The sequence below is a fragment of the Cryptomeria japonica genome, chromosome 9, assembly GCF_030272615.1.
Source record: "Cryptomeria japonica chromosome 9, Sugi_1.0, whole genome shotgun sequence".
Taxonomy (NCBI): domain Eukaryota; kingdom Viridiplantae; phylum Streptophyta; class Pinopsida; order Cupressales; family Cupressaceae; genus Cryptomeria; species Cryptomeria japonica.
This window is the reverse complement of record NC_081413.1, coordinates 674,291,439-674,363,527: the sequence shown is the minus strand read 5'-3', so window position 1 is coordinate 674,363,527 and position 72,089 is coordinate 674,291,439. Positions and strand designations below refer to the sequence as shown.

At 35.4% G+C, this 72,089-nt stretch overlaps 2 protein-coding genes across 2 annotated transcripts; one reads left to right on the top strand and one right to left on the bottom strand.

Annotated features, from left to right (window-relative positions):
* The first annotated feature begins 30,842 nt into the window (after positions 1–30,842).
* Positions 30,843–31,488, top strand: LOC131054161 (histone H2A). The gene has a single exon (XM_057988625.2). The coding sequence runs from the start codon at positions 30,930–30,932 to the stop codon at positions 31,359–31,361; it is 432 nt and encodes a 143-aa protein (XP_057844608.1). The 5' UTR covers positions 30,843–30,929; the 3' UTR covers positions 31,362–31,488.
* A 22,918-nt stretch (positions 31,489–54,406) lies between these two features.
* LOC131054157 (histone H2A) lies at positions 54,407–55,486 on the bottom strand. The gene has a single exon (XM_057988621.2). It carries the CDS (start codon positions 55,397–55,399, stop codon positions 54,968–54,970), a length of 432 nt encoding a protein of 143 aa, XP_057844604.1. The 5' UTR covers positions 55,400–55,486; the 3' UTR covers positions 54,407–54,967.
* Between the last annotated feature and the right edge of the window lie 16,603 nt (positions 55,487–72,089).

Here is a 72,089-nt window from a genome sequence, read left to right as displayed (position 1 = left end):
CCATTCCAATCAATCCGCTGGTGCTCATACTGATTTTCACAAAACAAAAACTTTAGAAAATCCCTATCATCATCGAACACCTGCCAACTATTTACATTGTCAGGGACTGATGGTCTAATCTTGATTTCTACTTGGGTAATATCATAAAAAAGGATATCATTATGCTTGATCGCCAGGTTAGCCATGAAGTCTGCCAAAATACTATTGGACCTTTCAATCCAATTTATGGAGAAAGCATCAAAGGGTTAAATATAATCCTAAACCTCGTTCCTGTAACTTCTTAGTTTTGTGTTTTTTGTAGCAAATTTGCCTCTAACTTGTGAAACAACTAATTTTGAATCACCATAAACTATTAGTAACTTAATGCCATGTTTATTTGCTATTTTAAATCCTAATAAGAGAGCCTCGTATTCAACAATATTATTAGTACACTCTAAAGTTAACAAAAAGGAATATTTAAAAGATTTTCCATTGGGTGAAATAAGTACAACTCCTGCTCCATTTTCATCCTTACTACAGGGACCATCAAAATACAATTTGCAAATTAAATTTTCATTTTATTTAACTGTTTCCGTAATTTCATCAAATTTTAAAGGTTTAGAACTACTTACCTATAAGTTATCCATATCTGAGTGGCATAAACAAGTCACTTCATCAGGATCAACTTCTTCTATGAGGTATGGAGATCTTGGTTCTCTATTTATCCTCACCTCTGTCCCTTTCACTGGAATAGTGGCATATGACAAGTCAAGCTGGACATGTCCATCCACCAAATTGGACCATTGTTTGGAAAACAACATCCCATAGTTCGCAGGCACTTGTACGACTATGATATCTATCTTGTATGCAATGTTTGGGCAGGCTGGGAATTTGAATTCAATGTCCTTCATAATTCCAACTACAGGGATAGACCTATTATCCATAGCATAACATTTACCGTAAGGTGTATCAACATGCATTCCCAATTCTTTCATGACGTCTTCTAGCATAATGTTTACTATTGCTCCTGAGTCTATCATGCAATTCTTTAGCATTTTGGTGTTTGTTAGCAGTGTTAGATAGAAAGGATCCACCTATGTAAGATTTTTGGTAATAGGCGTGCCAAGATACACCACAAGAGGATCTTCTTTTGATTTAGGATCTTCCTTACTTACTTCTCCAACATTTGATATGATCTTCAGTTTTTCATTCCTATAATATGGGAATTTCATTACTTCTAGCAAAGACATAGATATCTTTACTTGAGACAACGCCTGGGACATGAATAAATTACTATTTGAAGTGGGCTTACTTATTTGCTTCTTCTCCAAAGGCTTAATTAATTTTGACATTTCTTCTTTCTTGGCTTGTTCTGGTATTGCTTCTTTTCCCCTTTTGGCATTTGCATCCTTGCTTTTGAAAGTGTTGTCTTTATTTCCATCTGGTTTTTTTATATTGGCAAACATACTTGCTGGCTTGCCCTACTCATTATTTACATTCCTATTTCTCAATTGATAATTGCTTTTAACTTGCTTTACTGCTGCAACAGTGAAGGCTTTCTTTTCTTCCTCAGTTAAGTTCCTCAGTGCAGGTATTGTATCATCTTGAAACAATCTTCTCAAAGCTGGAATGTCTTCATCCTCATCATCTAAAAAAACTTGTTGTATATTGTAATGTTGGTTTTCTCTCATTTGTTGCACATCAGAAAAATGTTCCCCCTCAGATGAGTCTTCATCCCTTCTCCAATATGGATCAGATGAAAGTACATTTACAGTTGGTTCACAATCTTCATTATGATTTTCCTCCTCTATCAAACCTTGGGCAATCATGCACTGTTCTACAACATGAGGTAAGTTACAAACATCACACCATGGATATTCATCTACAAAATTTGTGGCCTTCTTCAATGGATCAGGAGTTTCTTTGCTTACATTTGGTCTTATTGGCTTCCCATCCTTCCAATTTGTGTTATATGGCATATCATGTAGCCTGGGCCTATTGTAATTCATTTGCTTATTGTTCTTATATGGTGGCTTTTCATTAGGGTTTTGCTTACCTTTTAAGTCCATAAGCATGTCCATGAGTTGAGTAAGTTCATCTTTCTTGGGAACCCTGGAATTGTACAATTTTGGATCATCTCTCTTTGCAACCTTCCCAACGACTTTCCTGTTATTCTCAATGATAGCAACTGTCTTAAATGCTTGTTGTAAAGTATTGGGTCTATGAGACAAAATCTCATAATGGGTTTTGTTGTCAAAGACACTCAAATAAAAGTTAATCAGAAATGAATCAACAGATCTGACATCTTTGGGTATTCTATTTAATACTTTATTAAATCTTTTATTAAACTCGGCTACTAATTCATTTTGATTATTCTTTGTACTTGTTAATTCATGGGATGGAAATGAAGGATCATTGTGATCTCCAAATTCTTCCAAGAACAATGTTACAAATTCTTGCTAGCTGCTAATACATACATCAAGAAGGCTTCTATGCCAGTCTCCTGCATCTTCTGTCAAAGATTAAACAAACAACTTCATGAATACATCTTCGTGAGGAACCTAAAACTCTTCAATGATATTTTTTACATTAACTACATGTTGTTCTGCTGAATCAATTCCATTTCCTGAGAATTTGGGGATGGCTGATCTTAAATCATTAGTGATTTGGTTTGGATAACCAATAATGCCAATGAAATCCAATTGTATGTATCTTTCAATGATCATAGGCCGCCTTCCACTCTGATTGTTGTTTTGATTGTTCATATCTCCTCTATTGGGGCCATATCAAATTTCAGAAGTTTTCCCCAATGGAGCTGTGCATCTCACAACTATTGACCCTGTACAATTCAAATTACTAATCAATGGTCATCGCCTGTGGCTTTATCATAAGACCTCTTCTAAATAGGAGTTCTTGTAGAAATTTGATACAAATTCAAGCTCCAAAATTCCTGCAGCCAAAACTGGTGGACATAATGGTCCACCTTCAGCCTAGCAATGCAATTCCATGCATAATAAACTCTTCCACTTTTTGAGGAAGTACATTCTCCATTAATAAAAAATCCACCTCTCCATTTCATCATTCTTATCTTCTGTATTCACTCCACTCCATTTCACTCCACCTTTTCAATCAGTTCGACATTTTTGCATAGCTGGATCGTGTGCCATCATTTCAAATCCAGGTATGTACAAAATAATTTGTATATTATTTCTTTCAAATGCATTTATCGTACTACAATTTAATTAATGTGAATAATTCCCATAACACTTTCTTTCCCACTATCATGTGTGACATGTGTGGACACCTGTCAAACATTAGGTTGGCGGGAGGGAGCATACGTGTTATTCCATGTGTCATTTTTGTCATCATTTTTTGTCATTATTTTTGAAATATGCCATTATGTCACTTTTTTCTCCAAATCTAAAATCTAAATTAAAGTGACAGTCTACACGAGTGATGTGACTTCTTGAAGAGATTTCTCTTTACTTTGTACGTTAAGTCTAATTGTGTCGTCATCGCCACCATTTCTGAGTCATAATAGCCCTCTTTAAGGAATTTAATTGTCATTATAATATGACAAGCTAAGAAATGCAAATTTAAAGGGTTTTGTCTTACCGAAGAAACAAAAATTACATAAACCATTTGAATTTTCAGGGCAATATTTTAGAAATCTAGTAGATACAGTTGAAAGAGAAAATGGGTGGGTCTCTCATCAAGAATGAGACCATAGCTCATTCCATACTCTTATAGGATCACCTCTGTGAAGTAGAATTTAGACAGAGTGGCTGGTTAGACTATTTTTCTGAAGCTCAATAGATTTGACAACATTGCCTTAGAATTTTCTCAAACCTTCTAAAATGGAGAGGCAACGGTAAAAAGGACTAAAAATAGTTGCCACAAAAGAACGAATAGCAGAAGTATCAGGACTGCCTATGGAAGGAGAGAAGTATTATGAATCAAAAGATGTCAGGACTGTTAGGGAAGAATTTACCAAACCTAGTGATCCCCTTCTTGAAGTGGATAAGCAGGGGACTCAAAGATTGTCTTTGCCACAAAAATGGAAGCAAGTAGTAGTATATGTGATCAAATACCTCACATGCGAAGGTAGACAATCCTACCTCCATTCCCTTCATTTCAAGTTGCTAAGCCACCTAAGACATGGTCGAAGAACGAACATGCCAGAGGTCTTGTACAATTTACTCTCAATCATGGTGGCTAAAACATAGAAAGGTAGGTCAAATTATGTTTCTTATCATTGTTTGATTGAGTTACTCGTAGAAAAATCTTTACGAGATGTTTTCCATATGACATGGGAAGAATTTATGGCAATAAAGGAATTTAAAGTTGATAATGTTGAAAATAGAGATCAATCTTTAGAAAGCGAGATAGAAACTAAAAAGGAAACTATTGAAACAACCCTTGGAGCTTCATCATCTAGGGTTGCTCCTACCATAGTTTCTCCTGTAGCTGAATTATCATCTAGTAATGCAAATAGGGTTTCGACAGACCCAATTGTGAATGTCCAACCTAAAACTTCAATAGGGACCAGGGTTTTTGTTAAAAAATAGAAAGGCAAAGAGAAGGAAAGTGAGGCAGTGATGGAAAAAATGCTAAAACAGAGGGTGGAGAAAGAAACATTAAACCCTAAGAAAAGAAAAACTAAAGAAGGGAATTTATCTACCACTACTACCTCTCAGTTTGGTACACTTTCCAAGAAACCTAAACATAACAAACTCTCTAGATTAGTTGAGAGGGCACCACATAGAAGAAGCCATAGGCTCAAAATGAGACCTAGGAAATATAGCGAGCATAGTGAAAATATTCAAATTGAAACATCTGAATATGGGTATAAAGAAATAAAGGAATCTTCTCAAGAACAACAGGCCCTCGTAATAAAGGAAGATTAGCTTCAGGAAAATATAGGTTACTATTTATAGTAAGTTTTCATTTGAGCATGAAATGGTGCGAAATTCTCCCTGAAGCTTCTGGTTGGTTAGATAAGCATTCCGGTAAAGTTTAGTCGCAAGATCACAGCCGGTTTTGAAGATATTAAAATTTCCATTTTGGAGGGGCACGATAAAATGTTTAAACTTAATTTTGAGGGCTTTAGAGGCTCCTAAATGTCCTAAAAAGTGGGCGTAACTGGCGTAGCCAGTTACAAGGTGATAGAGCGCTTTGCGAGCTTTCTGACACTTCAAACGGTTCGTCAATCGGACACCCGGTTCTCAAGTTATGGCCTCCAGAAGTTTGTTCTCCTGAAATAGGAAAAATAATTTTGTATCAGACACATAAATGAGCTGTAAAAGGGAGGAGCACGTGTCATAGGGCATCTAGAAGGGAGATAAGGTCGGCTACACCTCATTGGGTGGTTTTAGCCCATGGTTTTGTAATACCGTTTGACGGTTTCTTGTATTGTATCTCCTATATACGAGGTGTGTGAGATAGAGGTTGTATGTAAGAGTCTTATGGCTATTGAGTTGCCTCTGAATCTCTGATTAGTGGTACTCCTGCAAAGAGCTTGCTCTGCAAGTATATTGTAATCTGTTTTGATTGCTGAATAAAATATTGAGTTGCTTTTAAAGTGTGGGGTTTTTCTCCCGAGAAGGTTTTCCCACGTAAATCACTGTGTTGTGGTATGAATGTTATTATGTCTATTTCTATTTTTTGTAACTGTTGTAATGATCTGAAAAAGTTTTGCATTATCCTCCTCTCGAGGTTAGTGTAGGAAGTTGTTTCTATTACTTAACATCCTTACAAGTGGTATCAAAGCCTGATCACCTTTGGTTTCAGTTGTGGGTTGTTGGGTTTTTTGAACTAATCCAGATTTGAGTGGGAGCTTGTGCAGAAGACACTTTTTGATCTCGTTGCACGAATTTTTAGATGGTGAGTTCATCGGGGAGAATAGAGGTGGAGAAATTTAATGGAAGTAATTTTGAGATGTGGAAGCTGAAGATGGAAGATCTGCTAATAGATCGAGACCTATGGGATGTTGTTGATGCGAATGTCCAAAGGCCCTCAGATCCTACTGCGACGGCTCGGTATGATGTTATGGACCGAAAAGCCAAGGGTCTAATCAGATTGTGCCTGGCGGACTCTGTTCTAATCAACGTCCATGAAGAAAACTCTGCAAAGAAGCTATGGACTAAGATTGGTGAAATGTATCAAGCGAAATCTTTATCAAACCAAATTTTCTCAAGGAAGAAGATGTATTCCTTGAAGATGGAAGAAGGCGGACGGATTGCAGATCACCTGGAAGCATTCAATATGCTAGTGGCTCAATTGGTATATGTTAGTGTTAAGATGGAGGAGGAGGAGAAATGTCAAATCTTGCTTTGTTCTTTGCCTGATTCGTGGGATTCTCTTGTTATGGCTATCGGTAGTACTTCTGTTGTTTTGAAATCTGAAGACGTGGTGGGTGCCCTACTTGGTGAAGAGATGCAGAGGAAGGTATCCATCAGTTCAAAGGAAGCCCTAACTGTTCATGGAAGACCTAAGGAGAAAGGCAAGAAGGATGAGAAGAGCAACAAGTCCAAATCCAAAGGGAGATCGAAATCTCCTGGAAAGTCCAAAGTTATTTGTTGGAATTGCGGTAAACCGGGTCACATCCGTAAGGACTGCAAAGAAGAAAAGGAGAAGAAGAAAATAAAATGTTTGAGAACTGATAATGGTGGTGAATTTTGCTCTAATGATTTTGATAGATTATGTAAAGACTGTGGAATTAACAAGCAGAAGACAACTCCATATTCTCCACAGCAGAATGGAGTTGCAGAAAGAATGAACAAGACACTGATGGAGAAGGCTAGGAGTATGTTGAGTGGTGCTTGTCTCGAAAAAAATTTTTAGGCTGAAGTCGTTGCCACTACTTGCTACCTGATTAACAGGTCTCCTACATTAGCTCTTGTTGATAAAACACCTATGGAAGCATGGTTAGGTCACAAGCCTTCATTGAGACATCTTAGAGTTTTTGGTTGTGAGGCATATGCACACGTGCCAAAGGAGAAGTGGACAAAATTGGAGAACAAGGTTGTGAAATGTATCTTCATCGGGTACAACTATGGTGTGAAAGGATACAAGCTTTGGGACCTTGTTGCACAGAAGGTAATTTGTAGTAGAAGTGTTATTTTCAGAGAAATTAAGTCTCCTTCTGTTACATTACAGCCAAAATAGACTAAAAAAGAAGATGTGATTCAACTTCCTTCTACACCTGAAAGAGTTGAATCGAGACCCCTAGATAGGCAAGAAGTTGAGGAGAGCTCATCTAGCTCTGAATCTTCAGTAGAGGAGGAAGAACCTCCAACTCAGCTTGTTCGAAGGTCTACAAGACATAGACAACCACCTGAAAGGTATTCACCTGATGATTGGAGATGTATTTTTGCTTTGAATACTAATGTGGATGAACTGAAATCTGTAGAAGAGGCATTAGGTATGAATGATGCAGAATCCTGGAAGATTGCTATGGAAGAAGAAATGGCAGCTTTGAAAAAGAATGATACATGGGATCTTGTACCATTGCTTGAAGGACGAAAACCTGTTGGTTGTAAATGGGTGTTCAAGAAAAAGATTGGTTCAGATGGAAGCATTGAGAAGTATAAAGCAAGGTTGGTTGCAAAAGGCTACTCTCAGGTTGAGGGTGTTGATTACGGTGAGATATTTTCTCCTGTTGCAAAAATGATGTCCATTAGATTTTTGCTTTCTATTGCTACTGCTTATGATTTAAAGGTTGAGCAAATGGATGTGAAAACTGCTTTCCTTCATGGTGATTTGGAGGAGGATATTTATATGACATAACCAGAGCACTATGTGGTGAAAGGCAAAAGTAATTTGGTCTGTAAATTGAAGAAACCTTTGTATGGCTTCAAACAGAGTTCTAGGATGTGGTACCAAAAATTTGATACATATGTGTTGAGTTTGGGATTTGAGCATTCTAAATCATATCACTGTGTTTATTATAAATCTGATGGTGATCATTTCCTATGCATTGCATTGTATGTTGATGATATTTTATTCATTGGTAAAGGGAAAGGTATGATTTCAGAACTGAAGTCTCAGCTCGCTGCTAAATTTGAAATGAAATATCTTGGTGCAGCAAAGCACATTCTTGGGATGGAAATTAGAAGAGATAGAGTGAACAGAAAGCTATGGCTAGGCCAGAGCAAGTATGTGAATTTAGTGTTACAGAGGTTCAACATGCAGGATTGTAGACCATTGAGTGTTCCTTTTACAGTTGGAACGAAACTATCTGTTTTAGATTGTCCTACATCCCCATCGGAGATGGAAGACATGAGCAGAGTGCCTTACCAGAGTGCAGTTGGAAGCTTGATGTATGCTATGGTTTGTACTAGACCAGACATTGCCCAAGCAGTGGGAGTACTTTCTAGATATATGTCTGATCCTGGTAGAGTTCATTGGGATGTAGTCAAAAGAGTCTTCAGATATTTGAAGGGTACTTCAGAGTATTCTTTGTGTTATCATGGTAATTCAGTTGGAGACATAAATTCTCTTAATATCCATGGTTATGTGGATTCAGATTGGGCAGGTGATATTGATAGCAGAAGATCCACTAGTGCTTATGTGTTTACTTTGTTTGGTGGTGCAATTAGTTGGATGAGTAAGCGACAGGCTGTGGTTGCTTTATCCACTACTGAAGCAGAGTATATGGCAGCTACTCATGCTTGTAAAGAAGCCATTTGGATTAAGAGACTATGTTCAGATATTGGAATAAAACAAAGTACAGTGACAGTTTATTGTGATAGTCAGAGTGCAATTTGCCTAGCTAAGAACCTGACATTTCATGCCCGGACCAAACATATTGATGTTCAGTATCATTTTGTCAGAGATATGGTCGAAGATGGCAGGGTGAAGCTGGTTAAGGTAGAAACTTTGATGAATGTTGCAGATGCTTTAACTAAGGTTGTGAGCACAGAGAAGTTCAGATGGTGTTCGGAGTCTATGGGCCTCATGGCCCCTAGGAATTGATTTATTGTGTTGATACTCCCTTTGCTCTTGCAAGGTGTTCGTCGAGTGGGAGATTTGTTGGAAAAAATGGTGTCTCAACCTTGCATTTATGTGAGGTTACTATTTATAGTAAGTTTTCATTTGAGCACGAAATGATGTGAAATTCTCCCTGAAGCTTCTGGTTGGTTAGATAAGCATTCTGGTAAAGTTTCGTCGCAAGATCACAGCCGGTTTTGAAGATATTAAAATTTCCATTTTGGAGGGGTGCGATAAAATGTTTAAACTTAATTTTGAGGGCTTTAGAGGCTCTGAAACATCCTAAAAAGTGGGTGTAACCGGCATAGCCGGTTACGAGGTGATAGAGCACTTCGCGAGCTTTCCAACGCTTCAAACGGTTCGTCAATCGAACACCCGGTTCTCAAGTTATGGCCTCCAGAAGTTTGTTCTCCTGAAATAGGAAAAATAATTTTGTATCGAACACATAAATGAGTTGTAAAAGGGAGGAGCACGTGTCATAGGGCATCTAGAAGGGAGATAAGGTCGGCTACACCTCATTGGGTGGTTTTAGCCCATGGTTTTGTAATACCGTTTGACGGTTTCTTGTATTGTATCTCCTATATATGAGGTGCGTGAGATAGAGGTTGTATGTAAGAGTCTTATGGCTATTGAGTTGCCTCTAAATCTCTGATTAGTGGTACTCCTACGAAGAGCTTGCTCTGCAAGTATATTGTAATCTGTTTTGATTGCTGAATAAAATATTGAGTTGCTTTTGGAGTGTGGGGTTTTTCTCCTGAAAGGGTTTTCCCCACGTAAATCACTGTGTTGTGGTATGAATGTTATTATGTCTATTTCTATTTTCTGTAACTGTTGTAACGATCTGAAAAAGTTTTGCATTATCCTCCTCTCAAGGTTAGTGTAGGAAGTTGTTTCCGTTACTTAACTTCCTTACAGTTAGGTTAGGGAAATGATGAGTCTAAATAATGGCTCGGTTTTGTCTATATTTTTCATGTTTTTACTAAGTTTGGCAAGGTTCTAGATATTGTTTGAGTCATAATACTCTGTTAAAATTTGATTCTAAAAGACTCGATAAAATGACATGAGCCTACCAACATATGTTCATTTTTTACTAGAAATATGATTAACGATGAAGTAATCATGCTATGTGATTTATCCACATTAATCTTACATGTAATTTGATGAATGCTATTCTAATATGAAGTAGATATACCTTTGTTTTGTACACATTAACAACTTTATGCAATAGTTAATGAAGAGTAGGAAAAGTTCAAGGATTCAAGCGTGATTGTTCATGCTAGTTAGTTGTTTGGAAACAAAGTCTCTCGAGATAATCATTGGAGTCAACAGGCGGATATTTGCAAATCATAAAATGTAATAATGAGACTTCAGTATTCATGTTTGTAGGAGAGTGAATATAGGAAGGATTGTTACACTAGATTTCCTTTGTTGTTAGAACAACTAGGTTGTCTCTCATTCAGAACATAACTCCTTCTTTTTCTTACGCTTTAATAAATGGTGTCCTCTTAATGTCTTGGGAGTGGACTTATCGGTAGTTATAATTAGTTAGGAGTCTCTTTTCTATAAATAAAGTTCCAACACTCCTTCTTAGGGAGAGGAACAATCAGTTAATATAATTTGCAGTTGCAGTTTTATTACAGAGCATTTTTAGCAAGTACCATGATGTAAACGGTGTTTTCAAGTAAATAAAGATAATATCTTAGTTTGTAGCATTCGGTTGAGTTTTGTGGAGACTTGTTAAGGGGGCGCACTTAGTGAGAATTCCACCCCTTTGTTTATTCGGTAGTTATTTGCTAAAGTATTTAGTTTGTTGTTCTAGTGATTGACTGTTCCCACAGACAAATTAGTTTCTTGCTTGCTTGTCACAGATTGAGTTGTTTTCCTCAATTCAAGGTAGTTTTTGTTAAAGCATTCTAGATGTTCCTTTTTCCTGCACTTTGATTTTAGTAATATTTACTTTTGATATAATGGTTGTAACATGATCTTTAGTGCATATACCTTGCTGACCCATTTCAAGTATACCCCCTAGGTTGATAAGAAATGAGATTTCATAATGATCACATGACTACTTAGTATGGATGTCCAATCCCTGAGTTAAGACCTCAAAGTCTAGTTATCATAACCATCAAGGAAGTTGAACAATTTCCATGGATTTTATATCGGGGCTGCCATGAACTCAAAGAGGATTTGATTTAGTGCTTGTAGTGGTTGATCATTTTTCTTATGTGGCCCACTTCATACCTTGTAAAAATACCAATGATGCAAGTCAAGTAACTCATTTGTTCTTTAAGGAAATAGTGCACTTGCATGGTATTCTCGAAACCATAAATAATGATAGAGACACTAATTTATTAGGCCACCTTTGGAGAACCTTGTGGAAGAAGTTGGACAATAAATTGAAATATAGTTCAACATTCCACCCTCAAACTAATGGTCAAACAAAGGTAGCCAATAGAAGTTTGGGCAATCTATTGAGGTGCTTGGTTGGGGACAATCCTAGGCAATGGGATTTGGTTGTGATTTGGTTTTATCTCAAGCTTAATTCGCTTATAACTCTAGCATTAATAGACCTACAAGTATGTCTACATTTCAAGTTGTGTATAATGAAAACTCTAAAGGAATTGTGGATTTGATAGATCTGCCTACAAACACAAATCAACCAAGATGCTGCAAAATTTGTAGAAAACATTTTTAAGATGCATCAATAAATTAGGCACAAATTGTAGAACATGAATGGGATTTATAAAATTGTTGATATGTATAGGAGACAATAAGTCTAATGAGAAGGGGAAATGGTCATAGTGGATTTTGCAAAAAGAGGCACCTTTAAGGTGGCTATAATAAGCTGAGACCTAAAAAAAATTGTTCCATGTAGAATTGATAAGGTGATGAATGAAAATGCTTATGTGTTTGATCTTCGTGAAGACTTAGATACCAGTCATTTTTTTAATGTAGCCAACCTTCATCCATACTCTGCAAGGACAAATGAAGATCAGGGAAATGAAGAATGGTGGAACAAGGAAAACAATGAGTGGACCAAGCACATACCAGAGGAGAAAAGAGAGAAAATTGAACGAGTATTGGATATTAAAATGGTGACTACATGGTCTAGGGCATACAAACTGCATTTTGTTGAGTGGAAAGGTCTCCTTGATTCATATAACACTTGGATCACAAAGACTGATTTGCTTAAGTGTAGCAAGACAATTGCATTATATGATTTTGAACTAGGAGGTTCAGAATTTTCAAAATATGGGGAGGACAATACAACAATATCTTAATTGTTGTTGCATAACTCTCCTAACTACTCTCGCATAATAGACTATGTAGGAGTTAGGTATTTCACAATAGTCAATTTAGGAGTTAAATTAGGTGATTATTTTAAGTGTAACAACTGATTGAATTGTAATCCATGTAGGAGGTAATTTATGAGTTAATTATTCAATTTATCAATTTTAATTGGTTGCTTGGTAGTCTACATAGGAAGGATTTTAGGCTTTGGTTACTAAACAAAAGGGATTGTTGTTAATTTAGCAGCCAATTTTTGGAAGATGCAATTTTTGATTTTATAGATGAATACAAAACAGAGTTCGTAGGGTATTATATCACAATATTGTTGTTAATTTATATCCCTATTATGATATTTTCCTCAGTCATACATAGAGCAGAGTTTGTTTATTTGCATGATCTGCATCATATTGATAACATGGTGCTTTGTTTGTCCCTTTGTCATGATAGAATCACACCTTATGGTGATATTTACACATCACAATGATCCTATTCGTAGCCACATGGATTTTCCTCCTCTTGTATGTGACATATGTTATGATGATTAATCTCTTGTATCCCGTATAGGCCTTATAGATGATTGTTTCATGATTTTGCCTAGTGATTCTCCTCAATACAATGGCATATTTTATGACACTTCTTATATTTCATGTGGATACATGTGATGCTTCCTCGCTTCCTCATTCATTACGTGATGATATCAATACTCTTAGCTCAGGTATGGGGATTTATTACAAGATGATTATAATTGTCATATTAATTATTTTTTACAAGTTAAATATTTAATGTTTCCTATTGTTGAGCCTATAGGTTGTGAATATCTTGTCAACGAGTGAGTTTCGACTTCATTTGAGTAGTAGAGCAAGTTCATGTCATCTTATTCGTGTCATAATCTTCTTTTTTTAGTTGGCAAAAGAAATCATTAAGCATCATATACTTTCATAGAACATAATAAGACAAGAGTGCTTCTAAATATAATTGTTTATAAGTTTTTAGTGTCTATATCTCATATCACACTTTATCATCCATAATCAAGATGATGAAAAATCTATGATTCATCATTGTGACAAAGATATCTATGTTGGTGCAAAAAAAGGTACTTCACCTAACTAGTTTAATTTTAGGAATCATCCATGCCTTAAATTACTTAAGCTTACTAGGGCCATTTTCTCTTTGTGTCTCAAGTCATATGATTAAGACACTTGTCATGATCTTAGTTTGTCTTAAGGTTTGACTTTTGCCTTTATAGAAATGTCATCTAGTATTTTAAGCAAATATCACATCAATCTTGTATTCATTATTTTATGACAATATAACAATTCATTAATTGTATCTCTCTTGTGTGGGAGTATTTGGTCTTGTTGGTTATACTATTGCTCATGTGAATTTTTTTATTTCTACAATACAATACGAAAGCTTGAATCAACAAACCCCTTCTCAATAATGAAGGGTTTTAGCTAAGAAATTTCACAAGGTTCCCCCTAGAGTGAAAAAAACCTTACAATTATGGTCAAAGGCGAAAAAAATCCTTATTTTTCATAAAAGACATGATAGAATATGGTGACAAAAAATCAACTTTTTAAGAGGTTGTCTAGGTTGCCACTATATTGGTCCATAGAACTGTATGACCACCATTAATGCATCTTTGATCTTCATGTCAATTCTCCTCAAATGTAATTTTTTCAATGTTATGTATCTCTAAAAATATATGATTTTTTTTAATTTAGAATATTGTTTGAAAAATGTTGGCCTTAGGTTCTACGAGGGTCCCTACAATCCTATCACAACATTGTTGATAGGCCCTTTAACCTTACCCCATAAAGGGGTGCATCACCCAAGGTAACAATCCTAAGTTTTGGATAGGGTGACCACCCTTAGGCCACATTTCCATCAATAGGGATGATGAAAGGTTTAAATTACTCTAGTATAGGTTTTTTATTTTTCAAGCGAGATATTTATTTTTCCTTTAGTCCTAGTTTTTTCCTAAACTTTTATTAAGATTTATTTGGTTCATAAAGTTATTTTGATAGGGTTATGATGTTGAAGTGTCTCCTTCCTTAAAAGGTAGTGTTCTCATCTGTAAAAGGTGGAAATTTTGCTTTTTTTAGACTACTTGGTGATCACACCTATTAAGAAACGAGGTGAAGAAATCTTATAATATTATCTTTCTTATGTGATTAGAAGTATGAAAAATATTACCAAATATGAAACTAAATTTAAATTTAACATGTGATTTCACCATTCAACATAAATATAAAAAATAATCATACCAAAAGAGACACTAGATTTACATGGAGAAACCCTTTCGAGATAAAACTCCACCAGAGAATGAGGGCAAGTATATTATTATTCTCCAAAAAGAGAGAATGCCATAATAATACACTTATCCAAATAATTATTGAACTACTTGGAAACAATGACCAGCTGATGATTAAACAACTATGCCTTGGCTCTGTTTTATAGCCAAATGGGAGAGGAAAAACCATTGTTGTTTTCCCAAAACAAGGGGCCAAAACCACTTGCAAAAATCCCATGCCTTGGAGAATGAATGGCCAATTTGAATAATAAAATAATAAATAAGTCTTCAAGTGACTCCTCATGAGTGCCAAACCCAAAGCCACTCAGTCTTTACACATTTTGAGTGCTCTAAAGCTTGTGGTGATTGTTTGGAACCCCAAATGGACACCTTTTCTCCTCCCAAAATTGATCTCCTCATCCATGGCCCTTCGTGTCTCATTATGGATGTGGGAAGGAGTGTATTTGATCCATTTTGATTTATATTTATTGCCTCTTGAAAATGCAATTACGAATAGCCATAAAGTACAAATATTTAATATTTCACTCACATGTCCTAGGGAACACTTTCCAAAGAGCATGAAGACATGTGAATGGCTCAGGATTGCAAGGTTAATGTCACCTTATCCTAAAATTCTCCCACTTGACATTATACATTGTAATTACATCCAAGAGATACATAAAATAAAATCAAGCACAATGACTACGGCCCATGGCTTCTTGCACTAAGAGAAATTTTATGTGGTCATTGGCTTCGTAAGAGAATCTACAACATTATCTAAAGTGTCAAATTTTTCTATCGAGACCTTACCATTATCAACCAATTCTCATAGAAAGTGATAATAAACATAAACATGCTTAGTATGAGCATGATACATGAGATTCTTGGCCAAACATGTAACATTCGAACTGTCACATCCGATCCTCGTAGTCGTGCAATAAAAAACAATGCAAATACCAAGTCTTTGTAACCATACTGCCTCATTAGAGGCATGACTAACAACTATATACTCCGCTTCAGTGGTGTAAAAATTAATTGTGGGTTGCCTCTTACTCAACCAACTCCCTACTCCTCCAAACAAAGTAAATACATAGCCACTAGTGGACCTTTGACTATCCAAGTCACCTACCCAAACTGCATCAACAAATCCCTTGGTGTCCGATGACGTAGGCACATCATCAGTACCATGATAAATCAAACAATAATTAGAAGTACCTCGAAAACATCTAAACACCCTCTTAATAAAAGTCCAATGCTCTTTAATATGATTAAATATTAACCCGCTCAAAACTCCTACTACTTGGGCTATATTTGGTCTAGTGCAAACCATTGCATACATCAAAATCCCAATGACACCAACATAAGGAACCTTAGACATATCCACATAGTCATCATCAGAATTCAAACACATGTCTAAAATAAACTTAGCATCAACTAGAAAAGGAATAATAACTAGCTTACAATCATGCATATTAAACCTCTGCAAAATAATATCAACATACTTACTCTGGCTTAACCAAAGCATTTTATGAGCCCAATCTCTACTAATTTTCATCCTAAGAATATATTTTGTAGCCCCCAAGTCTTTCATATCAAATGTACTAGAAAGGTGAGACTTGAGTTCTCAAATCATCACCTTATTGTTACTCATAAACATCATGTCATCAACTTACAAGATAATGATTAGTATTTAATCATCAATAACCTTAATGTAGCATCCTAAAATTGCACCCCTTGTAATTTTTTTATCACATTTGGGTCTTGGCCTTAGTGTTTACACCCCTTGGCCTAATTGGATACCTGATTATGCTCATACATGTCATAAACACCATCTAGATCAAAGATGCACCTCATTGCCACCTTGATCTTGCCCCGAAATAGGGTTGGACTAGGGCATGGTGCTCTAGTCCTCCCTAATGGGGACCTATTTTGGACCCCCTGACCTATCTCAAATTTGAGCCAAAAAAAAATCCTCCATGTCGGCTCATGTCAAAAAGTTAATTCATTTTCCCTACGAGCAAGTATATAAGAGGGATTTACCCTCTCATTTAATGAGCACAAGAACACACAAGAGGTCTTCAAGCATCCAAGAGATCAAGAATTCAAGAATTCAAGAGCAATTGAGCATTTTTAGTCTTCCTTCAAGCTTTGGAGCAACAATAGAGTCAAGATTTTAAGTGTTGAAGAGGAGATCATCATCCTAATTCATGAAGTCCTAATTCCATGTGGAGGCAAGCAAAAATTCACAGGGAGGTATAAGCATTTCATTTTCCTTCAATTCAACATCCCCTGAAAGAGGAGGATTTATACTTTTAGTCATTTCAATTACATTATTTCAACCACTTGGTTAATTCCAAAATCGGGGTTTGACCTAAGGCAAACCCCTATCCCCAACACATTTCCCTTTCCTTCTTTGTGCAGAAAAAAGCTGCATAACTGTAACTCTCAGGATTAACTTCAGATATAGAGACAAAAAAAACCTTTTTGGCGATCGAAAATTTTGGAGGACCAAGAGGGCATCCTAGTCCCTGCTACTTTTGGCAATTTTTGTAGAGTAGTTACGAATCATCTCATACCTCTCAAATCCAAGTGCACGATGAAATCCCGAATTTACAACTCACTACTTTCTCATATTTGTCTTTGTTTCTAGCACTTAGTCTTAATTCAACTAGTCAACTTATAAAAGAGGGTCAAACACATTCCATTTCAAACAATCTACTTAGTATTCAGTCATAATATGATTAGTAACTAAATCTAGTGGATTTACCCCCTCCCCCCCCCTCTTTTGAATGTAAAGGCATCTCCCCATTCAAACGAAAATAGGTGATTTGGTGATTTCTCCTTCTATGTTGCAAATTGCCAAGTCACCTAATTCTCCCCTTTACATTTTGGTGACATGTCTTATCCTTACTTCTGATTTTTATTTTCAAATTTGATTCATATGCAATTAATTAATTCACATTTGCAATCATTTTTGGAGAATTTAGCTTATGCACTTAATTGTTACATCCATTTGATAGCTAGTGTTCACCTTTACATTTTGGTGAAACTGACATGTTCTATGCTTGCTTCTAATTTTTTATTTCAGTGTTATGCAATTTACAATTCAAATTTTCAATTACAAGTTTAATTTTCTTGCTATTTTCAAAAATTTAGAGGTTAAATTCACAAAAACCCTAATTTTCATATTCAAAATTGAGCTTGTCATTTGTCTAAATTGGATTAATTGTTTCAGATCTGAGAACTCTTCAATTTCACAATTCAAGTTTTCATTTACATGTTCAATTTTCAACATTTTTTTTTAAATGGAGTGGTTAAATAAAAAAACTCTAGTTTTTAATTTTAAAATTGAACTCGTGGATTATGTAGATCTTGAATTAATTCTTAGATTTGAGTTCTTGCTTCAATTTCAAAATTCACATTCCCACCTTACAACATTCAAATTTTCAAATTTAAATTTTTAAAATTAAACGGTTTATGCAACAAACCCTAATTTTTTTATTTAAATTAATCTTGTGCAATTTCCAAATTTCCTTTAAGCATTTAATCAATTTAATTGAATCTAAAGCTCATAAAAGTTGGCCATTAACCTTAAGTGTGCTCTTTTTTGTTTCATTATTTCAATTAATTATCTTATTGAACATCCTAATTGTGTCTTCCTTCAAGGCCTTATTTTGCATATCTAGACACCTCCAATTTCCATATCCTTCTGGAATTCACATTAAAATCACAATATCTTGCTTTCTTGAAAATTTGGTAAAAAGTTGGTCGGACCAAGAGGGGGCCTCCTGGTCCCGACTTTTTCTCCCCAAATTTCGAGAGCCCGTTTTGACTATATTTTACTGTTCAATTCCATAGGTTTGTGAAATTTTATTGATTTTAGGTCGCCCTAAGGTCGAAAGAAAATATGAATTTCGACATTTTAATTTAAAATTTAAAATTAAGTGGTTAATTACATACACCCTAATTTTTAAAATTAAATTGATTTCTTCAATATTTCAACATCTCAAAATTTAAAATTTAAAAATTAAGAGGTTAGTTTTGGACAACCGTAATTTTAAATTATAATCTTCCCTCATTTCAATTTTCAATTTTAAAATTAAGAGGTTATTTTCACTAGGCCCTAATTTGAAATTTTAGTCACCTTTGGATAATTCTCAATTTCCTAGGAGATTGCATTATTGCTCTTTATTATTTCAATCAAATTTTTCATCTAATTGGGTAATCATTTTTCCTAGAATTTTGCATTATTCAATTATTTTGCAACTTAGATTCCAAAATTCAAATTTCCAATTTCCCTCCCTTAGTGCATGAGTTTTACTACTATTAGTCCTACCTATAATATCCCTGTAAAAAGAAGTTGTAGACTTAAGGTTGCTTAAGGTTTAATTACTGAGGAGATGGAGCCTAATTTGGCTAGCTTTTCAATGAGGATATTGGTGATTCTTCCAATGCTACAGATATCTTCGTTTATCCTCTAGATAATTCTCATGATGTGGAGGAATCACTAACTAGGGTATCCGTTGACCAATTGGCGAAGATGGACAATCAATTTGACAATCTTCAACAATGGATGAGTCAACAATACTTAGAAAGTGAGGCTCTCCCATTGATTTAAGGACTAAAATGAATGATTCAAAGTGATAAACATGGTGTTGATATCTTGCATGGTATTTCTCATATTGTTGATTCTAATATTATTCCCATGAAGAGTTGTGTCTAAGCCCTACGTTATGCACAACCTCCTAGTCAAGTTAATCATTCTATTCCTTTGACAAATCCTATGACTAGTGTTCCCACCTTCACATCAAACATCATGCCTACCTCTACAGAAAATGTTATACCTACAAGTGTTAGTCATGGGGGCAATACCTCTTCTTTCATTCCTCCTACCATGAGTGTCCCACTTGTTACCCAATCACCTTCACCGCCTATAAATGTTAGTCAAGGGGGCAACTCCTCCAATCACAATTCCTTCATTCCTCGTATGAGTCTTCCATTTGTTACCCAATCTTCTCCAATACCTACCTACCATGGTGTCCCACTTCCTTGTTTTCAATCTCTTCCTTCATTCAACAATGTTACTCCTCCCTCTCAATCCAACATGTCTAATTTCAATCCTTCTACTGAATCCACCATCAATAATCTAGCTCAAACAATGTCCTTACAACAACGAATAGCTTATATGAATTAATCTAAGCATAATGTGCCCACATTTGATGCAGTGAGCCCATTATCCAATGACATTGTTAGATTTGTCCCTCCCAAACATGTATAAGTACCTTAATTGGAACTTTATAACGGAAAAGGTGATCCCTTAACTCATGTTAAAATATTCCAAACTTTGTGTAGTGACTTCGCTCATGATCAAAGATTGTTAGCAAAATTGTTTACTAGAACATTAAGGGATAAAGCTCTGCAACGGTATTGTTCTTTGCCTCCTTATTCTATTACCTTTTTTCAACAACTGCTAATGCTTTTATTCAACAATTTCATAATAACATTGGTCCTAAAACTACTTTGATTTATTTGATGCATTGTAAACAAGGTGTTAAATAAAAAGTGATTGATTTTATTGGTAGATATAAGCATTTATACTCAAATTTCATTTCCTGCGCCTGATCAAGATATCCAAAGAATTTTTATTACTAATTTGCAAAAATAAATTAGGGATAAACTTCTCTTATCTGAGTTTGATTCCTTTCCGCAGCTGTGTGCAATACTTCACAATTATCAACTGATTGTGAGTCAATTGGAGAAATCTCCTTCCATGGCCTTGAGTGATAAGGGTGAGTGCTCAACAACCATATGTGAAGTTCAAACCAGACAAGGGCTTCATCAAATTCAATGACAACAACAACAACATTCAAGTAGCAACCACTACAGGTGTGCCTCCTTTGTCTAAATACTTTAAAAGAGAAAGATAATTTACTCATTTGAATGAATCTTTGCATAGAATTATGTCATAGTTATTACAAAGGAATGTGTTAAAACTTCCCCCAACCAAACAAATTGATCCATCTAAGACAACTTCACCTCACTTTGATGCTAAATACTTTTATCGATACCATCGTCAACCTGGTCATGACACTGAAAAGTGTTTTTCATTGAGAAGTAAGGTCCAAGATTTGATTGATAACAATACCATATCTATGGCAAGTGTGAATGATAAAGGAAACAAATCTGTAGCTCCTCCTAATCAAAATCTTCAGTTTTTCACTGATCCTTTACCATCCCATTCCACTAATGTGATTGAGACGGATCATCTTGCTTTCTCTCCTAATGATGTTGGCCTTGAATCTAATAATGTGGTGAACCTTGTTGATAAAAAAGAAACTCCTAAGGACTTGTGCATCGCATTTGATCCTAGTGATACCATTAAAGCCCCTGATGGCCCATTATACATAAGTGCAAAAATCAAAGGTATACCTTCTAGAGGAGTGCTTATCGATCCCGCTTGCATGGTTGATGTGATAACTGAAGAATTTATTTATACTTTGTAATTGCATCAAGTGATATATGATGATACTAATGTGGTAGTTAGAGTTTTCGATGGCTTCTCTTGTCCTGTTATTGGTTCTATCACACTTCCTATTGATGTCAACACTAAATGCCTAGATGTTCAATTTTCTATCATTCCTACATCCGATCAATTTCATGTGAAGTTGGGACATCTTTGACTATGCTCCATGAAAGCGGTCGCTTCTATTGTTCACAAGTGTTTGAAATTTCCTCATAATGGTAAAATCATAATTGTTAATCATAGCATGTATGAACCTATAGCGAGGCATGGAAATGTTTGTCTTGATTACTTTTGGTCTGAATAATTCCAGCCTCTTCAACCTAGAAGTGATGCTCTCTTTAAACCATATCAAAAGTGGAAAAATGAGATGATTTTATCCTTGAGTAAACCAAGAAATCCAACACTTAGCCTTCCTCATGATGATCATATGCTTCTTCTTGAGGATAAGGTTATTTTTCCTCCTAAGGAAAGAAATAATCTTCTTCCCAAAGAGACATCAATTCCTTCTCTCGTGGATGAGTTTGTTCTACCTCCCAAGGATATAAATGCTCCTCCTCTTAAATGTCAAGCTAAGGGTAGACCTATCCCTCCTCCTCGTGATGGATCTGGTCTCCTTCCTACACCTCCCATTCCTCCTTTACATGGTGTGGATCATCCTCCTTCATCTTACAAAGAGAAGCGACTGGCCTTTCCTGTTGTCCAACCCAAAAGACCTCAACCCATTCATCCTTACCTAAAAGAAGAGACGAAGCCTATACCTGATGAACCTAAACCTTCAACCAAAACCAGATGAAACCGCTATGCGAGAGAACGTTGATGGAGATGTCGTGCTAGAGCTCATGAAGTTTCTTCCCAAACCATTTCTTCTCCTAAAACACCAACTGTTGACATGATTCCATTTTATCCTAAACAAGATGTTCAACCTAATTCTCCAAGATGCAAAATGCTTAAGACAAATGATGGTTTGAGTTCTATTCATGTTAGAGCTCCTATTTTTATTAATCTTGATGAAGAAATGGGTGAAAGTATTGTTAATGATGAAAATGTTGATCTTGATATTACTGATGATGAATATGAATATATTGATATTGACAATGATTTATCTGCAAAATTTTCAAAAGCATTAATCCTGGCTCCTAGCAATGAACAAAGTGACTCATCATTAGAACATGGTCCTTGTTTGGAACTTGTGATAGCTCCATCTACTGTGCTCGATGTGGATCCTCTTGCGTGTTGGCCACCTTCCCGAAACAATGATCAACAAGATTAGGGGGAGGATTACATGCTTGATTAGCTTCATTAGCACCGTGGATTGTCTTTCTCTCACCTCTCTTGCTCGTTTGTGATCCTTCTTCTACTTGTTTCCCTATTCTTCCATTTGTTGTCCCTAGTGTTGTCTACTCGAGGATGATGCAAAGCATTGAGATCTCTTTTGGCCTCTTACATGTTGACTCAAAAGACAAGTGTGGTCCCTTATTCCATGGTGGTTTCCTTTCTTTGGGGGATGAGGACAATTCTATGCACATATATACATGATATACACGAGTTATCATAAAAAGCATACTGACCCTAGAGTTAAGTGAATACACCTAGTGCTTTGTGTTTTGTGTTCATTATCCTTTGATTTTTCCTCTCTTGGGGGCTAAATTATTGCAATAATGTGCTTTTCTTTTTGGGTGTATCCTACCTTAAAGTAATTGCTCCTAGCAAGGCGTGTGCAAACGCTTTAATGTGGGGGCATACACTCCACTCATGATTCTCTCTTGATACTTAAACTTACGTAGCGAACTTTGTCTTTGCTTTATAATTTTTGGTATTTTTTAATTTTCATGACTCATAGTAAGCGAACCTTATTAGTTTTAGTCATGGTTATCTCTTTCTCTCTCATGATCTTCCCTTTTACCTTATCATTGAAGTCATAAGATCCTAAAGTCCATTGGGGGCTTAATGTATCTTGCCTCTTTGACATGGTGAAAGTCTCTCGATATGAACTCCTTATACTTTACCACGAGTATTTTCATAATCTAATACTCTCGCTAAAGTGGGGGCTAAATGCAGCGTCCTAAAATTGTACCCCTTGCAATTTTTTATCACATTTGGGTCTTTGCCTCAGTGTTTGCTCCCCTTTTCCTGATGGAAGACCTGATTATGCTCATGCATGTCATAAACACCATCTAGCTCAAAGACGCACCTCATTGCTACCTTGATCTTGCCCCAAAATAGGGTAGGACCATGGCATGGTGCCCTGGTCCTCCCTAACGAGGACCTATTTTGGACCCCCTGACCTATCTCAAATTTGAGCAGGAAAAACCCCTCCATGTCAGCTCATGTCAATATATTAATTAGTTTTCCCTACGAACAAGTATATAAGAGAGATTTACCCTCTCATTTGATTATCACAAGAACACACAAGAGGTCTTCAAGCATCTAAGAGATCAAGCATTCAAGAGAAATTGAGCATTTCCAGCCTTCCTTCAAGCTTTGGAGCAACAACAGAGTCAAGATTTCAAGTGTTGAAGAGGATAATGAAGGAACAACAATAGAGTCAAGATTTCAAGCGTTGAAGAGGATATCATCATCCTAATTCTGTGTGGAGGCGAGCAAAATTTCACAGGGAGGTATAAGCATTTCATTTTCAATCAATTCAACATGCCTTCAAAGAGGAGGATTTCTACTTTTAGTCATTTCTATTACATTATTTCAACCACTTGGTTAATTCCAAAACTGGGGTTCGACCTAAAGGCAAACCCCTATCCCCAACACATTTCGCTTTCCTTTTGTGTGTAGAAAACAAGTGCGCAATTGTAACTCTCTAGATTAGCTTCAGATATAAAGATGGAAAAACCTTTTTCGGCGATCGAAAATTTCAAAGGACCAAGAGGAGGGCATCCTGGTCCCTGCACTCGGTCCCTGCTACTTTTCGCAGTTCTCGCATAGCAGTTCCGAATCATCTCATACCTCTTAGATCCAAGTGCACGATGAAATCCCAAATTTACAACTCACTTCTTTCTCAAATTTATCCTCGTCTCCAACACTTGGTCTTGATTCAACTAGTCTACTTACAAAAGAGGGTCAAACACATTCTATTTCAATTAATCTACTTAGTATTCAATCCTAATCTGATTAGTGACTAAATCTAGTGGATTTACCCCCCCAACCCACTCTTTTGAATGTAAAGACATCTCCCCATTCAAGCAAAAATAGGTGATTTGGTGTTTTCTCCTTCTATGTTGCAAATTGCCAAGTCACCTAATTTTCCCCTTTACACTTAATATAAATACAATGGTCTTCCTTACTCCTCTTATAACCCAATTCAATACAAACATATCAAATATTTGTTACTACATCTTAGGTGACTGTTTCAAACTATACAAAGATATCTTTAACTCGTAAACCAATTGTGTTTTTCCTTTCACAACAAAACCATTAGGTTGTCGCATATGAATCTCCTCCTCAAGATTCCCAAGCAAGAAAGTAGTTTTAACATCCATTACTCTATTTTGAAATCACAAGTAGTGTGCAGGTAGTATCAATAGAAAATGTGAATATAATAGAAGCCAATTTTGCAACGAGAGAAAAATTCACCAAAATCAATTCCCTCTCTTTGGGAGTAGCCCTTGGCCACCATTTTCACCTTGTATCACTCTAACTGTCCATTTGTTCCAAACTTTTTTTTAATACCCACTTGCATCCAATGGACTCCCTTCCTTTGGGAAAACTTACAAGATCCCAAGTGTCACAACTATCTAAGGCCATCATCTCCTCTTACATGGCCTGCATCCAAGACTCACTTTCATTTGAAGAGAGAGACTCCCTGAAGGATCTAGGTTAATTTTTAGTACTTAACAAAGAAACTATACAACAAAAATCTAGTGGGTTGTACCTATCAATTGGATTCTATTGCCTTTTGGATCTCCTTAAGGTAGGAGTAATGGGAACAACTTGTTCATTTTCCTATGTATGCTCATCTTACACATCATCTGAACTCTCTAAACCCTTTTCTCCTTCCCCATCCTCGGATCCATCTATATGTTCTTCCACATGTGCATCTTCTTGCTTCTCAATCCTTGTTTCAAAGTGCATTGTCTTTGTCTTCTCCTTTGGTTGTTCTTCACTCGAGTAAGCTCTAAACTCCCTTAAAATAACATCTCTAGAAGGAATCATTTTTTGGGTTAGAGGATTCTAAATCTTATAACCTTCTACATTCTCACCATAACCAATGAAGATCCGTCTATGAGCTTTTGGATTCAGTTTAGATCACTTTTCTTGAGGTACAATAACAAAAGCCTCACAACCAAAGACCCTTAAGTGTGCAACCAATAGATTTCTACTTGTCCACACTTCACAAAGAGTTTTCTCAATACGAGTGGAACAAGGAGATCTATTGATCAAATAACAAGCAGTACCAACAACTTCTACCCAAAATCATCTATCAGGCTTAACATCACTCGACATGCTCATAGGTCTTTCCATTATGGTTCAGTTCATTCTTTCTTCTATCCCTTTTTGTTGGGGAGTGTAAGAAGTAGTCTTATGTCGAACAATACACGCATTCTTGTAGAAGTCATCAAATCCCTTGAACAATATTCACCTACATTGTCAGTCCTTAACACTTTAATCTTATTATTTGATTACTTTTCCACCAAGTCCTTGAATTCCTTAAAATTAGTGAAAACTTCAGGTTTAGAATGCATAAAATAAATCCAAGTGTTTCTTGAGATAATCATGAATGAAGGAAACATAACACCAAGATTTACCCAAAGAAAGAACATCCACTAGACTGCACATATTCAAACTAATAATCTCTAATGATCTCTCTGCCTTATAGATTCCGTTGGGAAATGATGATCTATTCTATTTACCAAACACAATGCTTAGAAAAATCATGTTTGCCAACAAAATAATTTAAAAGACCGCAAACCAACTTTTTTTTTAGAATGGTCCTAAGACCTTTTTCACCAATGTGACCCAATCTATAGTGCTACATTATACATGTATTTTCATTTCTAGTTACATTGGTAGAGTTGCAATAAGTAGAGGCATTACGCCTAAACAAAGTTCCTATTCAAGATCTTTTAGCTATAATCAAACTCCCTCTTACCAACCTGTAACTAGACTTGTCAAATGTCACGTGTACTTTAGAATCATTCAACTTGGATACAAAAATAAGTTTTCTTACAAGTCATGTAACATGCAAAACATTATCAATGGTTTTTTCTCTTCCATCATTAAAACATAGTTTTACCTTTCTTTTACCAACAACCTCCTTCGTACTCTTGTCATCGAGGAAAACATCTCCTCCACCACATGCTTTGTAAGAGGAAAATCACTCCTTGTGAGAAGTCACGTGGTAGGAGGCATCTGAATCAACAAGCCAAACATCGTCACTAATAGTGTTAGTAGAAATAAACAAAGCATCAAAATCATCATTAGAGGACTTTTTCGTAGAGGAATCAATGTTCTTTTTCTTAACTCTAGATTCCTTCTTCACATGCCTTCTTTTCCCACAATTCCAACACTTTGCTCTTTCTCAGGGTCTTTGATTGTCCTTTAGACTTGTCCCTCTTTTTATTCCCTTTAGGTCCTTTTTCTTTAGACCTTCCTCACACATGTAAGGCATCTTGGGAGCCAACATTCATATAATTTCTTCTCATCTCCTCTAAAAGAAGTATGACAATCAATTTGTCCATATTTGGTTCTATACTACCATTGTGAATATCAACAATCAGATTTTTCCAAGATTCACACAAAGAGCAAAGGAGTAAGATACATTTATCTTCATCGTCTAATTTAACATCTATTGCTGCAAGCTGACTTATAATCAAATTTAAAGTATTCGAATGCTCTGTAATAGATTTAACTTCTTTCATTTTTCAAAGAATATAACCTTCTTTTGAGATACAACTTATTGGACGAACTTTTAGATTGATAAATGTCACCAATCCTCTTCCACAACTTGTATGTGGTGTCTTATGGAGAGACATTCGAGAGAATAGAATTGGAATGACACAACTAAATATTTCCTCGTACCTTCAATGTAGACTCCTCTGGTTTCTTTTCATGTGAAACTGACAACCAGTGATCTCTTTCTTTCAAAAGATCTTCCATCTTCGGTTTCCACATCTTGTAACCAGTGACATTGAATTTTTCAATATTTGTGCAAGAAGTATAAGCCATGGCTTTCAATCCTCTTCTAAAATATACAAAACCATGCATAAAAATATCTCATTGCAGCAAAAAACCTTCAAAACTTAAAGAGAGAGGCGTCCCCCTCTCAACACAACCATTACCTCTAATACCAAATGTTGACAAACAAGGTGAAGAAAGCTTGCAATATTAACTTTCTCATGTGATTACAAAACTGAAACTGAATCTAAAATGAACATGTGATTGCACCATTCAACATAAATATAAAAATAACCACACCAAAAGAGACACTAGATTTATGTGGAGAAACACTTTAAGGGAAAAACTCCACCAGAAAATGAGGGCAAGTGTATTATTATTCTTCAAAAGAGAGAATACCACAATAATACACTTATCCAAATAATCTCATAACTACTTATAAACAATGACCAACTAATGATTAAACAACCATGCCTTGGCTCCGATTTATAGCCAAATGGAAGATGAAAAACCACAACTATTTTCCAAAAACAAGGGGCCAAAACCACTTGCAAAAACCCATACTTCGGATAATGATTAGCCAATAGACATAATAAAAAAATAAATAACTCTTCAAGTGACTCCTCATGGGTGCCAAACCTAAAGCCACTTAGTCTTTACACATTCCAAGTGCTCTGAAGCTTGCAATGACCGTTTAAAACCCCAAATGGACACCTTTTCTCCTCCCAAACTTGATCTCCTTATGCATGACCCTTCATGTCTCATTTTGGACATGGGAAGAAGTGTTTATCCATTTTGTTTTATATTTATTACCTCTATATGTTCACCTATTGAAAATGCAATTACAAATAGCCACAAAGTACAAATATTGAATATTTTTCTCACATGTCCTAGGGAACACTTTCCAAAGAACGTGGAGACATATGGATGGCTTAAGATTGCAAGGTTAATGTCACATTATCCTAATAGTAGCATTTATTTATAACATTTTGATATCTCAAACCAAAAAGGATTGTCGCGTTGTTATTTGTCTTTGACAATAATGATGAAATCATTAATATAGATGGATGACAATGAAGGAATAAAATTTGTTCTGATAGCTTGATCAACAAGGGATGTAGCCTCTCATTCATTACTTGTATAGCATTTGGTAGTGCTCTCATTACCTAAATTATTTACATAAAACTAAATTCAATCATATGTCTAATCAAGGGGGTGCTTCTAGATTTAGTTATTTGTAAACATGTTACATCCCACCGATGATGACGAGGTGATGTATCTTGCAAGTGAGTTTGGAGTGAAACTAGATGTGTAACATTGAACATAAGTGGATTCTTGCAAGCTTTTTGACAAAATGCCTAATTAGTTACGGTAGGGATAAATGAGGAGTTATGGGAGCCAAAATGTCCAATATTATATGAGTTTTCACTCGCTAACAAAAGATTAGTGCTAAGAGGCTATTTTGTTTAGGCACCAAATAAAAGTCAAGGTGGAAAACACATTTTTATATAGGGGTTAAAACTTGCATGTGAGTACACATAAAACCTTGAGTAATTCAATTCACTTTGTCATAAGGTGGTAAAATACAAGAGGTTTAAATGAGCTATGGCATATCCTTTATGCCTAACTCGATTGTTGATTAGAGGCTCAACTCGTTCCATTGATTTCTCTTGTAATCATTCTAAGTTCTCCCCCTTCTAGTATATTATAATTTTTGGGTCTAATTGAGGTTTTAGTATATTCACCACTTTTACCATTCAACAAAACTGTTTTCTCATTTGAGATTACAAATATATTGCTCAAGAAGAGATGAATGTTCTTCACATGACATATTAGGCAAATGATAACACAATAGTTAATTAAGGGCCTTGATACATCGTTCACAAGATACATAAAGGTGGTTGTATTGTTGCATAATTAAAATGAAAGGACCAACTAGTCATAGAGACCTTATCATATCTTGAAAGTTGTCTTCCACATGTCCCCTTGATCGAGCCTTATTTGGTGGTTCCAAAATCAAGGTCTAACTTTATGGAATATTTGACATGCAACAATTGATATATACGATCATCAATGCGGGGAAACAATGCTAAGTTTTTATTGCTATCTTATTCAATTTTTATTATCAATGCACATCTACCATGTCCCCCTTTTTTTTTAAGGCATTGTGACTATTAGAGTTTCATGTGGAGAGTTACCACTAGGTTTTGATTACCCCCTTCTCTTAAGTTTTATGAACTACTCTTTGACGTCTTGTCCTTAGATCACACTCTCCATGCAACCCCAATTTTGGTAAACAAATATTTAAGCATTTTATCTCATATTTTATGTCTCCCTTTGCATGCAGCCTCTTCTATTTTACAAATAACTCTTAAAATATAATCACCTAGTTAGTCTCACCCTTACACTCATGGATATTATACCATCTATGTAACTCTTTCAATCCAACTTTTTTTATCCCTTACGTCTTAACATTGGCAAAGAAAAGTTACCAAATGTGTTGACTAAATGTGTGATATTTGGAGCACTAACCATGGTGATTTAAATCTCATTCTCTATTACATTTAATGTATGTGCTCATCAACCCCACTAATGACCAATCAATATTGTTTAGGCCTCATCTACTATGCAACATCTAGGAGACACAAGTACTGTCTACTAAATATTACTCTACATATTTTTAATGGAACTGCATCTATTAGCATTTAATTGTTGTATTTTAAACCAATAGAAAACTTGAGTCTATGGTGGTTCTTTAGTGTGATGTCCACTACATCTTTATTTGATTTAATGGTTGATGCAATTTTCATTACCATTTTATTTTTAGACTAAATTCAATAAGATTTTGGAATCAAGAACACATTGCATCTTCTTCACTCCTTTGCTAATCACCTTTATATCTTCAACACAGTGCCATCACATGTGATCACATCCTTTTTATTACGATCTTATCCTTTGTCCGTGAACATATATTATATAATTATGATTTCATCCTCACACTCTATACTTTTTGCTTACAAATAATTTTATATAATTATTCGTGACTATTTAATTAAAATCTAATAAATACATTGACATCTAATATAATTATGAATTGAGAGGTAAGTAAATATTTTAATGAGAAAATAATAATCAATAAATTTCTAGGTTTTATAATTATCTGCACACATTACAATCTTAACTAATCCATCAACTTTACACAAGGCAAAAATAAAAGATGATGTAAAATAGCCTATAAAGTATGCACATTAAATAAATAATACCTTATATAACTATGAATGATGTAAAATAGCCTATAAAGTTCAAACATCTTTTTTTATTGAACAAAACTGAATAATAATAAAAAAAACAAATAGCAGTAAATTTTTTTTTTTTTTTGGGAATAATATGCTAATGCATTTGTTTGAATACTAACGTTCAAATCTACTTTTGATTCAAGGGTAAAAGCGGTCTAGACGCGAAGCAATCATTTCCCGCTTCTTTTATTTAAATTTGAACTTTTAAACACTGATTGGTTGAACCGTTTGTCCACGGATCGGAGTGAAATCCATCTGAACCGTTGGTCCTAATAAAATCGGACGGGTCACGAAGGCCCTCGGACATATAATGCAGAGGCTCTATATAAGTACCAGAAATCAGTCTTAAAGTACATTGTAGCGAGTCTGTGCTTGAAAAATTCAAAATTCATTTCAAGTTTTTCTGGCAATTCAGCTCAAGTGATCAATAATGGAGTCAGGAGGTGCCAAGGCCGGAAAGGGAGGAAGAAAGGGCGGAGCAAAGAAGAAGAGCGTCTCTAAATCGGTGAAGGCAGGCCTTCAGTTTCCTGTCGGCAGAGTATCCAGATATCTGAAAAAGGGTAGATATGCTAAAAGAGTTGGATCTGGTGCCCCTATTTACATTGCTGCTGTAATGGAGTACTTGGCGGCTGAGGTGTTGGAGCTTGCTGGAAATGCCGCCAGGGACAACAAGAAGAACAGAATCATTCCAAGGCATATCCTTTTGGCTGTCAGGAATGACGAGGAATTGGGAAAATTGTTGGGCGGTGTTACCATTGCTCATGGTGGTGTTTTGCCTAACATACACCAGGTGCTTTTACCTAAGAAGTCCTCTGCATCCTCAGAAAAGGAGCCTAAGTCTCCCAAGAAGGCAAAAGCCTAGATCTGTGCAGGAGGGCTATGGGTTTTTACCAGTTGGTGCTTATTTCAAACGGTGTTTTATAACACCACTTTTGTAAAGGTGCTTGTCTTCCCTCTTTGAATCTGCTGTTCTTGCATATTTTGGGTGATTGATGGCTGCGGTATTGTGTGTTTTCAAATTTATAGCAAATTTTGTTGTTGGAGCTTAAAAATGGCCTGTTACTATGTCATCAAGTAAAGCAAAATACACCTATGCAGAGTCGTTCTTTACCAAGTCGTAGGTTATCAGATAACACGAACTTGAAATACCCTCTGAAAACAGTTGATATCTCGGGACTTGACAAAAGTAATAGAAGTTGAGATCCGGTCTTGTGTGTTTCCCAAATATTTTCGTAAATACGCCCATGCATAGCCACCCTTTAAGAAGTTACGGTTTATCAAATAACACGAAGTTAGAGCGGTACACACGAAATGCATAGGCTGTGCTAACATTCATCTTACAATGCTTGCGAAATGTTAAAAAAGGTGAAATTTGCGAGTACCCTAATCCGGGTTTGTCAGATTGCTTTTAAATTTTGGGAGAAAGTTTCAAGGTTTACGAAATGCAATTGAAGTGTGAGAACCAATCACCACAAATGTATGAGATCGAGATTCTTACATTATGGCTTAAAGAGCACGCACTAAGTTTGACTGTTTGTGTGTGCCTTTTTTCTGTTTTCTGTTTGGTTTGTCAATGGTGTCATGCATGCTCTGTCAAGTAATTTTAAAATTTGGCCATGTAAATTTTTAATATTATCAATGTTTTGGATTAAATTTTATGATTCATCATGAATTTCAGGTGCAGGTGTTTCTTGAGAGAAGATGAAAATTGGTGAATGAAATTATGAGAGTGAGGGTAATTTGCTCATATTTATAAACCAACAAAACCTAGGGGTCAAACCAAATAAATAGTGTTGTATTGGTGGTAACTAATGTTGAGTGATTTTTGGAAATAGCAAAATTTATATGTGATCTTAGAAAATATGGTAATTTATTTTTATTTTTATTTTGACATGATATATAATCTGTATATAAATTTGTAATTCAAATATACAACATAAAAATAATTAGAATTGATTCTATGAAGATGTAATTTTTGTTAATATATAAAATGTGAAAAAACAAATTAATCTGTATATTGATTAATTACAGATTAATTTGTGTATGAAGATGATTCAAAGAACTCAATTGCACAATAATTTTTTTTAAAACAAAAAGTGGTGAGCACTTTAAAAAAAAAAGTTAGGATAGGTAGGCTGGGAGGATTAGTGGTCAGTGGGGCAAGGGGCCCGTAATCCTTCCATTGTAAGGAGCTCAAATGTACAATATTATTATTTGATTTAATTTGTGTTATGGTAAAGAAATTTTATTTTTTTATAAGATTAATAATTGAATAATTTTTTAATTTTTTAATAAATCATGTAAGAAGTTATTAAAATTTCAAACATAACAATAATATAATATTTATATTATAAATTATATATATTTATGACCCATAATTTTATATTTTTAAATAATCAAGAAAATACAATAAGAAATAAAATAATTATAATAATTGTAATACAAATACATTAATATGTTATTAGTGAATATTTATAATACAAATACATGTATACTAATTATCTCAACATTTAATTTGGCTAAGTATAATATTCTATTGACTTAGAGAGAGATGTAAATGCATAGATTTGATGTTCTATTATGAATATTAATAGGGTTTGCTTACATATAAGAGTAGACAACACAACTAATTTCTCAACTGTTGCTGTGCGTTGATGAGATAAAATACTGATTTGTCTATATAAATACAATCATAAGAAATACGATCAAATAAAAGCAAATCAAGAAGGGATGCAAAGCATGTTGAAAATATATATATACTTTCAGGATGGTAAGCACTTTTTTACAATCCTTTAAAATCTCACAATTATGGCCTCAACAAAAATTTAGGTTATTGAAAGAATTTTTTGTAGCCCAACTAAGAAGATTTGGAAAGTTCTCACATAGTTTAATGTGTTATTCAGGTTCTAAACCCTTCGGAAAAAAAAAACAATGACTTCAAGTTTTGGGTTAATTTTAGTTTCCTTCGGCATCTCTCTGCTTAATCTTTGCAGTGCTTTATTTTGCCTCTGATGTTGATATTGACATCATTGTTTTCTTGATTGATTTGGAATTATGTTGATGCAACCTTCATTGAGTCATTACATTATAGGCCAAATTCAGTTTGGAAGCATTCATTGGTAGGTGTAAGGTCACCGTCCACACCAAAATCGGAGCTTAGGAATAGGGCATGGACATCCATTGATCATAAAACATTTAAGAATTTTGTTAGATGTTGTAATTGCTACTGCCCTCTTAGACGTGTATGCAAACATGGAAGCATAGATAGACACGAGAACTGTTTGACAAAATGCTGTGAAGAAATGTCGTTTCACGGATGCAATGACTGCAGGATTCGCACAAAGTGAATCTGTTGATTAAACAAGCACATGGTATTGGCACGTGCAAAGACAATTCCGCATTACGCGATGAAAGAGGAATGAAAGGAAACGCACAAGAGGAATGAGAATCGATGGAAAGTGTGATAAATGATACAACGACAGCCAGATTTCATAGCAAATATGCAGGTCAATTAAAAAATATGAATCAATGAGACAGACGCGATCACCACACATATGAAAGACAGCCGCATCAAGTGAACATTCACAAAATAATTTCTTATAATTCGATCCAGCTTCTACACTTTAACAAGTGACGAATTCGTTTGCAAATGGGTTTGTTAAGGTTGTGGACAAAATAACATCGGTCTAGAATGTGAATCGCCATAGACGAGCAAATTGTAAATTACTATTTAAGGTTTATCGATGGAGCAGATTTGGGAGGGTCTGTGTAGGTGTGAGTTACAGCCAAAGTGAAGACTAATTGTGTGAGGAGAAGGAGATTAGTGAAGGCTGCGTAGAGTAGAGTGGATACAACATTTGTGTATAGAAGATAGTGACGGAGCTAAGAGTTCATAGAATGGTCAATTTGAATATGAGTTATTAATACATGTAATTATGAGTTTGCAGCTTTGATAAATGAATTTAATGTTGTAGAGAAGTCTCTATTGTGTTTTGGTAATTGCGTTTTGTGTTTGTGGTTGCAGAGTAGAGGAGAGTAGTTATTTTCTTTTGCATCAGATGGTTTCAGAGTTTGTTGTCTTGAGCGTGTAGAGGATACACTAGGACCTGTGGAAGTGTGAAGCGGTTGTGAAGAAGCTCGTGTGGGCTGTTGCAGATGGAAGAAAGAAGTCTTAATTAGCGAGAGCTTGAAGCCGTAATTGAAAGAGTGATAGAAAGAGTGATGAGATGCCGCCTCGAAGAGGAATGATCAAAATAGAGAACGTGCTAGAGCAATTTTGAGAAATGATATCAGAAATGAGGTGAGATTGGTTGCAGAAAATGAAAGAGAACATGTGAGTGATGAAGGAGGTGAATTGGAAGAACAAGAAATAGAAGAACAATCTATAGATCCTAGAGAAGAAAGATTTTTGAGGGTTCTTTCGAGAATCACAAAAACTAACAAATTTGAAGTGGCAAGCAAGCTTTTCTGGAACATTGAATCTAGATGACTTGATTGATTGGATAGGGGAGCTAGAAGAATACTTTGAAGTGGAGGAAATCACAGATCCGCAAAAGGGTAAAGTTAGTTCAAGCAAAGTTGAAAGGGCATGCTGCATTATGGTGGAAGGAGTTGCAGAAAGAGCAGGTAATGAATGAAGACCCCAGGATAACAAGATGGAATCAAATGATTACCAGATTCAAGGATGAGGAAAAGTTAATGAGAAGGCAAATAAACAATTCCAAAAGTCATGAAAGGTTTGAGAAAGGACAAGCGAGCAGCAACAAAGGAAAGCAGATTGAAGAAGAATCCAAGCCCAAATGGAGCAAGGAAGTGGGCCAAAGCATAAAGGAAAAGGAGCTCTCATCAAGAGGACGTGGTAGTAGCAGCAGAGGGTTCCAAGGTAAATGCTTCCAGTGCAGAGAAGATGGTCATCATGCTTTTGACTGTCCTCAAATGCAAGAAGGTACCAAGAAGAGTGTAGCCAGAAATCACTTGGGGTAAGAGGATGAAGAAAGTGATGCATCAGCGAAAGGTGAAGATCCCAAAGTTGGTGAATCTTTCATGATGAGGAGAGTGTTGGTGAATCCGAAGCCAACTAAGGAGGAACCATCCTAAAGGAGCCTCTTTCGAACTGTGTGCAAGGTGGGAGGTAAGTGTTGCAAAGTTCTAATAGATAGTGGTAGTACGGATAACTTAGTTTCAGAGGAGATGGTAAACAAATTAGGTTTGAAAGGTGTAAGCATCCTAGTTCGTAGAAAGTTTCATGGATACAAGAGGGACATGAGATGACTTTGCATGAGCAATGTGTGGTTAGTTTTCAAATTGGTTCTTATAAAGATGAGGTGTTATGTGATGTGATGTCTATGAGTGCTTGTCATGTGTCGTTGGATAGGCCATGGCAATTTGATAGGAAGGTCATTCATGATGGTTGTAAGAATGTGTACATCATCCAAAAAGATGGTCAAAAGTATAAATTGAATCCTCTAAAGGAGAAGGAGAAGCAAGCTAAAGAATTAAGTTCCATAGTTTGTTGTAATGCTAGAAATCAATGAATAGAGAAAGAGGAGAAGATTGAACACAACAATCTGTGAACAATCAAAGGGCAGATTTCAAGGGGAAAAGGTGGTTTGGATTTCAATTTATTGCAACTGTGCAGTAAAGGGAGAGAGAACAACAGTCCAAAATAATGTGGAGGTTAGAGATGTGAACATGTGGTGGGAAGTAGCTCAGAGATACGAAACAACACCAATAGAAGCAATTGGTGTGTTGAGGTAGCACAAAATAGTGGAAGCGGGAAGGCTCCTGTAGGCAAGGAGCAGAAGTGGATCAGTAATAAATATGGGATCACAGTGCCATGCATCTTCCAATGTTCCTGAGTTCCCAACTCAAGGAACATTTCATTTACCCGACATGTCTGGTGCAGGAGCACTCGGGCTGACAAGCAATCGGCACCAACCAAAAAAAAAAAAAGACTTCTTCAAGTTTTGGTTTAATTTTAGTTTCCTCTGGCATCCCTTTGCTTTATCTTTGCAGTGCTTTATTTTCCTCTGATGTTGATATTGACATCGTTATTTTCTTGAGCGATTTGGAACTATGTTGAGGCAACCTTCACTGAGTGATTACGTTATAGGCCAAATTCAGTTTGGAAGCATTCATTGGCAGGTGTAAGGTGACTGCCTACACCGAAATCGAAGCTTAGGAACAGGGCATGTATATCCATCGATCATAGAACATTTAAGATTTTTGTCAGATGTTGCAATTGCTACTGCCCTCTTAGACATGTATTCAAACGTGGAAGCATAGATAGACATGAGAACTGTTTGACAAAATGCTTTGAAGAAATGTCGTTTCACGGATGCAATGGCTGCAGGATTCGCACAAAGTGAATCTGTTGAAAGGGCTTTAGATACTTACAAGCAAATGGTATTGGGACATGCAAAGACAATCCCTTACAATTCCACATTATGCGATGAAAGAGGAATGAAATGAAACGCACAAGAGGAACGGGAATCGATGGATAGTGTGATAAATAATATAACGACAACCAGATTTCATAGAAACAAAAAAAAAATGAATCAAAGAGAAATAGACGGAGTCAACACACATATAAAGGACATAGCCGCATTAAGTGAACATTCACAAAATAATTTCTTATATTTCAATCCAACTTCTACACTTTAACAATTGATGAATTCATTTGCAAATGGATTTATTAAGGTTGTGGACAAAATAACATCGGTTTAGAATGTGAATCGCCATAGACGAGCAGATTGTAAATTGTTATTAAGGGGGCATTGATGGAGCAGATTTGGGAGGGGCTGTGTAGGTGCGAGTTGCAGCTAGAGTGAAGACTAATTGTGTGAGGGAAAGGAGATTAGTGAAGGCTGCGTAGAGTAGAGGAGACAGAATTTGTGTATGGAAGATAGTTACAGAGCTAAGAGGCCATAGAATGGTCATATGAGTTATTAATGTATGTAATCATGAGTTTGTAGCTTTGATAAATGAATTAAATGTTGTAGAGAGTCTCTGTTGTGTTTTGGTATTTATGTTTTGTGTTTGTGGTTGCAGAGTAGAGGAGAGTAGTTCCTTTCTCTTGCATCATGTCAAGATGATCTTCTTATTAATTAAGCAATATATGCTTTGAATTATATCCTTACATTGATTCATTTATCTTGATTTCAACATCACTTTTGAAATACATTTAATGTTGAGTGACTTCTGGATTTGATTGTGTGTAAGTTTTTAATCATCAACGTTTCAGATCACATTCTGTGATCCATCATCAAGATGAATGAGAGTTCAAGGAACATATAATGTTTTATAGTAATAAATATCAAATTTATTATTCACATTTATCCTTTGAGTTATATGCCCTTTCATTGATTCATCTTTCTTTATTTCAGCATCATTTCTAAAAAGTATTTGATAAATTTAGATAATACATATTATATTTTTTTAGATGTATTTGTCATTCTAAATACTTGGGTACCTTACATTTGTGTTATTTAAGGATTTTGGATTTTTCTAAAAAATCTCCTCAAAGACAAGCTCGCTACATAAGATAGGACTTTGTAGAAGAAATTTCATCTTATATCTTACATCTTCCACATTTTTTACGAGGACAATATCTTGAGAGAGTTGTCCTCAATTATAAGGTCTCCAAATACCCTTTTTAAAAATATCAAATTTGGTCTCGACTTTTCATTTAAGTTTGATTGCTAAATAAGTATTCAAATGTTGCTAATATAAAATCATAACCAGCAATCACCTATACACCTAATTTCGTAAATGTGTTGAGTAAATTTACAATAAGAGAAAAAACATGGGTAAAGTAAAAAAGGTTATTAACTTATTACATAAAACAATAGATTTTTTGTTTCAAAATGTACTTAGTACCAAAAAAGTAATGCAAACTAGATGCTTTATCAAATTCTTGTAACTCTATAGGTAAAAATCAAAACTATTTACTTGTTATGTCATAGTGGATTGTGATAAATACATTGTGATTTGCCTTGAATGTGTATTCATGGATATATTATTTTTATATATTATGTTTTAGTATTGTGCTTATTATTCAATGGAAATCACATGATCCTTAAGGTTTAAACCTTACAAGCAAGTATCAAAACCTATTATGAACATCACACCTAATTTTTAACAATTTCTGGATTTCAACTCTTTGGAAAGAAAATTCATTAACAACTATTCTACCTATGATTCCACTCCATATTTAGAACACATCTAAGATGGCTTAAATATTTTGTACTTAAATAAATGTATAAAATTAAGAATCTTCAAAAAAAAAAAAATAGTAAAGTTTGTTTTTGATTAAAAAATATGCAAAACAAGGGCGTTGAACCGAATACAACAACCCTAAGGTGGCAAGAGAGACAAAAAATAGGGGTGAGATCCTTGAACAAAGCAAGGTTGGACAGGCCAAGAGAAAACCTTGTCAAACCAGCAACAACCTAAAACCTAAATCAAGGAAGGGGAGAAACACCTGAGCCTTGACAAGGAGGGGTTTGGGGGAGGGGGGAAGACTTCCTCTTCCACCTATGACAAACTACAATCCAGGCAATACTACCATTAGGACCATCAAAAGAATTCCATTAGTAGTGGTACCAGACTGATACTACAAAATAGCAGTAGGGTGTTGCAACATAACAACATCAGGAATAGATTCAATAGAAGTAAATTAGAGCTGCAAAATAGAAGCAACAAGAGTGGGATCATCAGGTATGGAAGAAGCCACAACAATGGCAGCAAGAGGGTTGATAACAACTTCAACAACAATAAGAGGCACAACTTCATCCCAGGAGGAGACATCATCCTCCCAAGAGGAGCCAATAAAATCAGAATCAGAAGCATTAATAGTCAAGTGATCAGTAGTAGCATCCTTCCACCAAGTTGCAACACCTTTGTGATGTGGCAGAGAGTAATCCGGAGCTAAATGACCGTTTTAAAACATTTTTGGTAGCAAAAGGGGAGGCTCTCATAATCAAACGGTTGAGTGGACGACCTATCCACGACCATAAGAACCATATCCCCAGGAAGAGGTGAAGATATGCCAATATCGATTAAGACGCGGGAAAAGGTAGAGTGACCATGGAAAACGTGGCATTATCAACCTTGGAGAAACAACCAATAGAGCTACCAATGGCCTCATAGAAATAATGTTCATATAAATGAAGGGAAATATTAGGAATGCGAACTCAAATCAGATGCACATTAAGTGGTTCAGTAAGGGAGTTAAAGGAAATTGTCCATGGCTTAACAGAGAAAGTGATCACCCCAAGCCCACAACTTGCCCAAAACGAAGTCACGATCAAAAGAAGAAGAAAAAGCCTTTAGCACAAGGGAAAAGTTCAATGCTATGAGCAACCAAAGGCTTCCAGGAGTCACTCACCTAGTGATGGAGGTCTGGGAGTGAAGGCCAAAACTAGCAAATTTGCACACCAATGCACAATGTTGGTAGAAACCAATATTATCCACAACATCCTATCCACAAACCACCACATGTGAGGACTTGGCACAGGGAAAAGGACATGTCCCCTTGGGGGAAGAGTTGCAGATCTAGCCACACGAGAGTCGTGTTTACTAGCAAAAAAAGAATATTTGGATAGGACCTTAGCACCCACAACTGGGGCACCATCAACAGTAGTAGAGATAAAGGCAACACCACCAGACAAAGTGTCCACAACACCAACACCCATAGGAAAGGCACACGTAGGAGGGGTGGAGGGCATGACCCATCCATAACAACAGCAACAACATCCGCAACACCTAGGGTAGAAGAAGTGACAACAATGCCTACAGAAGCACCTGCATGAGGAGGAGGGGACCTGAACCACCTAACACAGATGGAAAGGCCCTAAGAGGAGTGGTGGAGGTAGACATACAAGAAGCGACATTCAAAATCGCACAGGCGAGAGAATTGTTAGCCATCATGTTTTGATCTATGAAAAATGTGTTTATCATTAAAGTTTGTTTATTTGAAGTAAGATATCGAGATTTAATGTTGGCCCAAACCAAGTAGGGCTACAACTAGGGAGCCTCCTCCCTAACCAACAAGGCACTACAATGCAAGACCCGTTGATAGGTCAACAATCACATATTGATTTTTACCTCGCCCTAATAATGTGAGCATAAAGACATATTGAAGGTTCCTTCTTTCTTCACTCTCATGTCTCTCTTCCTCTTCACCTATGTCCATCCTTTCTCCTGTCTATTTTCTTCTAGCAACACCAACTTGGTTTCTTTCACAATAGTCTTCCCCCTCTCATTCGTACTCTCTAAACAATCTTGTTTTTCATTTTTCTCCATCCCATCGCAACACCCATCCTTTGAACTATTTTTTGCCCTCACTTTCAAATTATTGCCTTTACCTACCATGTCAACACTACTAACAATATTAACGCTGTCAATAGACAATGTACCTAAGTCTCCCAAGGTATTGGAAAATGAAGGGTCTTTACATTATGTTGAGAGATCTTTGTTCTACCAGTCATGGACGACGTCCTTCTGATTTGAAACTTTTGGGGATTCACTTTGGTCCCCATTTCCTACCTAATAATGCCTATTGAAAATATTCTTCTACCACATTCCCTGTTTGTTTGATATTTTCTTTTCACAATTTGCAACACTATGTCTCATTTGAAAACATCAACAACATTTAAAAGGATACCCTCATAATCTACCAGTTGCAGCCATCTTCTATCTCCAAATTTGAAAAGTAAATCGGTAGGGAAACCTTTCTTCAAATCCATCTCTACCAAAATACAGGCATAAGTCATATGTTGAAACACTAAGGAGGCCTCATCCGCCCCCCAAAATTTTCCAAAAAAAAAACTCCAATAACTTCAAAACAAGATTCAAACTAGAATTGCAAAGGAAGGTATGCAAGTCTTACCCATGTTGGGATTTTGTCAAAGGACTTTGTGGTAGGGTTGAAAGTTGGGTACCATGGTTTTAGTAGAAGCATATGCTTGTCCTCCCAACTCCATTAATTCTCACAAAGATTATTATTCATGTCTTGTTCATAATCAAAGACTACCACAAAATAACCCTACACTCCAGGAAAAGTCTGGACATCCCCCTCCATAATGGGTTTCCAAAACAGTGACCCACTCACGAACTTCGCCCAGATTTGGCTAGAAACCCTTTAATCTTTTAATCAAACCCAACTTAGAGAAGTGTTTCTCATTTTATTTTACTTTGCTTACTATTTCTGCTCCTAGGCAAATCGTCGACCTATCTGTAGCTAGTTCACCTAGATTATTACCTATTAACACCCCATCTCTCTTGTGGCCCTCGATCCACCCTTCTTTAATGCTATCCTTTCCAACTTTCCTTTTATCCTCTGCACAACACACACACAACTATTTTTTTATTTCACCTATTTCGATCGTGCAATGTGCCTTTCGATCCCACCCCTGTCATTGTTGTTGTTGCACCTAGCAACATGCACCTTATCTGCCCATTTAGTTTGCCCCCTGCATAACCCACTGTAATGTGGTGAAAATTAGGAATTAGGGTTTCAACAAGTAAAACCACTAACTAGCCCAATTAACCAAATTACATTGAAAGAAGGGGGTAAATCCTAGCCACAATTTGATTAAGAAAAGGGATAAGAATGTTGATAAGATTTACCCAATTGTGTGTGTGGTGTGAGTCTCCTTTCTAAGTTGAATTGTAATCTAAATTCATGAAATTAAGGTAAAATGAGGGATTATTTAAGTAATATGACATAAACAGTAAGCTACAGATGTCCCACAAAGTCACAAACTTGGATTTGGACAAAATGAATTGTTTAAAACATGTGCTCTAAAATTCGGCCTAATTTTTTGGGACCACGGAGCACATATCTGCCCTCGTCCTTCGAAATTTTTGTTGTCGAAAGTTGACTTGTTCATCACTGTTGAGTCTGTTGAACTTCTCGAGTACAACTCTGCACCTATTTCCTACACACAAAAATAAAGGGAAATATGTTGGGAATAAGGTTTTGCCTTAGGTCAAACCCTGGTTTTGGAATTAATCATTATTGAAATAATGTAAATACTAAAATAAATATTAAGGAGATACACCTCAAATTTGCAATTGTTGATGATGATGCAATGCTATTTGAATGTAATCACAAATGTTGAATGTAATGGCATGACAAATATATGAACATGAAAAACCTTGATCACACACACATGCTTGCATGAACATTGATGTAACTTTGCTCCACAATGCTTGGATGATGAATATGTAACCTTGAATCTCCAAAGATGCTTGATAATGAATGCTTCATGTATGCGTGAATACTAAAGTATATCAAAATTATTTAATATATTATCTTTATATAAGGTTCCCTAGGTAAATTACCAATTAGGCCGACCTCTAAGGGTCATGTGTAACCCAATGGATCAAATCTTGTTGGGGGAGATATAACACCTACCCCATTTCAAATTGGGGCCCCTTTGAGAGGGACCATGGCATTTTGGGGTGGCCTGGTCCAAACCAGGGTGCTCCATGCCCTGTTCCTTCTACAAAGAGGACCAAAGCAAGCAACCAAGGGGAAGGGTATTATCACACCCCATTTGTGCCCTAACTATGTTTATGATTCTTTCATATTATGCACATGTCATTTTGGATATTGAATGAGTAGATTGAGATGCATATGTTAGGTTAAATTATATACATGTTATGGATGAATGTCATTAATACATGATTTTTGGCTAACTATCTGTGTTTGGTAGTGGATGCAAGACCATTGTCCTTCGAGAAGGAGGGAAAGCATCATCATGTATGGGATGCTAAAGAGATATAAATCACAATGTCATCTGAACCTAGTAGGTTATGACCTAGTAAGGTAAATCAAGGGATTTTACCTAGTCTTGTGTGAGCCAGTCTAAGCCAGTAAGGTCAACCTAATAGACGAGTAGGTTTGGTCTTTTTCGTCTTTAATCACCTTGGTATTAACCTCTTAAATTAAAAAAAAAAATGCTTATTGCGGATAATGGAACTAAGAACAAAGTATAAGAGCATATGTTCTTCATTTAAAAATATTTAATTATGAAACGCAAATATAATATATGTGTGTGTGTGTGTGTGTGTGTGTGTATCAGAACAAAGTATAAGAGCATATGTTCTTCATTTTAAAATATTTAATTATGAAACACAAATATAATATATATATATGTGTGTGTGTGTGTGTGTGTGGTGTGTCTGTGTGTGTATATGTATGTATGTATATATATATGTTCTTCATTTAAAAATATTTAATTATGAAACGCAAATATAATATATATATATGTGTGTGTGTGTGTGTGTGTGTGTGTGTGTGTGTGTGTGTGTGTGTGTGTGTGTGTGTATTCAGAACAAAGTATAAGAGCATATGTTCTTCATTTAAAAATATTTAATTATGAAACACAAATATAATATATATGTGTGTGTGTGTTTGTGTGTCTGTGTGTGTGTGTGTATATATATATATATATATCTCTGTGTGTGTGTGTGTGTGTGTGTAAACATATACATATACGTATACGTATATATATATATATATATATATATATATATATATATATATATATATATATATATTACATATAATGTATGCATGCATGTATAGTTGGGAATATAAAATACGTAGATAAGTAGGTGTGTATTTTTACACACATATTTACCTACCTATTAGTGAAACCCAACATAAATTCATATATATAATGCAAAGTGAATATCAAGTGGGCCATGCTAAGTATTAGCAACGCATGCCTATGGAAGGAATAAATTGAATGGAATTAGTTGGTATTATACCAATGTTAAGTTGTGGAAAATAATTGAAATGTTTTGGAAATCGATATCATATGATATCGCAAGATTAGGTTAATGAAATTATTTTTGATCAATGCGGTAGATATTTAGAAGGCATTGGATGCCATTCTTCTTTTTCCTCGTGAAGATGATGATACAGAGTTCCAACCCCCTAGTTCATCTTAAAGATCTCATACTCTTTTTCTCTGATCTTGTCTTTAGTTGTCCTCCTTGCTTCAAGCTCTTGACTCATCCTGATGGTTAGGGATTCCAACTCTCTCCTCAGGTTTGCCATCTCATCATTCAGTTTTTCAACTTCAATAACCAATGCATCCATGTTTGCTTCATCAGAAGAATTGCTTTCAATAAACTCCATCAGTTGTTCTACAAGCTCTCTTCTCTTAGCAAGTGAGACTTTATATTTGCCTTTCAATGTATCTAGGGCTTCCTCAGCTTCTACAAGCTGGTTAGACATCTCTCTATAACTCATATCCCCATGTCTGCCTTAGGGATCTTTCCCAAGCGGTTAATCCTCAAGGGAATTAGGCTCTGATACCAATTGATAAACTTATAAGGCATTGAGAAGGGGGGGCGGGGGTGAATTAGTGCAAGCAAAAACAACAACACAAATCTGATCACCACTTTAAATAGCTTAAAGCTTAATAAGCATAAAAGAAATATCACCACATAAGCTAATACCCAATATATCAAGCTCCACATAACACAAAGATTATACGTGGAAGCCCAAAAGGGAAAAACTATGGTGGGAATTAGTACCCACAAGATTCACTATCTGCAGAATAGAAATCTTTGACCGGTTAGGAGCGGACCCTGTTAGGAGTCACCCAGTTAAGGGATTTACCTCAACCCTATTAAAAGATTTTCCCTGTTAGGAGCAACCTCACAAGAGGATTTAGACTCAAGTTAATGAGCTACCCTGTTAGGGGATTTACAATGTCATGCATGTTAGGGCCTACCCGGTTAAGGGATTTGACTGTTGCAACTGTTAGGAAAACATTAGTAAAGTGATCTGCATGTAAAACCTCTATGCTTGATAAGGTCTGCTTTAGTTTTATTCAACAATACATCAATACATAGCTTCACAATTTACCGCACAATCAAACTCTCAATATTTGCTCCTAATCTCATACTACATCTCATTACTCATCACACTTTTTATAAACATCAACTTAATCAGCTAACAACCTTGGAACAATTTCCTAGGTTCAATGAATCTAGTCAATCTTGCACTACATGCTTTACTTATGTCGGCCAATGACATAACAACTCAAAAATAAAATATAATCGTTACCGATTTACCGATCTTAGTGACTTTGCTCTACCATTTAGTTGTTCTTCATGATTGACTGCTTTGTACATCATAACTCGCTCATCCTATTGAATTCATCGTTGCGGTGTGAAACATAGCTACTTGATACAATCTCAATACTCTTGCGAAACCGCATCACCTAACTCTTCATCAATAGCTCATACCGGTTGCTTGAACACAACTTTGTTCTTGTTTACCGATTGAAGTCCTATTTGTCGGTTCACTGATAAACTATCTCCTCTACCGGTTGGCCTAAAAGACTTAGATGACTATCAAAACATAGTTGTCATCAATGACAACATAAAACAAGTCATCAATCGACCTATTATATCAAAACATCATCATCAAGCCAACATAATACACATGTACACAAAATATGGGAGCATTGATAAGGCATGTGAACTGTTTGACAAAATGCCTCAAAGAAATGTGGAAGCATTGATAAGGCATGTAAATTGTATTCTCATTTACAAAAAAGGAATGGTCAAGTTGAATGGTAAGGGGAATGTGTAGATTTGTTGCACATCTGTCACATGCCGAAATACTTATCACAAATGGAGCCAAATTTAGCGAGTAACGATGTACTAACACAAAACATAGAGAGGTCCACAGTTCCAGATAGTAAATGATGAAAAGTAGAGATAAATTTATTACTCAGCTAAACTCTATCTCTCTAAAATAGGCCATTGAATTGAATGTCTTTTAATAGTAACAAATGGTTTACTTGGTAGCCAGGTAGAAAAATGCTCAAATGGACCTACCATGCAATTGATTGTTGAACATGAAACAAACTCTTGTGACAAATTCATTGCTCTTACACAGATGTCTATAGTTTCTGTAATCTTCTATTGTTGTTAGACAATCATAAAAATGCATAGAAGTCACAATTGAAATGGATGTGAATTTTTTGAAATTGTACAGATCGTGCAATGCCATTACTGTCAAAAAATTAATGCTCTATCACATAATGTTTCTAGAATCTTCTATTGTTGTTAGATCAGCAAAAAAATGTACACAAGTCACAACTAAAATGGTTGTGAATCTTTTAAAATTTTACAAATTGGGCAACGACATGTCCCAAGAACAAACTTGTTTTGAAAATGAACAAAATAGTAATATATATAGAGACACCCGAAACTCCAATTACTACTCAATAGTCGACTGGCTTTGAAAATGCATTATACGGATAAACCCACTTGAGGATATAGATGAGGCTCTTCATTTTCTTCTATTTTCTATGGACTATAATATATGATAATTTATGTCAATTTTACTATGATATGTTTAAGTGAATTTATAATAATATAAGTCAAACTTAATTTGGTACAGTTTTTTATTGATTATATAAAAAAACTTCTACATCAATATTTGGGTTCATACTTTATGATCAACCATAAGATGAGATAGTAGAGAAAAAAATACTTAAAACATTCATAAAAAACTTATAATCAAATTAAAAAATATTCCAAAGCAATATTATAAGCTATAGAAATGTTATATCTATATCAATATACTACTAAATCTTCTAAGGCTATAATTTATGGTAATTTGAGTGAATTTTAATATGGTAAATAATATCAATTAAGCTTGCACCCTGGCTAAAGCTATGAACTTCAGCAACCTATTGATACATGGGAACACTTCAAGGTTGTGGGTGACCTAAAAATCAAGTGGACCTCCAGAGTAAGTTGGCTCTTTCTAAGTACTTCACCTAAACTAACACTTCTTGCATAGGAAAGAGTAAGAAAGAGGACATGTAAAAATGAAATCTAATCCTAAGGTGATGCACCAGATGATATCTTGAGACTCACACAAACAAATGACACACAGTATAACAGTGTAATGACTTTCCTACACAACTCAATGATACACAATTCAGCATCAACAATTCATGAGAAGGCTAAACAAAACACAGTTCTTGGTAGGAGAAAAAGCTCTTCCTCACAATTTAAGACTGATTCCTATAATTAACACAACTCACGACCTGCAAAATCTGTGTAATCTTGTATAAGGCATCAACATGAAATGCAATTTTAAGGACAAAACATCACCACGAGAAACTACATAACACTAAAGACACATGGTAATAGAAAAATGAGAAGGCACGAGTTATTATCGCTGCCAAAAGGTGTCACCAATTTGTATTTCTCTCCAAATGAGTTACAAAATTGTATACTTCTACAAAAGAACTCAGAAAATTACAATATGTCAGAACTAAAAAGGTAAGAACTCCAAAAAAAAAAGGTCTGAAAGTATATATGCTTTTCCCAACAGCTGTATCCAAATAGGAAACCCTAACCATCTTGGCAAATTCACCCAAAAAGCCTATTTTTAAGGGTCCAAAACAAGTCTAGAAGGGGATAGGCTTGAGAAAAAAGTCAAGCCACCCTATCTCCTGCCACAAAAGCTCTTAATTGTGCATTAAATGGCCCCTAAATATCTCCGAACAGGCCTGCAATCCCTCATAAATGCAAAAAATATCTCTAACTGACTAATAAATGCAAATAAGAAAAAATATCTAATAAAGTGATTTAATTAATTATCACTTTAATAAATATCTTTCTTTTACATTTACATTAAGTCCATATTATAAATAAATGTAAATAAAAGTTATTTAATAAAGTGATAAATAATTAGATCACTTTTATAAATAATTTTATTATTTTAATTTATTTAGAATACCTATGTCACTATTGCCTCATAAAATAATATTTATTATGTGATTTATAAATTATCACTTAATAAATATTAATTACATTCATAGTTATTAAGTGGTAATTTACAAATCACTTAATAAATATTAATTACATTCATAGTTATTAAGTGATAATTTACAAATCACTTAATAAATATTAAGCACTTTAATAATTATCAAGTGATAATTTAGAAATCACTTTAATAAATATTATGCACTTTAAAAGGGATGCAATAATAAAACATTTGATCATCCCTCATGCTTTCATGGGGAAATAGCAAGGAGAGAGAAAAATAAAAAGAAAGGCAAAAAATGCCTTAGGCAACTCGATGATAAGGGGCAAATGAAACCCTAAAGTCACTTCATTTTTCTCTTGCATTCGATACTTTTCATTTGCTGGAAACTTTTGCTGAGCGTTGCTTATGAGAGTTTGGATGTTCGATTTGCATCATTTTTGGCGATTTCTAAGGGTTTGTCATACAGATTTTTTGGAAAAATTTGAAGGCAACCAAGCTGGGAAAAGACTGAAGGTTTTCAACTCCATTGTTGGCTGCCATACTTGGATTTGTGTAGGGTTTTTTGGAAGAATTGCTTGCAATATTGAGGCAGCCACGAGTAAGCTTCATTCTGCGAAATATAGCATTGTTTGAAACTTTAACAATATTATTCCTCTATGCATTTACACGAACTTCTCTTTTACTTAAACATTTTAATTGTACAAGAAACATTCGAAGGGTTTTGTTCATGGTTTGACTGTATTCAGTGCCCCTGTGCGTGATTCCTTTAGTATGTTGGGACTGTATCACTGTATACATCACTTTTCATGGGTATCTTTGTTGCTTTGTGTTGGCATTTGGCATAACTGATGCAAAATGAGATGATGCAGGTGATGCAGTTGAAGATGGATGACTGAACCGTTAAAGGATAGAAGACTATTTGTGATGAAGAGATTGAGATTTTGTGATTAGATGACTTGATCAATTATTTGTGTTGTCATTGATGGTAACTGATGTCAAATGATGATTATTGATGTTCCTGATGTTTTGTTGTGTCATCTAAGTGATTTGGTTTACCGGAAGACTGGGTTTACCGATAAAGAACAGAAGATTGTGAATTAGGACATTAACCAGTAAAGCAGAGATGTTTTGGTTGAATTGGACGATTAGCGATTATTGGTGTTTTGCGGTTTGGAATGTGAGCTTGTATCATGGAAAGGAGTATCTGATCGGAACCGAAACTTGTGATGACTACTGGAAGGCTTGTTTCAAATTTCTAATGAAGTTTTGCTACGGTTTTAGTAGGGTTTAATTACCGGTGAAGAAATCATCAAACCGGTAATGATTTTTGTTATGGCAGTGATCAACGACGAGTCTATATGAAGGTGGTAACACGACACAACCCGCGTGAAATGTTTGATTTCTTTTTTGGCGCGATTCAAGGAAGAATTTCTTGGGAAACAACAAAACGCTTACTGGAGTATTTTGAAGTTGACTTTGATATAGATTGGATCTGTGCGATGGGTTTCGATCAACCAACGGTTGATATTGCATTGTAGTTTAATGTAATGATCTGTATATTGATCTGAGATGATATCTTATGATTTGTATTTTAATTTCGTGATGTAATTAGGGTTTAGTGGTCGACTTAGTTGAGATGGCTATTTAGGATGTCACAGTTGATATTTATTATGTCGTTGGTCTTAAGAGAATGTGTTGAGCCGTCCAAGAGTAGTGTGAGATCTTCCTGAGAGTTGCAGTGTGTTGAGCATAACTGGATCTGATCTAGCAAGCCGAGAAGTGCAAGTAACAGATCACTTTTTCACTGTTATTCCCTAACAGTTGCAGCAGGTTAAATCCCTTAATCGGGTAGGTCCTAACATGCTTTAAGCATTTAAGTCCCCTAACAGGGCAACTCTAAAAAAGAGTGGTAAATCCTCTCACGAGGTTGATCCTAACAGATCATCAAGCTCCTAATCGGGTTGCTAGGCAAATCCCTTAACCGGGTGACTCCTAACAGGGTTTGCTCCTATCAGGGCGTATTGTAAGCTCCTAATAGGGGCGTACTTCAAAAGAGTACAAATATTTGTGGGTACCAACTCCCACCATGGTTTTTCCCTATTTGGGTTTCCACATCAAAAAATTGTGGTGTACATGTGTGGAATGCTTTTTATGTGATGTTCTCGTTTATGTTACATTTCATGCACTATTTTTGAGTACACCGGTTATGATGTTTTATCAGAGGTTTATCAAAGGTTATCGATACTGATAAGAGTTGGTAGAGAAAGTGTTTGATCTGATAGATGAGGATAATGAGTTGGTAAATGATCAAATTTATATGACTGCTTAAATGGTGAAAGAATTGACAGATGTGGTAAATGATTTGATTAATGTGTTAGCAAATCTGATAAAGAGGTTGTTAGATCTAATAAAAGAAGTTGAGATAATTGATAAATGATTTCAGATCTGATATAAGTTTGATTTTGGCTTAATCTTGTAAATTTGTATTAATATTGATTCACCCCCTCCCCCCCTCTCAGTATTAACCGCATCCTCATAGGATTAACACTTTGTGACTGTGCTTTACCTACATATCTATAGATAAGCATATTACTATGATATTCTCTCCTTTGTGATCTGTGATAATGTTGTTATGTTCTTTATACTGTAATGGCCACAAAAGACTCTATTATCACTGTTTTCTAAAGCAAAAATATCACATGTTGTGAACTCTTCTATGAACCGCTTTGGTTACTTTTCAAGCTTGCTCACTGATCTTCTATCATGATCTTCAATGGCTATGGCATGTGCACTGTTATTTTAAGACCTGCCCTTACTTAAACTATCACTACTATTTTTGAATTAGTCGTGGTCCATACAATGTCGTGCATTGAAACCCTCAATGGACTGTGAAAGCCTCTCATGCCTTGTTTTTGGATAACATATATCATTGTCATGTCTTGTGATCTCCATAGTAGTTGTTGTCTTCATATGATATAATTGCCAAAAAGGGTGACTTCTATATTCACGGTGTCTTTTTGTTTTCTTTCATTGACCTTGCTACCTAGCGCATAAGATTCTTTTGATTGTATTTTACTTTTGGAAGAAAATGGACTGTACTTTGAAAGTTTGTAACCTTCTTTGATGCCCTTTTGTTGGATGTACTTGATTGCCTATACATTGTTTTGATGATTCTTCATTGGGCTGCAAACTTTGTCCTAGGGTCTGCAATTGTTGTTCTTGTATCTGCTCTTATTCCACTCCCTAATGAATCATGTTGTTTGATTGTAGTTGCTCTTCATATTATCACCGTTTTGATCCTAAATGTTGACTGCATCATGTGATTGCTCCTTGTGGCTTGAGTGCATTCCACCTAAGAGTTCTATTCACTGTTACAGTCTTCACACAGTCATCATTGAATAAACCAATTATTGCCTTTAGACTGTTAGTTTGTCTTTTCTTATTGCTCACTATGTCTAATGGCAAAGGCTTCTTGGAGTGATTTATATAGAATTTGGCATTCATGGATTGCACTTTTGGACCGTCATGATTGTCTTTTAAGTATCTTTGTGGATTCTCTATTATAAATTTGTAAATGGCAGTCTTATCTGCTCTAAAGATGTTAATGTTCCAAAACACTTTCTTTTCAAAACCTTTTGCCTCGTGGCATTGATCATCACTATTTTCTGATCATTGAAACTACCTCTTTGAAGTCTTTATTGGTTGTTCAAGGGAACTCCATATGCTTTGCTTCTCTATTGCAATGTCCATCGTTGATGCCCACTATGTTGATTCTTTTTTTATTACTGTTAATGACACTGTTATTGGTAAAATCATCATTTATGTCTTATATGATACCTTGGTTCCATTAACCATCAATTTATTATTCACATCAGTAAATTCAACAACTTACTGCTTAGTATGATAAATTGATAATTGATTGTATCATAATATCATATAAGAATGCAACACTTACTTCTGTCAAATACCAAAATGATAGCATGTTGGGCTCAACCCTTGTGGGAGCCCATTTTACTCCACATGTTGTCGTATGATGGATGAAACAGTAATAAACTATGCACTTGTATCTGCACAAGGAAACAAACAATGTTAGATAAAATATGATGAAGCTCAGAGGCTTCCATTTGGGGTCTTATGGCACTCTTATGACATTGTTCTGCCTTTTTTGTTCTCTACTTTCTGTATAACTGTTTAATGTTGTATCAAAATAGATTATACATTTGCTAATGTATATGATGTGTATAGTGATACTAAGCTCTAACATCTCTCTTTTATTCACTTGCAGGTACTCAAGGACAATGGAGCAAAACTCAAGAGAATTTGACCAAATTCGACAAGCGACCTTCGGGGTTCATCATTTTAGGCAATGACGGATCTCTATCCACTTCTTATGCTTTTTACTTTCTTGTTTGTCAAATGTATATTCAATTTTGATATAGCATAGAATAAGTTAATCCCACAACTTGTGTGAGAAGCTATACAATTGTAACTATTTGGATCAATTTCCATATATATGCAAAGTTTTTATGAAATTTGTTCTATTTTACAAACTTGCACAATAATGTAATCAATCCGATAAATGTATGCATGAGAACAAACCAATGCCAAAAATAAAATGTGTAGCTCTTTCTCTTTTGCTTGCAATAACTATTCAACTCTCCCTGATTGAGTTGGAAGTAAAATCGAGTAACAGTAAATTTATGTCAATTTTATGATAACTTAAGTCAAGTTTACAGTAGTATATTGTTTCATCTTCTAAACATGACTACACTTTGAAGAGTCCTTCAACGTTTAGCTCTATGGGACCTTGATCATGCAACTCTATCTACTCTTCTTCATAGTCATAAATATTAGTTTGGTATATTTTTAAATTTGATTATATAAATTCTTTTCCACATCAATATATATGTTCTTACTTCATGATTAAAATAACATAAAAAAATATTTAAAAATTATAAAATCCAAAAGAAAAAAAATACTAAACTAATTTACATGGTAGAAAATATATTTCTTTATACCAATCTACTAATAAAGCCTTTTAACAACTACAATGTGGTTTGTCGAAATTGTCCAAAACTAAGAGAAGTATTGAACATATAGTCAATTTTACCAACAAAATAATGTAGAACAAACCACATGAGCCTTAAACCAAAAAAAAACTAAGCATTTTGACATAAAAAATCCTTCAAATCATTTAGGAAAATATTGTTTTGAACATGAAATTTTTTGTAGGGTCTATGCAAAACGAAATGGCCTTGCATCATGCATTCTAGATGGCAAAATTTTAACAAGCATCTATGTGTTTTGGCTTCTCATGTCAATTTCATTTCGATCATGAAGGAGCATAGAGTTCCCAAATAACATTTTAGTACCTTCAAGTATTGACCCTCTTTAGCTAATATGTACACTGAATTCATTGAACTGTGATGAAGGTAAAGAAGCATTCCATCAAACTTCAAAAACATTGCAAAGTTCCTCACCCATGACTCCAAAGGGAAGGGCACTCTTTTTTTTGTATTATTGGCCTTCTAATCCTCAATATGTGTGCTTACTTTCTCACTCCCTGCTCTTTATATACTACTCTAGGCTAGCAACTTTACCCCTATTATTATTATTTTGGCTCATTATTCTAATGATGGATCACAAAATACAAAATTCTTGCATACAAATTTAAACCATGAACAAATATCTATCCTTGCTATGGACTATAAAAATCATGTATCATTGATGATATTATTTATTAATTAAAATATAGATAAGGTGAGGTTTGAGTGCTTTACCATGAAAACACACATTCAATAATTGTTCTCTACTAGAAAAACTTAGAATGCACCATTAATTTTAGGGGTTGACTCTAAGGCACAAAATCTATGAAAATTATAACTTAAAAATTGATTATATTTTTTTGTTGATTGCTAAGCTACCTTTTTGCAACTACAATATATTATTCAAAATGTATTTTACTATCAACATAACTAATTCTTATCATCTAACATCCTCTCTATTCTAGAATCATTGATCTAACAAAGTAAAATGCTCAAATCTCAAAGGAACACCTTAACATAATTATATCATTGCAACAGGGCTTTTTAAGATTAATAATTTCCATTTCAACATTCATAGCTCCAATTAAGAACTATCCAATTACAGCTAAAAGCAACAAAATACTTTATAGGGATACAGGCAGATAAGAAGATGATCTGCACTCTTTTCAGACATTTCTGCAACTAAATCATGTTTTATCGACCGTGAGCTTCTCCACAACTTCAATAATTAAACTTCCTGATTGCACGAAGGAATAAGTTTCCTGACAGCTTAGTCTCCTACAGTAACAGAATCATTGAAAGGCTTTACCACAAGAACATTAGTCCGATCCAGTAAACTAAAAGGTTAATTACAAAATCCGATCTGACTTGCCAGTAAAGAAACAAACAGCCAACAACAAAATATGTCACAGCCCATGCTTAAGCTTCTCACTAACCCGGATTCAGTATACATACTGGCATATCCAGGATTGCCCTTCTCAGCAGAGAAATTCAAGAACGCTCAATTGAAGAGGGATAGCAATAACCAAAACAAATGTGGTGTTATAAAACACCGTTTGAAACAAGCACCAATTAATAAAAAAACAACCCTCCTGCACAGATCTAAGCCTTTGCCTTCTTGGGAGACTTGGGCTCCTTGTCTGAAGAAGCTGTAGTCTTCTTGGGCAAAAGCACCTGGTGTATGTTGGGCAAAACACCGCCATGAGCAATGGTGACTCCGCCGAGCAATTTCCCCAATTCCTCGTCATTCCTGACAGCAAGAAGGATATGCCTGGGAATGATTCTGTTCTTCTTGTTGTCCCTCGCAGCATTACCAGCGAGCTCCAGCACCTCTGCCGCCAAATACTCCATTACAGCCGCGATGTAAATGGGGGCACCAGATCCAACTCTTTTAGCATATCTGCCCTTTTTGAGATATCTGGACACTCTGCCTACAGGAAATTGGAGGCCTGCCTTCACTGATTTGGAGACGCTCTTCTTCTTTGCTCCGCCCTTTCTTCCTCCCTTTCCAGCCTTGGCACCTCCTGACTCCATTATTGATCACTTGGGCTGTATTGTTCACAGAAACTTGTGAAATTTTTCAGTCTTTCACAAACAAACTGGATCCGTTGTGCATGAATGATGATTCCGGTTATTATATAGAGCCTCCACAGTGGATGTCCCAGGGGCTTCGCAGACCGTCCGATTTCATTAGTGCCAACGGTTCAGATGGATTATGCTCCGATCCGTGGACAAGCGATTCAACCAATCGTTTTCAAAAGTTTCAATTTAAAAAACAAGAGAAAATAAGCGGGAAATAATTGCTTCTGGTTTAGACCACTTTGCCTTTCTAGTCAAAAGGATATTTAAATTTATCATCGATGAAATTTTATTTGATTGCTACCTATTCATTATTTCGTATTTAGTTTTGTTTTTTATTGGTTTAAAAAAGAGGAAAATAAATATTAATAAGTTATTTCTATTATAGTGTTATTTGTAGATATTAATATACGATTAAAAAATTTAATATCTTTTATATTTAAAAATTAGTATATGTATCTTAAATAATTGTTTCTAGTCTTTTGGTTATCAATAAAATGTTATTTGATTGTTACCTTTTTCATTATTTTGTATTTACTTTAGTCTTTTATTTATTTAAAAAATGCAGTAAATAGGGGTTGACCCCGTGGTGCAATGGTAGTTGCAACTCCATGTTGATACGGAGGTCACTAGTTCGAATCTCGGATCAGTTGGTTGCAAATATGGATGGAGGTTTCGATGCAAGTTGTGCTTGTGTGTTGTCGGATCTGGAATGGGTGGAGAGAAGTTCAGAGAGATAAGGTGGGGCACATGGAGAGATAAGGAGGAGAGACATAAGGAGAGGAGATATATGGAGTGATAAGGAGATATTGAATGGAATGATAAGGAGTGGAGAGATAAGGCGTGCATGGAGTGATAAGGTGAGATGATTTTAGAGATCAAATATTGAGGTGTTAATACCTCATCATTCAAGTTAATGTACTCGGGGATGGGGTCCCCCTCTGTGGCCCCACTGGTTCGTAGCTCCAGTCAAAAGCAATTACCGACCAAAAAAAAAATGCAATAAATACATATTTATAAGTTGTTTTTCTAATAGTGTTATTTGTAGATATTAATATATAACTAAAAAAATTAATATTTTTATATTTTAAAATATCTTAAATAAATATATTTAAACAATGAGAGATATCAATTTAAAGTTATTTTAATTAGTATAGACACGTAATTTTGTTGTAATTATATTGTTTATTTTATATTATTTAATACACTTGGTTTTATTTTGGCAAGGTAAATATTTGGTTATTTTGGTGATTCTAATTTTTATTTTAATTTGTAATAATACATTGAGACCATAGGAGTTTGTTCCCTTTTATTAATCCAATAATCTTTAGTTTTGGGTAGTCATAACATAACATATTGCCCCCAACTAGCTTAAGGGCTTGGAGTGACAAATTTCCCAATAACAGGAGCCAAAGGAACAAAACTTGGTATTACATTGCTTACATCTATAACATGTACAAATATATTTTTCTTTGCATAGGAGGACTGAGCGACAATGATGTGTATCACGTAGGAATAGCCAAAGATTTGCTAGGGAATTTTTTTATGAACAACTCCAAGCAATCCAAACCCTTGGGATCTATAATGTTCAACACCTTTTTTAGAACTTTTTACTCCTTTGATCACCTGGTTTTATCAAAGATGACACGGTCTTCAAATGGAAAGCAAAGTGAAACCACTTAACCGCATTTGCACAAACCTTTGATCATACATTGTTGGAGAGTAAGGGAATGTCATTCCCCATCCTGCTTGCTTCTATCATCGTGTCTAAATCTCCCAAGAACTGAGGTTCAACCAATTTTGAAGCCATTAAAATCACCACGTCCTTCTTGTCTCTAATATATAACAAGGAGGCCACAAACATTGATGAAATATTTAAATTAACAAGGTATTTGTGCTCAACTTTTAAGAAATTTCCAACTAACACCCATTCAATTGTGAATATAATCAAAGTATGGCTTGTCTTGAAACCCAATCCTAGTTGCTTCTTGAAGATGGTCCCAAGAAAAGTTGTACACCATTGGCTAGAGGTCAACTAAATGGGTATATCCATGGTTGGTTGATAATAGATGAGTGAGATGACGTGTTAAGGGATCAAAAATGTCTTGATAAACACACAATAAATCGAGTGAGAATCATTAATGTAGCCACAGAGTAAAAATTCCTTAATATCCCACATTGAGCCAACAATCCTCGTCATTTCCATGAACATCACCGGATACAAGAGCACCCTAGGAGGGAGATGTCACAGAGCATATAGGCCCTTGTCAACCAATCATTATAGACATTCACGTCAATATCTAGCTCTTTTGTCTGCTCAATTACCATGTTGGTGAGGGAATTAGTTGTTGAGTTGGCTTCCTTGTAGACATGAGTTGGCTTCCATGGGCACTTTGACTCCCTCATCATCATTGAAAGTGTTCTTTGGTGTGGAAGGTGTGTTGGCATTTGCATGAAGATTGCATTAATGATATGTTATGTTGTCATTGATGTCAATTAACCGGTAATGATATTGCTGATATTGTTATTATTGTTGATATTATCTTGTAACTGGTAGAAAGAGCTTTGTGGAGGACATTGTAAATCGTTATGTAAGTTTGTGAGTTAAATCGATAACCAGTAAAAGGTTAAACCCTATCTATGTAATGTAACTGGTAAACCCTACCAATTGTTTTTATCAAACCCTAACCGATTCCCTACCAGTTGTTTTTATTAAACCCTAACCAATTAAGGTTGTTGAATTGGTTATGTTGGTTTATGATCTAGTGATGAGCGGTAATAATGGTGACACGTATGGTCATTGCATGAAGACAAGTTCAAAATGTTTTGGCGCGTTTTTGTCTAGGGAATGAGCAAAGTGTATTGCTTCTAATGCAAAGCGCGTGATGAGTTACTGAGTTCGATGAAGCGGTGATCAAGGAGCGGTTGAGGTTTTCTTGATTGATGTGTAGAGATTGCTATGTAATCCAATGGTCATACTTGAACCGACTTGTTTGAAATTTCTATGAGAGAATTAAGTTTTTGTTGTGTTACCGACCTAATTAATTTTTTATGAGGTCGATGAAGTTGTTTTGTTGAAGGTGTTGGCAGAAATCAGTTGAGTGTGGGTTGCCGAACCGGATGATGAGTCTGCAGTTTGAGTAAAGGCAGATAGGAGCTTAAAAATATCTGATCAAGAAGTGTACTGTTATTCAGACAAATCAAGCAAACTCCTGTTGTTTTCTAACAGTTACAGCAGAACTGAAATCCCTTAACCAGGTAAGCTCTAACAAGCTTGGTTACTTCTCAAATTCTCTAACAAGGTGATCCATTAGCTTGGATTCTCAAATCCTCTACCGAGGTTACTCCTAACAGGGTACTTGCTTCTAACAAGGCATTTGTAGTCAATCCCTTAACCGGGTGATTCTTAACAAGATCAGTTCTTAACGAGACTTTTGTAAAGCTTTAACAGGCTTGGCTCTTGACAGGGCGAACATCATAAGTGTTTAGATAGTTATCTTGTGAGTCTCATCTCACCGTGGTTTTTCCCATTTGGGTTTCCACGTCAAAAATACTTGTGTCATGTGGTGAATGCTTTTGTGGTTATGATCTTATGGTTGATTTGATTAACTACTTAACTATTTTGATAAGGCATGATAACCGGAAGCATTGAGAAATGAAGTATGTTCACATATAATAAAGCATTTGGATGTTTACAAGTTTAATGTTGTTTACTATTAAGTTGTTGTAACAGTCAACTGGTTTTCTTATGAGTTTTTATCTTGACAAAGATATTTCATTGATAAGTTTACTTTGTGTGATTGATATTGAGATTGGGAAAGTTTGTATAAGTTTTTATATTTACTGATTCACCCCCCCCCCTCTTAGTAATCTACCAGATACTTATTCTTTCTGTAAAGCGGAAAAATTGAACCCTAGTCGTTCTCCCCTCCCCAACTCCAAGGAGAGAGAAGGGAGAGTCACTAGGGTTGATGGTTTTCACTTAGGGGAGACTTTACATTCAAAAGAGGGGTTGAAACCCACAAGATCCAATCCCACGCAATGCAAGATTGGATTCTATATGAGTTTCAAGGGTTAAGACATCAAGAATACCCTCTTTTGTAAAGAATGTAGATAGAAAGATTGAACTAGGAATGCATGTAAAGTAGGAAAGATTCGCTTATAAACAGAGATAGGGATATGGGATGAAGCTGCGGACCTGGAATTAGTAGTAAAATGTCGAGACGGTGCTGTTCTGCAAATTTGAGCGAAAGTTGACGGGACGATGGCGCCCGGCGTGCACACGGTCCTCCGAAAAATCCGAGAAACGAAGGTGGATCTGTTCGTCTCTGCACAAGGATTCCAGATCTTCAATTACAGTCGCGTACCTGCAACCTTCACACAGAAAAGAGAGGACGATTGGGGGGTTAGGGATGAGGGGTTTGCCTTTAGGTCAAACCCCGGTTTTGGAATTAACCAAGAAATGAGAATGTTGTAAATGTAAATGTTTGTAATGTAAACAAGTACCGATACCTTGTTGTAAGAATGTTTGTATTCTTACATGCGAAGGTGTAATGTATGTAGTATGTTGTGTGTTGTATGTGATCTCCTCTTCAATGGTTGAATCCTTGTCTTGAATGCAACACTTAGCCTTGAATGGAGACTTAGAATGCTCAATTGCTTGAAGGAATGCTTGAATGCTCGAATGCTTGAATGTTTGAATATCGTTTCCGCCTTTTTTTCATCTCCTAAAATGGGAGAGGAAATGTAGTTTATATACTTGTCAATTAGGGTTGAAAGACTGATTTTCCCGACCTTAGGCCGACCAGGAAATATTATTTTCTGATTTTCCCGACCTTAGGCCGACCAGGAAATATTATTTTCTGATTTTCCCGACCTTAGGCCGACCAGGAAATATTATTTTCCAATTTGCAAACTTAAAGACCCAAAGCCCCAAAAGAGACCGGGCCCAAAATAGGGCCAGGGACCAGGGCGCTGGGCGCCATGGTCCCACCTCCAGGGACAGCAGGGTGCAAGGAGGATCAGGCCAGGGTGCTGAAAAATGCAGTTTTTGATGTCATGAACAAGTTTCGGGGTCTCCATTCAGGTTTCATGTTGCATCGCCATCGTGAAGACCCAAATGCAGTCGAAATTGCAAGTGTCGCAAATTTAGGACGCTACACTTTCATCATACCATCAATTGGTATTAGAGCATCTTAGGTCATCTAAGATCTAAGCCTAACATCTTGAGGTAAAGATCTTGCAGATCATTATGAAGAAGTAAGGTCTGAAGTTTAACAGAGAGAACTATAGGATATGGAGCGACAAAATAAAATTTTACATCAAGAGTCTGGGAAGTCAGTATTGGGAACATGTCAATACTAAATATGTTGCACCCACTAGGATTCTGATTGATGGTCAGAAGAAAGAACAACAATAAAATCATCAAGCATTAGAGGCCATTATCAATTCCCCGTCTGATGTTGAATATGTAGATGTTCACAGTCTACAGATTGCACATGAGGTATGGCAAAAGCTTGAAGAGATTTATAGTGGTGATGAACATGTTAATATTGGTGAGAAGGAGAGTCTAAGAGAAAAGTTTGATGACATGAGGATGGTTGAAGGTGAGAATATCCAACAGTATGGTCAAAGGATAAAAGAGATAGTTGGTGAAATTAAGAGTGCAGGAGGGAAAGTGGAAGATGCCATAGTGATCAATAAGGTACTGAGAACCCTGCTACCAGTCTATGCTATCCGAGTTGCAACTATTCAGGAGTTGAAGTCCATAGACAAAACTAAGGTAACTCTTGACTCCATCATTGGTAAACTTACTGCTTTTGAATTAAACGGTTATGATGGTAGTGTACAGAAATTTGAGTCTGCATTTAGAGCTTCTATCTCTAACCCATTTGTGAGAAAAATTAGAGATACTAGTCATGGTTATGAATCCAAATCCAACAGAGATGATGATGATGAAGACAGTTTAGTGGAGCTTGAAGCATTGTTGGCAAAGCGGTTACCTAGAGGCACTAGTAAATATAGAGGTAAATTACCTTTAAAATGTTTTGCATGCAACAAGATTGGCCACATAGCTACTAACTGTCCTAATGGTGAAAATGAACACAAGAGAGATAAATTCAAGAAGTATAAGGGTAAAGGCAAGAGAGATTGTCTTATTGTTGTTGATAGTGGTATCATTGATGAAGAATCTGATGGTGATGCTAGTGAAGATATTGTTTGTAGCTATTAAGGAAGAGATATCAAACTAGAAGGCATTAGTGTCCATGATGGATAACTCTGATGATTGGATCATTGATAGTGGTTGTTCACATCATATGACCAGTGATCGGAGCAAATTTATTTCCTTGAAGGAATTTGATGGTGATGTTGTAAGATTTGGTAATGACTCACCCTGCATGGTTAAAGGTAAGGGAGTTATTTCTCTTAACGGGAAGAGCAGCACTGACGATGTCTACTGGGTTGAAGGTCTAAAGCACAATCTTTTGAGTGTGGCACAACTCAATGACAGAGGATACCCACTGGAGTTTAAAAATGGTATGTGCAAAATCTTTGACAATAAAGGTGAATTGATTACAACCAGGAAGCAAACTAAAGGTAACTTGTTTCACCTTAATCCTAAAGTTAGCAACTGTTTAATTGTAAAAATAGATGATAGATGGCTTTGGCATAGGAGATTTTGTCATATAAACTTTGATAACATTGTTAAAGTGAGTAAGTCCAAGACAATGAGAGGTTTGCCTCAATTAGACAAACCGGTTAATGCTATTTGCAAATAATGTTAGTTAGGAAAGATGACTTCTTCAACTTTCAAGAGAAAATCCTTTTCAGCAGAGCATTTGTTAGATTTGGTTCATACAAATCTTTGTGAACCAATAAGAACAAAAAGCATTCAAGGTGACAGATATTTCATGATCCTCACTGATAATTGCTCAAGGATAATGTGGGTCACATTCTTGAAGGATAAGATTGAAGTCTTTGGTAAGTTCAAGGCATTCGGGGCCTTAGCCGAGGAAGAGAGCGACAAGAAGATAAAATGTTTGAGAACAAATCAAGGTGATGAATTTACTTATGAGGAATTCACTGGGTATTGTGAAGAGAATGACATCAAACGACAACTTTCTGCACCAAGGACACCACAACATAATGGTATCGCATAGAGGAACAACCTGTCAGTTGTTGAAGCTGCTAGGACAATGTTGATACAAGGAGGTGTAGCGAAAACCTTTTGGAGAGAAGTTGTCAGCACAACTGTCTACAATATGAACCAAGTTCTAGTGAAAAGAGGTAAGGACAAAACTCCTTATGAATATTGGCATGGAAGATCACTTGATGTTAGTTATTTTAAGATATTTGGAAGCAAATGTTTTATTAAGAGAGGTGATTACATTAGAAAATTTGAGGCTAAGAGTGATGAAGGTGTAGACACCTAAAAATGTCTCATTGATCATGTACTAATTATTCCTCTGATTGATTAAATAATTATTTATTTAAGTTAATTAATCTTATTCTTCTAATTTGATATTTCTCTATCATCTTACTAATTATTCTATTTTTTAATTCTATCGCCATTTAATCATTTTAACTATCTTCTAATGTTAATTAAATTTTTATTATTTAATTAATTTTGATTAATTCCCCAATTTAAATAATCTTTATTATTTAAATAAATTAATTCTCAATTCCTATCTCTAATCATCTAATCATTAACCATTTTCTAAATATTAATTAAGTGTTATTTAATTAATTGTACTTTAAATCCTTTAATTCAAATAATCTTTATTATTTAATTAGAGTCCATTTATAAAATAATTAAATAGTTTCTTTAAATTATTTAATCAACTAATTAATTCTTCTATTTCTTCTAATTCTAATTTCATCAAATTCAAACACATGTGCATGATTTCAAAAATCAAATTGAAAATCAAAGTCAAGTTCTAAATATATTCAAATACTAGATTGAATTTGATTCAATTATTTGAATAAATCTCATGCAAAGATTAAATTAAAAATCTAAGTTAAAGTTCAAGCACATGCTAAATTAATTAATTCAATCAATTAATTAATTGATTCAATTATCTCTCCAATCTCTATTTCCATCTTTTAGTTAGCTTTTTCTAAATAAAGCTTTCTTAGTCATCAATTAAATTTCCTCCAATCACTCTTTTTCTTCCTCCAGTTAGCTTTTTCTCAATCAGTTAACTCAATTAATCTATTCAATCTATTTTGTTTCACCTCTAAATCAACAATTCAACAATCAATCAGCTTGTGAGCTCACCTGAGTTCCACCTCTTGATCAATTTGTTCCACCTTTCAATCAATTATCTCCAAAAATCTATAAATTGAGCATTCAATCTCCATTTTCAATCCTCCTCAATCCTAGAACAATTACTCTGAATCGCGAACTTCAAATCTTCGTGTCAATTGCAGGTTGTCAGCGCAATATCTGAGAGCCATCATACCACAAAGAAGAGAAGAGCAATGGAAGTTGTACGCAGTCACGGAATAGGGAGTTTTGATTGATTTAATTTATAATTCCTATTTCTTGCTTATGTGTTATTTCATTGTTTGTTTGTTTAAATTCTTTGATTAGATAGGGATTCGTGATTTCCCTTTGTTTCTAATTGATATTTTAAAGATGAATTTTACATGCACACAGAAGGTATATTTCTTGGCTATTCCACCAAGAGTAAGGCCTACAAGTGTTTTAACAACCAGATACAGAGAATTGTTGAGAGTGTTGATGTTCGAGTGGATGAATGTCCTGAAGTTTCAAAGGAAACTAGTTTGGAGAAGAATGATGAAGATCCTTGCATTGTGTTTTTGGAACTAGAAACTGTGAAATTTGAAACCGTCAAAGCAAATTCTAATGCACTTGTTCAACAGAAACAGATAAATTCAGAAGATGATGATAATGATGAAGCTGAACCTGAAGATAATGATCATGCTATTCCTAGATATGTGAGACTGAATCCCAATCCTGAATAGATTATTGGGGATAAGGATGTTGGAGTACTAACTAGATGGAAAATAAGAGAAAACTCTTACATGATCTCCACCATTGAACCAAGAACTGCTAAGGAGGCATTTGGTGATGATCATTGGGTTAAAGCTATGGAGGAGGAATTGGATCAAATTGAGAAGAACAACACTTGAATCAAGTACCTCGACCGGTAAATAAGAATGTTATAGGTACTAAATGGGTATTCAGGAACAATTTGAATGAAGATGGTGTTGTAGTTTGCAATAAGGCTAGGTTTGTTTGCAGGGGTTATGCACAAGAGGAAGGAGAAGATTATGGCAAAACTTTTGCACCAGTAGAAAGACTTGAAGGTGTCAGAACATTACCTGCATTTGCAACCCATAAGAAATTCAAGGTATACCAGATGGATGTTAAGTCTGCATTTTTTAATGGGATATTGGAAGAAGAAGTATACATAGAGCAGCCAGATGGTTATGCTTCGACTGGTGAGGAAGACATGGTATGCAGATTGCATAAGGCTTTATATGGATTAAAGCAAGCACCCAGAGCATGGTATGAAAGGCTTCATACACATTTGATGAAGGTGGGATTTCTAAGAACCATTGATGATTGTAACATATATCTCAAGTATGAAGGAGATGAAATACTGGTCAGTGAATTATTTGTTGATGATATCATATTTGGAGGTAATGATGTCATGAGCAATAGTTTTGCAGATTAAATGAAAAATGAGTTTGAAATGTCTTTAGTAGAGGAAATAAAAAAATTCATAGGCTTGCAGATACAACAAATGAAGAATGGTATTTTCATTACATAGTCTAAGTATGTAAAAGAGGTCTTGAAGACATTTGGAATGAGTGACTATAAACCAGTTGGGACACCAATGGTTACAGGTTGTAAGTTGTCTAAGGAAGATGAATCTAAGTCTATTAATGAGAAGGAATACATGTCAATGATTGACAAATTGCACTATGTTGTTCACAGCAGATCGAATATAGCTCATGCGGTTGGCATAGTTGCCAGATTCCAGAAGAATCCTAAGGAAACACATCTGATAGCAACCAAGAGAATTTTTAAATACCTGAAAGGTACTGTTGATTATGGATTATGGTATCCATATGGAGGAAACTTTGATTTGAAGGTGTACACAAACGCTGATTGGACATAAAATGTTGATGATCGGACAAGCACAACCAGTGGAGCATTATTTCTTGGAGGAAGACTTGTTTCATGAAGTAGTAAGAAGCAGAGTTGTACTTCACAATCTACTGCTGAAGCTAAATATGTTGCAACTTATATGAATTGTACACAGGCTATTTAATTGAGGCACATTTTGGAAGGTTTTAAGATGAAAATTTCAAAACCCATAAAGATTTTATGTGATAATACAAGTGCCATAAATATTTCTAAGAATCATGTTTTGCACGCATGAACCAAGCACATTGAATTGAAGTATCATTTCTTGAGGGAAAAAGTGCAGAGCAAAGATGTTATCTTAGAGCATGTTTCTACCAAGGAGAAGCTTGCAGATATTTTTACCAAACCTCTACCTAAGACTACATTTGAGTATCTTATAAGTCAACTAAGGGTTGTACCCCTTCATGAGGTTAGTTGAGCATGATGTTGATTGCATCAGTCCCTGAACCACTTGGATAATTTTATAGAAGGATTGGTGTAGTGGTGGAAGCTATTCCACAGGGGGAGCATTAAGTTGCAGATTATTGTTGTTGTACAGTGAAATTAGAAATTACATGTTTTACTTTCAATTTGGCATTGTTGTCAAAGGGGGAGAATAATTATGTGATTATGAGGAGGAGAATTAGTGACAAGATGAAGACATGGAGGGCATGGTGAATACTTGGTAATGTAAACCAGGATTCATATTCACAATCACAACAACAATCAATAGTGTTAATATTTGTATTGCCATCAATGCCAAAGGGGAAGATTGTTGGCATTTGCATGAAGATTGCATTAATAATATGTTATGTTGTCATTGATGTAAATTAACCGGTAATGATATTGTTGATATTACTGTTATTGTTGATATTATCTTGTAACCGGTAGGAAGAGCTCTGTGGAAGACATTTTAAATCGGTATGTAAGTTTGTGAGTTAAACCAATAACCGATAAAAGGTTAAACCCTATCTATGTAATGTAACCGGTGTATATGGTGAAAATGGATAACAATAATAACAATATTGAAAGGCTAAATGAATTCAACCACAAAACCCTAGCCTAACAACAACAAAGATCCACCATAACATATGAAGATTACCTAAGACAATGCAAATCAAATGAAATCACAAAGATTATACCATCACATGTCCAATAGGGTTTTGATCTCCATTCTTCCTATCTCCATTGATCTTGCTTGATATATTTGCTCTCAGATTTTATGTGCACAAGAGCTCAACAAAGAATGGAATGTGGTTGCAAGTAGGATCGCATATGTCAAGTAGTCAATTGATCAAGTAGTTAGAATGATTGATTAGAATCTATAGAATGATTAGGGTTTGATAATGAAGGAAGCATCTCCTTATATAGAAGACACTATATGAAATGGAGGGATAAAATTGAGAGGTGTAAAAGGAGGTCGGCTATGATTAGAGGGTAGGTAAAAGAAATAATAAAATAATGAAAGGGGTAGGTAGTGTATGAATTAAGAGATGAATGACATGTGTCATGGGTAGAAAAGGCTAATGAATTAATTAAATAAATAAAGATATATTTAATTAATAGAAGAAGTGGGATAATTAAATAAATAAAAATATTTATTTAATTTAGGAAAAGGATAATTTAAATAAATAAATGTATTTATTTAAATGAGAAATAAGGCTAGAAGAGGATAAATGAATTAATTAAATAAATAAAGATTTATTTAACTAATAGAAGAATTAAGCTTAGATAATTAAATAAATAAAATATTTATTTAATTAAACTGGACAATTTTGGGTGTCTACAACCGGTAAACCCTACCAGTTGTTTTTGGTAAACCCTAACCGATTAAGGTTGTTGAATTGGTTATGTTGGTATATGATATAACGATGAGCGGTAATGATGGTGACACATATGGTCATTGTATGAAGACAAGTTCAAAATGTTTTGGTGCATTTTTGTCTAGGGAATGAGCAAAGTGTATTGCATCTAATGCAAAGCGCATGATGAGTTACTGAGTTTGATGAAGCAGTGATCAAGGAGCGGTTGAGGTTTTCTTGATTGATGCGTAGAGATTGCTATGTAATCCAACAGTCATACTTGAACCGACTTGTTTGTAATCTCTATGAGAGAATTAAGATTTTTTTTCTGTTACCGACCTAATTGATTTGTTATAAGGTCGATGAAGTTGTTTTGTTGAAGGTGTTAGCATAAATCAATTGAGTGTGTGGTTGCTGAACCGGATGATGAGTCTACAGTTTGAATAAAGGCGGATAGGAGCTTAAAAGGATTTGATCAAGCAAGTGTAGTACTATTCAGACAAATCAAGCAAACTCCTATTGTTTTCTAAATCCCCTAACCAGGTAAGCTCTAACAAGCTTGGTTACTTCTCAAATCCTCTAACAAGGTGATCCATTAGCTTGGATTCTCAAATCCTCTGCCGAGGCTACTCCTATCAAGGTACTTGCTTCTAACAAGGCATCTGTAGTCAATCCCTTAACTGGGTGATTCTTAACAGGACTTTTGTAAAGCTTTAACAGGCTTGGTTCCTAATAGGGCGAATTTTAGAAGAGTTCAGATAGTTATCTTGTGAGTCTCATCTCACCGTGGTTTTTTCCATTTGGGTTTCCATGTCAAAAATACTTGTGTCAAGTGGTGAATGTTTTTGTGGTTACGATCTTATGGTTGATTTGATTAACTACCTAACTATTCTGATAAGGCATGATAACCAGAAGCATTGAGAAATGAAGTTTGTTGACATATGATAAAGCATTTGGATGTTTACAAGTTTAACGTTGTTTACTGTTAAGTTGTTGTAACAGTCAACCGATTTTCTTATGAGTTTTTATCTTGACAGAGATATTTTATTGATAAGTTTACTTTGTGTGATTGATATTGAGATCGGGAAAGGTTGTATCCGTTTTTCTATTTATTGATTCACCCCCCCCCCCCCCCTCTGAGTAATCTACCAGATGCTTATTCTTTCATCATACCATCAAGATGGTTGGACACTTGTGTCAAAATCAAGTTCAATTACCTCCACAAAATCAGAGAGATTTGCCTTACCCTTCTCTACTCTCCTTGTAGTGCCTGCTGTAGGGGTTTCCTTTTGTGGGGTTGGTTGTGATGGAGAATCTTGAGAAGATTCCCCTGTCAAAATTGTCTTTCCCTTTGACTTTGAAGGCTCATAGGTTGGCCTTTCTTCCAACTTTTCACCGGGTTGTTATACTTCCCTCATCTTCAATTATATTATCAAAGGTTCTTACCTTGCACATCATCCTAGCAAGGTCATCATGAATATTGGAGCAAAGTCCCTGAAAACTAGGGTCCTTTTATTTTCTCTTTGTCTCCAACTTTTGCAAATAATTCCATTTTTTCTCCTTTGAATAGCCTTTGGAGGGCTGGCATTTATGATCAAATCCTCCCTTTCATTAAATTGATGGGAGAAACCCCTTACTTCGAGCTTTTGGGTTCTCAACTCATCAATATACCCATCAGGGTCAAAATTTCAAGATTGGCTGACTTTGAGCCTATAGGTACTTACTAGGAAGCTTTGCACCTTTTCAAGGGTATCACAACCCACATGAAAATCTTCAAAAAATGTTGACCTAGGAAGTTTTTATCCCTTCTTTTCTATTTAAACAATTTCCTTCTCCATCCACATCAATTGCCACATGAATTCAATGAATGCAATTCTTGTGAGGACTATAACTGACAAAATATGAGGTTGTTGAGGGCACTCGTAGATCCTGATTATTGTGTAATTTGAATAGAAGAAAAAATCTCCGAAGTTATGAGTGAAGGCCCCCTCTGGATATTCAATATCTTTTTCTCTAGCACTTTTCATTCTTAGAACTCTCACTACGTGCATTGGGAGCTTTGGCACTTTGACTCCACACATTTCTAATACCTTTATTACAAAGTGGTCTGAGAATGCCTTGTAATCTGAGAACCTAGACCCCTTATCCCATACCTGGGTCCACCTTTGGATTGGCCACTTATGCCCTATCTTGGGGTCAAATTTCTTTACCTGTAAAGCATCATCCCACTCTACCCTATTTTGGAAAAGAATCATGTGACAAAGTAATGAATAATGTTTGAATTTTAAATTTTCTTTAACATTCTTGGCCTCCATTAGGCCCTCGTGCAACTTCTCCTGGAGATATGTGGTGAAGTCATACAGTTCGCTTGTTTTAGTGTGTTGAATCTTGATTTCCATCATCATAAGGTCAACCAAAATTTGGGTTAACCCGCAATCCTCCCTAAAAATTTGGCAAACTGCATAATAGGTTTTTGTAAAATAGTCTTCAATTTTTTTAGCTCAAATGACTCCCTCTCAGAGTCAAAAAGGTAACTCTTTGCTCCCTTGTACATCTTTTGCATATACAGGGGCAATATTGTTGGAGTTGAGAAAATACAACACCATAGGAGCCCAAATGATCTCTGCAAGCTGAAAAACCTGTTACAAGGAGAAGCAAGGAAGCAAATCACAGAAGAAAGAAATACACAGAAAATATGTTCAAAAAGAGAGAGCTCAATATTCACAAAATATGTAATGTAAAAAACCTTCTTCTTAAAAAGAATGAACTCAACCTTTAATAGGTCAAGAAACCCTAAAAGGGAAAACCTAGGTTTGCACATAATAATTAATAAAAGAATTAATTATTATGCACCTAAAGTTAGCTTAAGTGTAAAAGAGATAAAGGGAACTTAAATAATTAAACAAATATTGTTTAATTAATCAAGTAAATACCCGAATACTCTAACACCCCCCCTTAAGCTAGACTTAGGGAGAAGCTAAAACCTAGAACAACTACTGAAAGCAATAAAGATGGGTCCTGACAACAAAGCTTGATCAGGTACCCAAATACAATAAAATCTCTATGAACTGGAGAAATAGAGAAAACCACGTGGGAACAAAACTCTACTCCAAAAAGACACACTGAAGAAGTTGAGGAAATACAACTTCAGAGATCCCAAGAGCACCTGCATGCAAATACCTGTCACAAGAGAAGAATGGAGGCACATAAAGCAAAAAAACATAAATGCTTTGAAGATGAAAATTATCATTCAGAAAGGGAATCAATTGAATGAACAAGTACAATACAATCCTTATAAAAGGATAATAGAAACCCTAAAGGTATGCAACCTTAAAGAAACCCTAAAGGGATAATGTTTATTTAATAATTAGAATAATTATTAAATACCTACAATGTTTATTAAATGCCTAAGTTTAGCTTAAGTGTAGAGTTTAATAGACTAATAATTAAATAAATAATTATTAGCTAATACAAGATAACTCTAACACCCCCCCTTAAGATGAACTTAGGGAGTAGCTAAAAAACTAAATGCATGAAGCAAAAAATGCAACTACATGATGAAGGTAAATTTGGGTCTCGACAACAAGGCCTAATGAGGTACCCAATCACAACCAAATATCTATGAACCGGAGAAATAGAGAAAACCACGTGGGAAAAAACTCTACTCCAAAAAGAGATGGAAAAGCAAGAAGAACACCACTGAAGCAGGAAATAGTTGTAAACATTGTCGAAGAGTAACTACTGATCTGAAGAACCTCCACTGAAATAGAACATGACCAGGTAAAGAAGACTGTAATCCACATGAGTGCCCTCAAATGACATTACTCGAATCAGATGGCAAACAAGGCAAACATTGAACTCGAAGATACAGATGGCATGAGAAACCAAAGCCTGAAGAGTTGATCAATCGAACCACGGAAACATTAGAACCAACAGGATAAACCTCCCCATAATGCTGAAGAGGGAGAGGGACAGGTACACTGAAAAGAACGACCAACAAGAACTGTATGACGAAGAACCAGGAACATCGAAGGTGCAGAGAAAGTACATAGTGTCGTGGAAGGAACATTCACTTGACACACAACATGAGGCGAATGTCGTGGAAGGAACACTCACTGGACAAAGATAGATGGCAAACAAGGCAAACATCAACCCGCTAATGGCACTTTATAAGTAGTGCATGTACAATAAGGCACAAGATGTGCAAGATCCCAACTAAACAATGCATGATGACACTTTATCTCAGTGTGTTTGCATAAATGAAATGCTACAATGATAAGAAGACTGGAAACAAAAACGAGAACCAAAATAGAGACATACTACTCAGAGAAGAGATCCTAGGACCTAAAACAACCAAGATATCCACCAAAATGCTGAAAAGCAAAAAAATGAATAAAATATTCCTAGAGCAGAATCTGGAAAGAAAACTCATATGGCTGGAAAGTGCACAGAAAAAGCTTTCCAACGATATAAAATATTCGAAAAACAAAGTTCGGATGCTCATTCTATGGTTCCCGGAGTACAAAAAAGAGACCCCACTTTGACTGGAGAAAAACGCAGTCAAACAGCAAAATTGGAAAAAATTACCAACATGACGAGGTTTGGCTCGAAACTAGCTTTCCGACGCCTATTCATTTTCGAAAAAAACGACTCTGTATGCCCAAGATATGGCCAAAAGAAAAAA

What these genes read in the sequence shown, in the direction of transcription:
- LOC131054161 (XM_057988625.2), top strand. Translation starts at nt 30,930, where the DNA reads ATGGAGTCAGGAGGTGCCAAGGCCGGAAAGGGAGGAAGAAAGGGCGGA.
- LOC131054157 (XM_057988621.2), bottom strand. Translation starts at nt 55,399, where the DNA reads ATGGAGTCAGGAGGTGCCAAGGCTGGAAAGGGAGGAAGAAAGGGCGGA.